At 34.3% G+C, this 72,089-nt stretch overlaps 2 protein-coding genes and 1 long non-coding RNA gene across 3 annotated transcripts in view; 2 read left to right on the forward strand and 1 right to left on the reverse strand.

Moving 5' to 3' along the window:
- Positions 1-571, reverse strand: part of LOC149708764 (uncharacterized) — a 990-nt gene extending 419 nt beyond the window's left edge. Inside the window, exons 1-2 of the long non-coding RNA XR_016381194.1 lie at positions 149-571; positions 1-76 (exon numbers count right to left, since the gene is read on the reverse strand). The exon at positions 1-76 is cut by the window's left edge and continues 419 nt beyond it. This is a non-coding gene — a long non-coding RNA (uncharacterized LOC149708764). The remainder of the gene's footprint in view (positions 77-148) is intronic.
- A 10,989-nt stretch (positions 572-11,560) lies between these two features.
- LOC149708765 (uncharacterized) lies at positions 11,561-45,761 on the forward strand. Its single transcript, XM_089864285.1, has 15 exons — positions 11,561-12,330; positions 32,699-32,761; positions 35,913-36,101; positions 36,163-36,573; positions 37,058-37,243; positions 37,817-37,891; positions 37,956-38,138; positions 38,447-39,880; positions 40,263-40,622; positions 40,689-41,049; positions 41,111-41,346; positions 41,412-41,597; positions 41,878-42,141; positions 42,206-42,601; positions 43,634-45,761. Exons 1-15 carry the CDS (start codon positions 12,246-12,248, stop codon positions 43,747-43,749), a joined length of 4,545 nt encoding a protein of 1,514 aa, XP_089720411.1. The 5' UTR covers positions 11,561-12,245; the 3' UTR covers positions 43,750-45,761.
- Positions 45,762-60,130: 14,369 nt separating this feature from the next.
- On the forward strand, positions 60,131-70,214 carry LOC149708766 (uncharacterized). Its single transcript, XM_089865003.1, has 6 exons — positions 60,131-60,529; positions 64,717-64,826; positions 66,086-66,130; positions 66,208-66,384; positions 66,445-66,633; positions 66,700-70,214. The coding sequence occupies exons 2-6, from the start codon at positions 64,730-64,732 to the stop codon at positions 70,212-70,214; spliced, it is 4,023 nt and encodes a 1,340-aa protein (XP_089721129.1). The 5' UTR covers positions 60,131-60,529; positions 64,717-64,729.
- Positions 70,215-72,089: the final 1,875 nt, after the last annotated feature.

Below are 72,089 nucleotides of genomic sequence, written 5' to 3' on the forward strand. Positions count from 1 at the left end.
TTAAGAAGAAACAATCGGATTATTATGAGGCAACTATACGTTAAAAAAATGCCAACATTGGTCTCGCTGATATTTCCTAATAAAACAGTGTATAAATGCTAAAATATCGCAGATTGGGGTAGTTTTTAAAATTTAAAATTAAACATACTTAAAATTAATTTTTCTCAAAAACCTTAAAAATGGTCCTAGAAAAAGGTTTAAATTTTGATATCAAACCGTTCCCAAACGTAACAAACGAATATTTCATGTCAAAAAGGTGGCCACAAAATGGCTAAATTTGAAAAAAACTCCATGTTATTTCTATGGGAAAATTTAACTTTTTCACCAAAAGGGCTGATTAATTTTATGGAAATGAAAACCACCCTTAGCAACTTTATTTTTTATACAATAAACTAATGGGTGGATCTTCTTGAAATTTTAACCACATATTGAGGGCCCGAATTGTAGTTCTGTGGAATTTTTTCAAAGCAGTTAATACGATACAAAAAAAGTTATAACCAATCAAAAAACCATCCTTATACATTAAAGTCGGTATGAGGTCTTATCTAAGAGAGCTATCGCTCTCCTAGAATTAGGGTCAATGGAGCCTACGAAGTTTCGGAAACTTAAAGCCTCTACTTCGTCAAATGGTATATCTTTTAATACAATCCAACGAATAAGCTTGTTTCTGGCATTATCTATAGCAGATGAATATACCTAGAATGAGAAGGGGATAATAGAAGAAGGATGACACTCTGTATCTTCTTAATGCTTCAGTTATATAACATGATTCTTCCCATCATTTTTGTTTGCTTTCCTGTTCATCAAACTTCTGATGGGCAGGTGGGGTGTATTCTATAACATTTTGGTACTAAATACTTAATTAGCAATAAGCCCAGAAACCTCGTCTTGACGTGGGACAAAATTCAAAAGCGCGCCTTTCAAATAGTTAAGCGCTAATAGAGTAATTACGAGGGATCGCGTATCGTTTTTCGTAACCTTTATCCAAATGTTCTGATGTTGAAAATAATCATGTTACAATTACCTTGATTTGTGTTACACTTCTCTCGAAGCGAGCTACAATACATTAAGAACCAACCGCAACTTCATTAACGAGGCTTTTTTTGTACAATACTAAGTACTGACTGACAACGTGAATGTAAACCTAGCGTAAAATCTTTCAAGTTTGGTGTCAAAAAAAATCACGCGTGCTTTTATATTTTCATTTCAAAATAGCCACATTAGGCCTAACAACTACAAGTTTTTCGATCTGTAAACTTAATGAAATTACAGTGCGAAAAGGTTAGGGCGGGTTGGAGCTCTACACGTTTTCGAACACTTTTGTCGGTCAAGAGAGGGATTACGAGTAATGAATTCAAAATCTACATACCTTTGACCTTTCGTAATCTTCCACGTGTTCGGGATGTTTCCTTTCCACATGGTATCTCAAATTTCCCGTGGATATACTGCCATTTCGGCCTTCTGAATACGAAACACTAAATACGTAAACGTATGTTTGACACCGTTCCTATTTTTAAACATGTAATACGCAGTACATTTGGACAAGGACGCCTGTATTACACTAGATTTTGACTGTATTCTGATAAAAATGAATGACTTGTCAACCAAAGCCACTAAATCAAGTACGGTTCAAAAGGAGCAACTATTCACGCTTATTTGGCTGTATTTTTTATCGTAGAAAAATTTCAACCAAACGAACTAAACCAAGGACGCTTGGACATTGACATCTATTGACATTTGTATTTTACTGAATTCTGGGGAACTTTGAAAAAACCAAAGTCACTAAACTGAAAACGCTTGGACAGGGACACCTAATCCCACATGTATTTAATTTGTACTTTATAGCTGTCCCACATGTATTAAATTTGTACTTTATAGCTGTCCCACATGGAAACTTACTTGGCACAATATTTACATTTCGCGACAAGTTTAGTTTTCGTACCGACTGTTTCTCTTAATACATCAAAGTGATGCCAAACACCACTTCTGGTACGCGGAAGACACGATGCGTTTATATGATCCTGAGATATTGGAATCTCCGACATGATGGCAATGAAGAATGAAACGAAAATGGATCACAACTAAGCTATGAAACCATTATCGGGTAACCAAAACGTAGGATAAAAAACATGAAAACTTTAAACTGTCAATGAGGTCAGATATCACGTCTAAATATAACGTTTTGTTGATATCTAACATCTAATAGTTGAAAAAAATTCTAAAAAGATGTGTAATAAGCTGCAATGTTTTTTATGGATAATAAGTATACGACGAAATTATTTTCTTTCATCTATAAAAAAAGCTATATACGAATAAACACCGATTTTTACCTCTCCGAGTGACGTATGTCACGGAGAGGTTCTAAATTCGACGTGTCTGTCTGTCTGTCTGTCTGTCTGTCTGTCTGTCTGTCTGTCTGTCTGTCTGTCTGTCTGTCTGTCCGTTGTTATACCCACGTGACCGCGTTCGCAGTTTGCAGATCGGAGCAAACGTGTATTCAATTTCCAGACCGCATTTACAGTCCCGGAAATTGTATTCCACTTACAGGCTATAACTCCATTGTCTGTCTAACAACTGTTCATTTGTCCACCCCACATGGACACCAGTCTGAACTTTCTAGCTTCTAAACACCACCATCTTCTAGTCTTTCGCCCATTCCACATGGACACCAGTCTGTACACCTGGCTTCTAACACCACTATCTTCTGGTCTTTGTTTTTGTCCATCCCACATGGACACCAGTCTGTACACCTGGTTTCTAACACAACCATCTTCTGGTCTTTGTTTTTGTCCATCCCACATGGACACCAGTCTGTACACCTGGCTTCTAACACCACCAACATCCTTAAGGTTAAGACATACGCGGCGATCGGCTAGGGTTACGAGAAACGTCTAGCCTTCCAATGGAGGGGTCTTCCTCCAAGGTTCACGCAATTGCGATGTTCTTATCTACAGCCGCGATTCGAATCCCTTATATACTACCTATTTGAGTAAGTCGAAGCAACCGGCGTATGCTTCATTTCAAACGCCAATATTAGTCAAGTCTCTCTAGAATGTTTAATTGTTCTATATCAAAACGATGTAACGTTCAATAAGGCAAACAACTGACGAAGAAAATATTTAATATTAATTATATTTATTTTAATATTTAAGATAATCTTGTTTCTCATCTCAAAATTAATACGGAAAGAGTTAAAAAGCAGCTTATTTTTTTGTCTGTGTGTGTCCGTCCGTTGTTACACTAGTGCGTCGCGTTAGCAGTTAGCCTTGTGTTGATGTGTTAAGAAATCATACAGAACCTTAATATTCCCTTTTTACATAATATAAAGTGAATATGTGGAAGTATTTTTCGTAATTATGATGCATTTAGTAGTTTTGTAGCTTTAAAGCTCTGTTTCATTTTGATATTCCAAAGATTTTTTTTAATATTGTTATTTGAAATGGCTGTTTATATATTACTTAAGCTATACGACATCTGTATATAGAATAATCCTTGGTTTAGTGACTTCATGAAGAAACCTAAGACCTAGACTCCGGCGGGTAAAACAAGTATTATCCGCAATAGGCTTAGTGAAACAAAGTGTAAATTATTGAGGCCTGAAGTGAAGTAAACTTTTGGCTTTGATTTTCGTGTCTGAAATGAAGAGACATTAACGGTTCAGAGTGAGCCGAAAGTTAAATACACTCTTAAATAATCAGGTAAAGATTTTATAATAGAAGAAAAGATCATGGTGGCAATTAGATTAGTAAAAGGGCTAGTGGTAAACGAGTAGCTACAGACTTTTTATTCTCTTTACGGTGCGCTATGACTATTAGTGCGTCTGGGTATAATTTAGCTTTGGTGTTATTTAACGTTAACATTCGTGTTGGCAAACTAAGAATATTGTTGAGGTGAGACGAGACGATTGTGTTTACACTGAAAACCAGTTGTGAATGTAGCTACCAGAATATAGGGTAAACAGCTGAAGCGTAGACTTCATTTCCTGTTCTTTTCCCCATTGACTGATTTCCATGTGTCCAAGATTTATCCTTATTGGATGTAAAATGTCGTCTACTTTACTGTTTGCTATGTTTGGAATACTACTTCAATATTTCGTAAATTTTTACTTCAAAAAAGTGAAATAACTCCATATCTGGGTAAATAAGTTTGTAGTAGTAGACCTCTTGACTCGGAGAGGTAATATTTTGGTTTTCCCAACTTGTTTGTTTTTGATATGCCTTGTTAATATATTGTTGGTTGTTGTCAAGTCTAACGTTACGATCACAAAACTGATAACGTATTTCGATTATTACTGTTTATGACAGTAAATTGAATAAATATATACTTCTTTCGGGTGTTTATAGATATTTGTATATAAACAACATTAATGTCTATATAAGTTATTCTCCATTACTGCTTAACGTATTATGTATAATGACATGATAGTCATCATTATTCAAAGGGCTAATATTATAGAAACTCCGAGCCCTAATAAAATCTAAGGTATCTTACCTACTCTAATGTTACGCTAGAGCTCGGAATTTTCGATCAATTATCTACTTTATTTTATCTTTATCCATACCCGAAAATTATCCACAGAACTTACATGTTAAATCGTATTATAATCCACAAATTTGTCTATAAATAATCGGTTTTCCACCAATTTGTGGATAATTGATCGAAAATGCCGAGCTCTATGTTACGCTTAGTTTCAATAGTTAAGTATACTAATTTCCAATACGGTAGTTTTGCGATTTCCAGACAAAGTGTAGTACGATGCCTTCCACACTTTGTATATGCATTAAGCTTAAAGGGACACTATTGGCAAAAATTAAGTATTTTTATTCTGATTCCTTATGTTAAAATATTCCGCCTTGAATTTTTTCTGATTTTTTGAAGCGCTATTTATAGTATTAAACAATATTTGAAGTTCTGTATCCAAAACATGCATTTGAATTTTGATAAAGCGACCTACCGGCCAATCAGCGCCCGCGATTTATAAGAGTCAAGTTCAACCCCCCAAGGTTTTCTTGGGCGAGTCTCATTTGCGTCGTCTGCATTTGGTTCAGATTCTCAGAAATATGTATTCTACTTTTTAGCACTCGAAAGAAAGACGCTTTTTCGATCGTCTAACGATAAGCGGATTAGGAACTTTGGTAATCAGCAGGTTTATGCTTTTATACGCTTCACTTAAACTCAAATTACTCTCGTAATCTTATTATATTAAAATGTGACGGATCGTATTTTGTTGTATATCTTGAGTGTCTAGTTGTTAGCCTTTGGAATGGGAAGATCTGTGTTCTTAGATTATTGTTACCATTATTTTTTCTGATCTTCGAGATGGAAAAAATTAAAAACCCATCTTTTACACTTCAGCAGAGTCAAGCTGCAACACAATTACTATCCTCCTCAAACTTTAGCAGACGACGGGCCCCGCGGAGTCACTGGTAACGAGGCCACTCTAAAAAAATACTTATTTCCCGTCCTTGGGAACTCGGCTTTTCCTGTTTCAAGCAGACAACATACCTCTTAATATTTTCTAACCCTCACGGGATTGGCTGATTTGGCTCTATCTCTAAAGAGGTTTTTATTGGCCGGTAGGTAAGTGCGCTAAAATCGAGACCCATAGCTAAGCCTAACAAATTTTAAAAAATTTAATTTTCATTGAAAAAATTGTTTGAAAAATCAGAAAAAAATTTGAGACTTCACATTTAATTGAAACGAACCAGGAAAAAATAAAACATGGCACTAAGATTTTGAGCTGAGAGTCTCCCTTTAATGGTAGACTTTAGAAAATATAATTTACTTAACTATAGCTGAGTGAGTGATTTCCTTGAGTAATTCAATATCCATTGTAATTTTTTCTCAAATCAGAACTAATTATATAAAAACGTCTTGGTTTGGACCAAGGCCGAAAAAACAAACGATATGTGTGAGGTTTATCAATTGACTGAAGTCTCAGATATTGAAATTTTTTCTAGTTATTTTTATACACTCAATCCTTAATCAATATTTAATTCAATCAACTGATTTTACTGTTAATCGACCTAGTCCCTCTAAATTAATTGAAAAAATTACATATCTACGCTTTTTCAAGAACAATTACATTTTCCGAAAACATTTTATCGTGAAATTAATTTATCATGGTGAGGATACAGTATTGAATATTCATGTTCTACTGGATGTCTAAAAAAAGCAAGCGAACTTTGGCATAACTCGAATGGAAAATGTAAATATTTGATCGTGGATGCCAAACAAGGGTGTTGCGCGAATTTATACATTTAATTTCGTATATCGAAATGCTACATTTCTATTGTCGCCTCTTTGATGGTAAAGTTGCACTGGAACTTCCTTTTCCGTACTTAAGAATTTCTTGGTCATAACTCAGTCTATGGTAATATTGGCTGAGTGTGTTGCGACGGCTCAGATGACCCATACACTGAAACCACTGGTGATTATAAAATGCCATATATTTTGAAAATAGAGGAAGGGAGGGGGTGTCGGAGTTAAATGTGACCTTCTTGGCATAACTAGTAATGAATGATGTGTTTAACCATATTATTTCCGCGGGAAATGAATATAACAAGTCTGAGAAGTATTTCTGTTTATGTGATCTTTACCCTTTACCACACAGGATAAACTTTGTTGCTTTGTCTTAAGTAGACGACATTCACTCTAAACGACAGTCTTATCAACAACTTAAAACAGATTTAAACTTCTTTTGGTGCAAAACTTGAAAATTTGTCAAGCCAGCAACAATTAAAACTATGTCGGTCAAGATGCTCACAAGTTAGTGAGCATCGACACGAAATCCCTTCAAAATAATTAATTTCATGATAAAATGTTTTCGGAAAATGTAATTGTTCTTGAAAAAGCGTAGATATGTAATTTTTTAAATTAATTTAGAGGGACTAGGTCGATTAACAGTAAAATCAGTTGATTGAATTAAATATTGATTAAGGATTGAGTGTATAAAAATAACTAGAAAAAATTTCAATATCTGATACTTCAGTCAATTGATAAACCTCACACATATCGTTTGTTTTTTCGGCCTTGGTCCAAACCAAGACGTTTTTATATAATATCTGTCGCTTCAGTCTTAATGTAATTAAATTTTGAGTAATTATGTTTTCTTTACCGCTTATTATTATGTCCAATTACGATGGTCAAAACATGCATCTAGCAGGGCCCGAACGTTGCACCTTCCGCGTGTTAGGCGGACGAGATAACCACTACACTACACATACCTGGTAATACTGAGATTCCTAAGAGATCTAGCTTATTATTATGTCCAATCACGATGGTCAAAACATGTATCTACCAGGGCTCGAACCCGGGACCTTCCGAGTGTAAAGCGGACGTGATAACCACTACACCATAGATACTTGGTTATTTTGAGTTTTCGAAGAGCTCTAGCATTATTATTATGTCCAATCACGATGGTCGAAACAAGTACTTCTGTAATTAACTAAAATTAACATACTTAGACTTAATTGTTTCTGATTAGACTAGCCGATCGCACACCCTGAATACTTAATTGTTAAATTTAGAGTATTCCGAAAAGTAACTTCGCTCTAGTTTTTCAGTTAGAGGTGGTTAAATATCACGAAAAACCCCATGTTATTCTCCATAGGAAAATTGGTAAAAGCATGTGAATTTTGCTTTAACGTTAAAAAAGAGTATCAAGTCATATCTACAAGGGCCTACCGGCCCTGTAGAATTAAGCAACCTCAGAAGCTACATGATTAAGAATCATTCTGCACTTTGGACGATTTTGAAATATCAATCACACAGTCATCCTGATGAAATAATAAATCATATTTATTAATGTTTTCGATTTTCTAACTTCATTAAATATTTTGCATGAATGTATATGTAAGCAAGCATAAGCTCTGAACCAGCAAACTTTAGTTTCGAATATTATTATTACCATATTTTACCAAAATTATGGCAAAAACAAAAACCTCGGTTATTTCGTTTCGTCGGCCATTACCATTTAAGAAACGGATGTTTAGTGCTTTCAGAGATCTCGACTCCAAGAGTTGAGTATTTTAGTAAGTTTTCGACATTGATGGTGTTCTTATATAGAAGACGTCTTTTTTTCCAGTGTTATCCGCCCTGCACGGGTGAAAGAACATTTAATAATGAGAAAAATGACGAGGTTAGTGTTTTGCGATAATATCAGTTTTGGAAAATCAGTTTGGCGAGATATGTAAATAAAGGGTCAGAGTAAATAGAGTGGTCAGATTCAGTGACTTATGCAATTCAGAAAACCTAGACATCGAAGAGTTTACAATTTATATGCTTATTGGAAATTGCAAGTAATCAAATAACACCGTGACAAAACGCTTTCTAAACCAAGAGGTTAGTTGACTTTATTTTTAACACTAATAGACCATTCCATTAATTACTTGCCAAGAAACCAACGCACAGGAGAAGAGCCGCTATATTAGGAGAGTTCCCTAGGGCCAAGAGGCAACGCCAGATGGAGCTCGCGCTCGGTACACGTGGGAGGCTAGTCGGCTCGGCTCACAATGCCGCTTGCGGTGCTACTTAGCGCTAGGGAACTTAGGTAATATGGCGGCCCTGCCTCTGTGCTGTTTATTTTTCCAACGGTATTACAGAAATGGTCTATTGAATGAATTGTCACTAGAATTTCTATCAATGGACCTTTGTAATTACCTTTAGTAGCCCCTATTCGTATAATTACCATATTTTACAATTTTTCCTCTCATCTACCTTAGGACTATACAATTTACATTGCAAAGGATTTATATTACCGATTTCTGAATCTAGTACATTTTTAGTTAAGCTATAATGCGGAATTTGGAACAACTCAATTAATATTATAAAAGTTTAAAGTGGTAAATAAAACAATTATAACCATTGCATTTCTGAAACGATATGGTTTATTACACTCGGACTTAAATATATGTTCATAGTAAAGAAAGTTAAACTGGATCTCTCTGCATGATTAGATAAATATTATGTAATAAAATTGGTACAGTTGGAATTTTTCAATCACTTGATATACATGTGAAATTAATCCCATATAATTATTGTTCAAACCAACTGAATTTTTCGATGGCTTAGGAAAGCATTTAGTTCAATGAAATTTGAGCACTATTAGTAAAATAACAATAATTTTATTTTGCACGATAAGCTTCGCCTGGTACTTTATATAAAATCACATAATTATTTGGTCCTTTTTTATAAATAAAGCAAATAATAATAATAGCTAATCTAGATATAATTACAAATTAAAGCTTAATATATTTTTTAGATCAATTAATATACGAGATTTCTTTTTGTGAATTCACTTCAAAATGTATTAGCTTTAAACTGAATTTTTGCACACATGCAAAGTTACACATTTTCTATCGAGGGGTTCGGTCATTAACGAAATCCCGTACACTACCCGCGAAATCCAACTTAAGAAATCCGAAATCAATATCAAAACCAACTAAATCACGAGAAAAATCTTTAAATCTAAGGAAATCACGGGAAATACCTCAAAATCCAACGAAATCAAGGGAAATATCGCAAAATCCTTCGAAATCCGTTGGATTTTATCGAATTTTGAAATCAAACGAAATACATAGATATCAAATTGGATTTCGAAATTCCGTACACTTATTCCTAAAAGTCCGACCCCATGTTTTTCATTCATTGAAAATAATTGTATGCATAAAGTTTTTTATAATAATTTTATAACGCTGAGCTCTATTTAAATCATTGAAATAAATATTTATCTTTAAAGAACAGTATTGGAAATTTTTGGTAGGCATTTAAAAGCTGAATGGCCCCAAAAACGAATGAGTCTCGAACTGAATAAGAATTTATCTCCGCTCTGAATTCCCAATCGGAAAAGGAAAGATTTAGCAGGCTCTAAATATTCAAATCAGCGAAACCACTTACGCTTGAATTACTACGTTGACCGAAAAGTGAGGAGGCGTGCAATTAAAACATTCGCTTTTCAGGGATTCTGATATAAGGCGACTGTATCTAGAAAGAAGGAGTCTCGATGGCCAACAGCGTAAATGGTTTGGGGAGCGTAATGGAAATTTATTAAGGGAAGAATTCAGTGTTACGACTCCCTTTCGCCAATTCAGTAGAGTGACGATTCTTAAAGATGATAAAGTCCCTTGGCTAGCGTTACTTCATAAAACTGCCTTATTCCATTTTAGATGAAGCGCAGGCGCATAGTCCAAGGATCTTTTCACTTTCTAGCTCGGCCACTATACTTCACAAAGAAACTATTAAATTACTGCCTTACATTACAAAATAATTTTACAATATTTTTTAGAATTATTTCTTATAAAAATATTTGACCTATGGTCTAAGGATTTTTCACTATCTAGCTCGGCTTTCTGCATGGATCCTTTCCGGAAAAATATTTTAAGGCTCAAATCGAACTTTTGCTTACAAGTAAAATCTCTTGTCTGCACCCGAAAGAGATTAATACAGTCCCTCGTTTTTTTTCAGCCTAGTAGTGTTATGAAAAAGATCAAGATATGGATTTAACAAGATGAACAATGTGTAATTCGTAAAATCTAAACTGAATATCGCCCTCAAAAGAAGAGAAAATTATAAAATAAAACATCGGTTTTAATAACGTTGAACATTCATCAAAATACCCTATCCTCGGCTTCGTTTTTCGAGCAACGGACTGAAAGAATACGTCGTCTCGTTTATACAGCTGAACCTGAGACAATGCGCGTGTAGAGTGTCGATTTATCGAAAACAAGGGGAAATTACAAAATTTGTCATGGGTTCATTTGAATAGCATGTACGAAAGAGATTATGTATGTGTTATTGCATGCGTTTGGACCAAGACTGAGAACATGTTAATCGTGCAAAAACACTTTGCATTTGCCATGCCTTACAAATTTTCATTAAAGGAAGGGTAATTTGAAAAATGTACTGATATTTTATCGATTCTTCTATTAGTTATAAGACCAATCTGCATAGTGAACTTTAAAATCATTTGGAGGTATTTCCTTAATGTTTCACTATGCAGACTGGAAGAAGAATAGATAAAAAATCGCTTGATTTACCATTTCAAACTCCCTTTAACATGAAATTCGTTACGAGACTATAAAGCACATATTAGACTCGATTATTTAGCTTGTGCATTAAAGAACGTAGGTCGTGGTGCGTAGTAAGGGGTTAAGAAGATTAGAATAAAATAGACATACATTTCGAACATTCAAATTATTCTTTATTTGAAGAAGTGTACATAGAATTACTCCGTGTCATATGAAAGAGTGTAATAAATCAATTCGTGTAATTTGAAGGTTAAAAAGATAAGATGAAACCAACATTTTGGTCTTGACCATCTTCTCTTATTATAGGATCGGGACTTTCGAATATAGCCAAAGGGCATTTTATAACTTTTTTCCAAGAGAAAGGAAGCCGTTTCAGAAATATATTTCTCGGCGAGAGGGTATGCCTCGGCGCAAAATATTTCTCAATTCAACCCCCCCCTCTCTACAGTGTTTCTCTTAACATTTGGTTTATCGATGATACCCCCTTTTTTCCCCTTCGAGTTTTCTTTAGACCGGAATGAAATTCAAAAACTGGCGACCTAAGGCGGAAAGAACTCACTGTATTGTCGGTCGGAGGAGTGGAGAAACCGACTTCGAAGCTTGCTAGGGCAGTCCACCCTTAAAAGTTACGTATACGAAAATTTAACATCTCAAAAGAGTATTTGAGAGAAGAGTCTGTACTGTTGTACCACGCGCGGCCAAAAGCCGATATAGAGGAAGCGTAACCTGCTAGTTGTGTAAAAATAATTTTCGAAGCACAAACTCATTAACTTGGAGGGGGTGCTAAAGATACGTCATCTTAGCTAGAAAAATAAAAGGCGACTAAAAAAACTGAAAAGTCAAGACGAGTACTCGATCCTTTTGTGTAGCATCTAGCTAACGTTTCGGATTTCTGTCGATTGGTGGTCTCGGGACAAAACGGAACGGCACTTGCTTGAATAGCCTGGGGGTTGTGCCGGACAAACACTGTCTCTTCTTCGAAAAGAGAAGTTTGTCATCATTTGAACAGAGTATAGTGTAGCGTTATTTCGACGGCTGTCACCGCTTCCGAAGAAACGTGTTTCTCCAGATTCCTCGAGCCGCTTCCTGACATTGATCACGACTAGCTTGATGGAGAATTGAAACGATTTCTTTGTCGCGTTTGTGAAAGAAATATAATTTATCGATTACCGGTATATACTTTAAAGATAAAATAGCTGATTGTAAGATTGCGTGAAAATGCGCGCCTATCATCTGCTAAACGGAGTCGCTTATTTGTTGGTGACAGTTTATTGTATGGACTTGATTAGCGGAGTTTTTTCTGGTAAGTAATTATGATTTATTGCACCCATAATTCTGCTTTCAAGTTTCATTTGGAAAAGGTTATTTTGCAATTGTTTTCCAGTCAGTTTAAAAATTAACTGATTGAAACACAGTCGATTAAGATAGGTGGGGGTCTTACTGCATGTATAATCAATGTACTGTGTCGGATTTTTGTATATTTATTTCAGCGGTCTTCTTATTATATCTAATATTGTTGACTTTTGCAAAGGCGTAGTGCAAAAGTCAACATTTCGCTTCTGAATTCTTATAGCGAGCTCACCTCAAAATTGCAATTTACAATTTTAAATAAATTTATAAATACTTAAGTGTCAAGCTTCTATGATGGTAGGTGTTTCGTGGAACTGATCATAAAACGTGTAGTAATCTCGACGTTTGGTAACTTAGTTCAGTTCAGTTTAAATTTCATTAGAACTCGTAAAATGGAAAACCAAGTAGTTTCCTGCAAGTTTTTATGTCAGCTTTTTTAAAGTATTTAGTAAAAAATAATAGAAAAACGGAAACTTCTGTAGTGAAAACAGTTGAATTAATTAAAATATTTCTATTCAACTTATGAAGAAAACAAAAATTAACGAAGGATTAGCCAAGTCTTAATTCTGTTCAATTAATTATATATTATAAATATTTAATATCAGGCAAGTTAAGCGTCTTTAATCATATAGTTATTTTCTGCATGGATTTACTCTTTGATTTGTATTGACTTAATGTCTCGATAACTAAGGGTGGCTTAGCTACTTGAGGCCTATGGCTTCCATAATCTTGTTCACCCAACTGAACCGAGAATGTAAAATTTCCATCCAAATTTATAGGAAATTATTTGACTCTGATTTTAGATGAAAATTCTACATTCTAAACTCAGTTGTGATGGGAAAAATAAAAGAAGCTACTACAATAACTCAGCCACCAAGAATAAATTAATAAGCTTGTGAGAAGATTAGTAGATTTAAATTTTAAAATATGAGATTTTGCATCTGATAAAGACGGAACTTTTATTTAAAAAAAAAAAAAACAACCCTAAAAACTACCACAAAATTCAACTAAACTTCCCGAAAGTAAAATCGGTAAAAGCAGGTTTTACGATAAACTTAACCTTTAAAGAAACCCCCTCGAGACAAATGTGTTTTCGATGAACATCGGTGGTTTTAGGGTGTGTTTTCATAATAATAATTTATTTTAATATTTTTTTTTTTTTCGGTAAAATATTATTCTGGCTTTATTGTCAAGAGGAAATTTATAGCTTAGGAGTAAAACGATTGTTAGAAATTCCGAAAGGAGAATGAAAAAAATCTCGAAAATGGTAGAACCGTAGACATTAGTTTTTTTGCTACATTGCGATCTTAGGAAAAAGTATATAATATATAATAAAGAATATATAATATATAATATATAATAAAAATATAATTTAGTCATTGAAAGAAAACAAGAATCAAATGATTTTTTTTAATTGGCTTTATACATTATCGCTATTGTCTGCTTAAAATTTTCAAAGAAAATAATTAACATTAGTGATTCTATAGTTCAGTTACCGTGCCAATCTTTAAATATATATTGGAAGTGAAAAATCTAGTTTCTACTTTTCTATATTTAGAGTTCTATCAGAGTTGTTAATAGTCGCGTTAGGACTTAACCTGATCAAAATAGCCTTGGTATAAAAAGGGCAACTGCTCAGAAGATTTGAATAAAGGTAATACTAACAAATCGAACTAAACTGAACCGCTAGAACGACTTATATGTTCCTATTAACATAAGTTCATTAGATTTGTGACTGGTTACTGGAAGCTTGTCATAAAGTGACTTAGGTCATAGATTATATTAAAGCGACGCCTGGTGAGGCACCGTCAAAGGCTTAGTATAGGCTAAATAGGGAAAAAGAACTGCAAAACCACGTGTAGTTAACGCGTCGTTCTCGAACTAGCTCTCAGTAAGCCTCTAGCATTACTTATTACAGGAATTATCACACTTTTAGAACATATTTTATTAACTTTGGGTATTAAAAAGTGAATTCATATCAATAAGTACCTACATTAAATAAAATAAAAAATTCAATTACTACACATTTTTACAATCTAATTGGTTCCCTCGCATGCATTTCAGCCCTTTTATATTAATTACAGTAATTTTGAAAAGGTAGCATGCAAAATCATTGAGCTGCATCGAGAATGTAATTTTTATGAAACGAAAGAAAATTTTAGCGTTTATAAAGAGGCCATCCACTCGTCTAGCAAAATTAAAAGTATTAAATAAAATGTCCTTGAAATATTCCCACCTAAGTATAAAGAAAGGAAGCATGATGCTATAAAGGCAAAGTGAATTCCTTTTTGTGATAAAAACGCAAACCAAACTATAATGATATTAATTAAAAATAAAAACTGTAATTATTAACCATGAAACTACACAAACAGTTACAATCTGTTTGATGATTGCTATTAAACGGATTTGATTGATATCCAATTGATCCTATAGGGTATCATCAGTGCCGGTTTTTCCTTAAAGGAAAAGTTTAGGTATGGAAAAGTTTAGGTAATATAATGTTATACCTTTAAAGAACGGCCTTTATCTAAATTTAAACGGAAAAATATTAAAATAATTTGCATTTAATCAGTCTTAAAAACGTGGGCTACTGCGCAGTCATTGGTTTAGTGGAGTCTGCTAAATTGAACCTCTTACCCCTAACCTCTCTCAGCCTGTGAAAATTAAACCAAACGCGTTACTATTAAGTAAGTGGTTCGATTTATCAGACGCCACTAAACCAATGACTGCGTAGAAGTCCACGTTTTCAAGACTAATTAAATGCTAATTTTTTTTCCTTTTATATATATAAAAAGGCCGTACTTCTTTTTCGGTATGTTGCCTAAGCTTTTCCTTTAAATTTGATGCCTTATTCAACAACAACTGTGTGGTTAGAGACGTGGTTCTATGCTAGATTGTTTTTTGCTTTTGTTTTGAAAGAACTATTCCAGAAGATACTTTCGATTCGTTTAAGCCTCGTTTAAGTCAATTTGAAGGCGTGACTTAATTATTTGAGTGGTAACTTGTATGCAATATGCTGGTGCAAAAGATTCTGTTGCACTTCGAACCCTGACCACTCGAATAAATAATTTTAAAACAAATTTATAACGAAAGGTAATAATATTTTTTTCGCAAGCTAAACGCCACTAGAAAGGCAATTAACAACGCTGGATCTTTCTTTAAAGTAATTTCAAATTTCGGATATTTTGGGATACTTTTCAAAAACGGGGTAAAAAGAGATTCTCGTTTTTAACCATATTCAGTATGCTTATGTGGGTTCAAACAGAATTACTTTGGTGGACTGGTAAGTTGAAGCCGTGCCTAACGTCTTTGGGTTCACCTACAACAAGGTGGTAAAAAACCAGTCTTTATTTTACCCCGGAGATTATATCTAGCCCCTCTTTTTCAAAAATCAAAAGGGTCTATTTTCAATTGGAAAGTGTGCGATGTATTTATGATCAGTAAATCATGCGTCGTAACTCGTCACACTATTGAGCTATTGGAGAAAACATTCCTTGTCTCTTTAAATGTCTAAGGAAATGTATTAAAAGCTTTATTATGGGCCTCATAACTTTTCTTTTCATGTGTCTGCTCCAGCTTTGTTTTTGAAAATTCTTAGTTAGGGCGTTTGGAGTTGTTTTTCTTAATTACGTTTACGAGTCCATGTAGCCTGCAGTTTTCCATCACGATTTTATTTTGTTCACCAAATTGCTCGATACAAGCGTGTAATGGTCTGTACCCGAGTCCCCGTGGACCAAACCCTCTATTATCTCTTCCAGGATAAAAATAAACTTATAGTTTTGTATATATGTGTTCTAGGTTAGAAGTATACTGAAACAAGAGGAGGGAAATTTTGTTCACGTATTACTGAGAAAAACCATGAAATGCTTGTAGACTCCAAACTACTCTTAAGCTGAAACCATAAGTAACATAACAAATATAAATCTGACTCTTTCCAAATCTAATGCTAAACTGATTGTCACTGTGATTGTTTAATTTTGGGAAGCCCAGATTTTAAAATTTTAGTGCTGCATTTGTGCACAACTTCTGCCTTCATAAAAATTAACGCCATCATTAAACCAGTCAGTCTTTCGTCAAACACGAAATTAATCTTTATGTTTTGATTACGAAGAAATTTGATTTTAAATTAAATAACGTTCAACTAGAGCCAAATATGGATTTTCGCCACTGCCAAATCCAGGGGGTCCGACATTCTCAATAAATCGTACGGGATTTCGTGATTTTGCCAAAGATTTCGTGATTTCGGAAAAGATTTCATGCTTTCTTCTTTTATTTAGCGATTTCTTCAAAAATTTTGTGATTTTGGGATTTCGCCAAAGATTTTGAAATTTCTTCTCTGATTTCGTCATTTCATGTTATCTTTAAAGATTTCGTGGTTTTTGTGTAGGATTTCTTGATTTCGTGATTTTTGTGTAGGATTTCTTGATTTCATGATTTTGTGTGAAATATTTATTGATTTTGCGAGAATCGTACGGGATTTCGTGTAAATGTCAAACCCCTCGACCTAAATGTATGAGCTGTGATTTTCAAAAATTCACTTGATTTCAATTATTAAAAATTAAAACAGAGTACATAATTTCCTTGAGTGGTCTACAATTTCCAGTATGAGTCAAAACAATTAGTTTCGAAAACAGTTTTTGTCTGGCAGTTAACATTGAAACAATACATAGTCGTACATATACTTTTTATGTTACTTACACTGAAACGTATACTGACTCGCGTCGACAGTAAACGTTCACTTTCCCACGAAGCTATCATTAAAATATCTCATCTTTTCTTTTCTCTGCTTGATTTGTTGCTTGGTATAAGAACAACAGCGAAATGCGGTAGATTTTCCCTTCACGCCTTACGAATATCAAGGTCACAGGAATTTCTCGCTTCTCCTATACTCTCAATTTCTTGTTCGCTTCCCATAATTGCATCTTAAAACGGATAGCGTCTTTACTGAAATCGTATTTCTTTGGCCTGTAAAAAAGGGTTAATTCAGACTGTCATCTCTGTGATTGAAACAGCGTGATTTGTAGCTTCGTGCTCCTCAACAAAGAATATATTTGCACGTATTATTAAACATCATAAAATATTTTATCGAAAGGCGTGTGTGTTTGAAAATCCACTTAGGACACTGAAACTAAAGTGAGGTGCATAAAGAATAGAGCTCGGTATTATCTATCCATTATCCACATTAATTTATCTTTATCCATACTCGAAAATTATCCACAGAACGTACATGTTAAATCGTATTATAATCCACAAATTTGTTAACAAATAATCGGTTATCCACCAATTTGAGGATAATGGATAGAAAATGCCGAGCTCTAAAAGAACCAACATTCAAACAAACCACTGTCTTAATAATGTACTGTTAATTTTGATAACGTTTTGCCTAAAATACTCAGTTAAAGCTGCGATGATTTCGTATAGGAAAAAGTCAGGGAATTAAATTGAATATATGACTGTTTTTTAAAACATTTTGTTTCATATTTATTTTGTACCTTCTCATTTGCATACAAAAAACCTAAAGTACAAAATAGAGCTCGGCATTATCTATCCATTATCCACGTTATTTAATCTTTATCCATACTCGAAAACTATCCACAAAACTAGCATGTTAAATCGTATTATAACCACAACTTTGTTTATAAATAATCGGTTATCCACCAATTTGTGCATAATTGATAGAAAATGCCGAGCTTTAGGGAGTTTAAATTTGAAACTTCTAACTAAATTTGAAACTTCTAACTCAATCCTGATAAATTTGAACTACATGTGCTGTATGGGTTTCATGCCCATAAATGTTGACCTTTAGAGATATCAAGGAGCCCAGCCAAAAATTTAAATTCCTTATGGGAAAAACAGGATTTTTTTTTCAAGGAATTATAGGATTTTATAGGAGAAAAATGGGTGTTTTTTCAGGAAAATATAGGAATAAAAATATTCATAAATAGTACCATTTTTGCTTAAACGACGTAGGAAAATCTTAAAAAAGAGGGAAATGGGATTTCACAGTGAAAAGAGGAACATAATAAAAATATAATATATAAAAAATCCTGAGCGAGCTAAGCGAGCTCAGCAGTTTTTTTGGTCAAGTCATATGCGATCTTGATAAAACAGGTAAATTTTGATAAATTAGATGCTAAACTATACGAAAATTTATTCCACTAAGTAAAAAATATAGGATATTATAGGACCTTTCCTGAAATTATAGGATAATATAGGACGGGTTCAAAAATTTAAGATTTTATAGGAGTAGTAGGACCACTGGGCTCCCTGAGATATCTTTAACTTATTGTTCAAATTTTGCGTGTACATTTACCATGGTTTAAGAAAATAAATATAGAAATATACAAATAGAGAAAAATAGCGTTGACTTATCAAAATACGGTTCGCTTCTTTCGTACGTGATGGTTGTAAAAGGGGCTTTTGCAAAGTTGCGAGTTCAAGACACTCTAAATGCTTTGCTTGAATGAAGAAAGTGCAGTTGGAGTGCCTAGAACGTGACTTCTTATTTTCTATATAAAAAATGTTAACGGGCAAGAAATCTCTCGTGAGAAGCCTTAGTGTACGGCAGCCTTAAAGCGCAAAAATCAGAACTTTATTTTCGTACCAAATAAATTAATTTTGGAGGTCAAAATCCGTTTAGTGAAAATTCCAAAAAAAAAATTCGGGGGAATATTTTAAAGGTTAAGCTTTATTTTTCGAAAGTGAATATTTTTATCGAAATGGTTCAAGTCTGAAAAGGGAAGTTAAAATTTATTTTTGACGTTTATTACATGATTTCAATAATTTTTTCTCAGTTTTTAGTTAATAATTGTGCATATAATTTGGAATATCTGACAGCTGAGAAAGATGCCTCATCATGCAGGGCCGTTAGGAGTATTTATTATTTAAGGCCTCAAACAGAAATTCTTAGACTTCTTTCGGTGTTTCAAGTTTAAAACCAAGTACTTTCTTCACAAATTATATTTTTTACTACTAATTTTTTAGCTATTTCCGAAAGGAAAAATTATAGTTAAAATCAACATTTCTTGCTTTTTCTACCACTATTTTCCATTATCATCTCCGCATATGTGAATCATTGAGAACTGACCAACACATACCTTCAATTTCTTAACATGATCTACTTTAACTCTTGAATATTTAGAGTCGCGTCGTCTGTCTTAAAGTCTGAAGAGGGTATGTGGGAAAGCCTTCCTTTAGTAATCCCAGTGTTATTGACTCCTGGTAACTTTCACTTTAATGGCATTTATATCAATAAATTTAAGAATGTTCACTTTAGCTAGATAAGAATTTAAAAAATTCACTTTTGGTAAACATTTAGACAATATTTAAAATATTAGTTTATCAGATAGTGATATTTTATGCTTAAAACTAAAGCCTCAAAAAGCCCGGAAAGATTTCTTCTACTTGTAATCTTTAACGGACTATTTTCCGGGTTTACCAGCCAAAGTTAAAGGGGAGGACGTGTGAAAACCACCACTCCTGACGTCATGCAAAACGTATTTGAACTGGGATAACAACTGATATTAACGTAGCTAGCGACCTGTGTCGCGACTCCTTAGATCTATGAGCCTTGAACCCGAATGTAAAAAAGTTATCTTTGCGTGTTCTGAGTGAGTAAACCTGGGATCGACGGTTGTCCTATATATCTGAATAGGGCAAAGTATTAAGCACATGTAAGTATGAGGTCTATGGCTACTAAAACATTCCAAGTAGAAGAAATCTACGTATTCTTTCTTGGTTAAATCAATAACATTCTATTTACAATTAGCACCCAACCTTCACAATCTTTTTGAAAATTTATTTAGTAACTAGGGAATTATTTTTAACGAAAAAGAGTTCTCCCTCTACAATTTATTACTAAATTCTTTTATGCGTATGTACAAGAAGTGATATCTAGTTTATTAGGGAGATGGTATAATATTCGCACCATAGTTCTAGTCCCCCTTTCAAAATACAAGGGGGGACGTAAAGTGAGGCCGGGCTATTTCACCTCTCCTCAGTCGGAAAATACGTAATTTTCGTCATTCGCGTCGCGCTGACGTGAGTTTTCAAGAACCAATGAGATCCTGGTTGTAATTTAGAGGCGGGGAATAACTCCGGACCTACGTTTGGACTGGAGATAAAGTTGGAAATGTGGCGAATTTATACCTTCTTCCTAATAAACTAGATATCACTTCTTGGTATGTATATTCGATCTGAATCCATGAGCGAAACGGAGTACCCATTCAACCGAATACCATTGGAACGAATCCCATTCGTCCGAAAATTTCTAGCCACTATTTTAAAATCTAGCCCAATGGCGGTTTTCTATTAAAAGGGAATATTTTCCCATTCGATCGAATCCCATTGGAACGAATTCCCTTCTACCGAAAGTTCCAAGGTAGTATAATAGTTTATTTGATTTTTAAGTGGTCTGCGTCCCACCTTGGTCTAGTGGTAAGGCGTCGGATCTTCACGCAGAAAATCTTCGTTCGAATCTCCATGAGGAAGGTGAGTTTACTAAAATCGAATTATAAGTATAATTGTGAATAATCGATAAGAATCGGATTTAATTTCCGTGCCGGTGCTGAATTAAGAAGGCGAATTTATAATTCAGCAGTATTAAGGATTTCACAATGAGAAATATTGCATTGTTAGGTTGATTTGCAAATTAGATGTTATAGCTGAGGTATTTTATTTTGGTTTTTTAGGTTAGGTTGGGTTATGTTAGGTTAGGTTTGGTTGAGTTAGATTAGTAATATTTTATAAGGGTCATTCCACACCGATTCGAACGACCATGTTACCATGGGTCGGCCGATCTTAATGAAATTTTAACCACGTTAACTATCAACTATTTGATGGTGAAAGCCCAAATTTTAGACCAAAATATTAATTAGAACCAAAAGTAGAGGCTTTTGAACAAAAGTCACGTTTTTAGGTGTGCGCCATGACCATATTCGTACCCCTAAGCATATTATTGAATAACGTTTTTGCATTTTGATCAAATTTTGTAATATTTTCAGATAAAGGGTAATATAACCAGTAGAGTTCAATAGTGCTAACGATATATCTCTATCTTGAACGGTTCTCTCGCAAATAGGGGTCAATTTCAAAATTTCGAAGAGCGGGGGGTCAACTTTGAAGCAAAACCCTACAAAGGCGTTAACTTCGAATTTTTAGTTTTTATAAGGTATCGATAGCCCTATTCCTAGGCTTTAACGTGATACCAGATTTGTTCGTGATATTTTGGTTCTAAGGCACAAATAACGTAAAAAACCAAATTTCAAGAAAAACACATTTTTAGGCGAAAATATTTTTTTTATTTCGCGAGGAAAACCATTATTTAGTTATAAATAATACTTGTGCATTGTCTAGTCATATTTTGGGAATTGTCAATTTCCCTAAATATGCCTAGAAAGTTCCGATTTAACTTTGTCGTTCCTCAAAAACCTGCTAAAGGAAGTCATTTTCTTCTTTGGTGGCTTCCAAAAGATGAGGCCACATACACGTCTTTATCGTATTTTGCTGTTACGAACTCTACAACAGAAATATCATCAAATGTAATTGTATTCACGTTGGCATCAACAGAAATATCATCAAATGTAATTGTATTCACGTTGGTATCAACAGAAATATCATCAAATGTAATTGTATTCACGTTGGTATCAACAGAAATATCATAAAATGTAATTGTATTCACGTTGGTATCAACATCCTCATCTATTGCGACCATAACATTTGTGCTGAACGAATCTAGTGATTTTGACTAGCCGCAGAATGGAATTCCTTTGATTATTCGCATGGTGAAAGCCCCAGTGACGGTATTGTTATGTCGTGCTTCCTTGCAAAACATCGAAAATTATCAAATATTAAAGCCTTTACAATTCTATGAATGGCCAGCAAGAAGAATTCTTGTACTAATTTTTTTACACTTCGAAAGAGGATGTTAAACTTCATCAACTATAACATCTTTCCAAGGCTAATACTGTCATTGGCCCTCGAAGCCACCATAAATTCCTTCCACATCACATAAATGTGCAGACTTGCACGAGATTCGTTCAGCACAAATGTTATGGTCGCAATAGATGAGGATGTTGATACCAACGTGAATACAATTACATTTTATGATATGTCTGTTGATACCAACGTGAATACAATTACATTTTATGATATTTCTGTTGATACCAACGTGAATACAATTACATTTGATGATATTTCTGTTGTAGAGTTCGTAACAGCAAAATACGATAAAGACGTGTATGTGGCCTCATCTTTTGGAAGCCACCAAAGAAGAAAATGACTTCCTTTAGCAGGTTTTTGAGGAACGACAAAGTTAAATCGGAACTTTCTAGGCATATTTAGGGAAATTGACAATTCCCAAAATATGACTAGGCAATGCACAAGTATTATTTATAGCTAAATAATGGTTTTCCTCGCGAAATAAAAAAAATATTTTCGCCTAAAAATTTGTTTTTCTTGAAATTTGGTTTTTTACGTTATTTGTGCCTTAGAACCAAAATATCACGAACAAATCTGGTATCACGTTAAAGCCTAGGAATAGGGCTATCGATACCTTATAAAAACTAAAAAATCGAAGTTAACGCCTTTGTAGGGTTTTGCTTCAAAGTTGACCCCCCGCTCTTCGAAATTTTGAAATTGACCCCTATTTGCGAGAGAACCGTTCAAGATAGAGACATATCGTTAGCACTATTGAACTCTACTGGTTATATTACCCTTTATCTGAAAATATTACAAAATTTGATCAAAATGCAAAAACGTTATTCAACAATATGCTTAGGGGTACGAATATGGTCATGGCGCACACCTAAAAACGTGACTTTTGTTCAAAAGCCTCTACTTTTGGTTCTAATTAATATTTTGGTCTAAAATTTGGGCTTTCACCATCAAATAGTTGATAGTTAACGTGGTTAAAATTTCATTAAGATCGGCCGACCCATGGTAACATGGTCGTTCGAATCGGTGTGGAATGACCCATAAATCATTTAACAATGTTACGCTTTTTCCAAAATATTGATGTTTAGCTTCATTGACTTCTCAAATAATATGCCTTTTCCAAAACATTACTGTTATGTTAGGTTTGGTTTGGTTAAGTTAGGTTAGTAGTATTTTATAAATCATTTAACAATGTTACGCCTTTTCCAAAATATTGATGTTTAGCTTCATTGACTTCTCCAATAATATGCCTTTTCCAAAACATTACTGTTATGTTAGGTTAGGTTTGGTTAAGTTTGGTTAGTAATATTTTATAAATCATTTAACAATGCTACGCCTTTTCCAAAATATTGATGTTTAGCTTCATTGACTTCTCAAATAATATGCCTTTTCCAAAACATTACTGTTATGTTAGGTTAGGTTTGGTTAAGTTAGGTTAGTAATATTTTATAAATCATTTAACAATGTTACGCCTTTTCCAAAATGTTGTTGTTTAGCTTCGTTCACTGCTCAAATAATATGCCTTTTCCAAAACATTACTGTTATATTAGGTTCGGAGCGGTTATACACTTCAAGTAAGTGTATCCCTTATGGAATGAAAAAATTAATAAATAAAACTATCAAATTCTACTCTGAGTCTTTTTGGGTTTGCAATATTGGGTTGATTGGAATAGGAGAACTGGGAATTGAGGTTTGGGTAAATGGGAATTGGGTGTTTTAATTTGAGTGAAATGGGGGGTAACCTTAATTAGTTCCCAAAAAGTTATGCAATATGGCCTTTAATTTTTCATATATTTACGTACAAAATATAAAAACATTAATTGGCTAAAACCTTTTTAATAAGAAGATAACTATAGAGGCTTTTTAGACCAAATTACTGCAATAATTTACCGCCAAATTCGGCTACATTTCGGTCGAATGGGATTCTGTTGAATGGGTTTCTGTCGAATGGGTTTCGGTCGAATGGGCCAGGAGCCTTGAAACTAGCTCAAAGCAAAGGACCAATAAAAAATAATCGGAAAGTGGATTTCAGTTTGTAAATACGCATTAAATTACAATATTAAATATGATACAAGTAACAATACAGTCAGGAGGCACTAGTTTTCTAATTCCTCAACATCTGCTTAGTGCTCGGCATTTTCGATCAATTATCCACTTTATTTTATCTTTATCCATACCCGAAAATTATCCACGGAACTTACATGTTAAATCGTATTATAATCCACAAATTTGTTTATAAATAATCGGTTATCCACCAATTTGTGGATAATTGATCGAAAATGCCGAGCTCTACGATCTGCTTCACAGTGTAGCTTAAAGCATATATGCTTAAGTAAAACACTTAACAGTTCGTCCCTTCTTTATATTGTTGATACACAGGCAGTTTCATTTTCAAATATTATATTATAAACAGAACTAACTTTTAAAAGGAATTTTTCCTTTTAAACGTCAGTAATTGTTTTCTTATTTTTAATTGTTTGGACTTAAGACAGAGTAATTAATGAAACTCGAAAATAGAAAAAGAAGTCATTATTCTTGTCTTTTGTCCAACACTTATTGAGCTGTATTTTTATCTCGATCTGGTTTATGGCATTCTGATATAATCTGAGATATCTTCATGAAACCATTTGAAAAAGTACTTTTGTTCAGTTACATTGAAAGAAAACTATCTGTAGTTAACTAAAGTTCTCCTTAACGTTGAAACAAATGTGAAAATCCGAAACCAAACGTGCTAGTAACTAAATTTTCTCAGAGCCAGCTTCAATGATACGGCTTTATCTTTTAAAAAAAATTTAACGTATGATGTATATCTACGAACATTAATTTGCATATTCCATTAGTATACTTTGTCACACAGAGGTTTTTTTAAGGCAAAGCCAAACCATCCTCGAAGCTTGCCTATAAGGTACATTACAGTCGCTTCGCTTAAGAAGGTAGTTACGAAGGCGTGAAAGTAACAACTCACATATATTCATCCTTTCAAAAATAAAATTATTCCCACTCATTCATGAAATGCTTAAGAATTAAAAACCCATTGTGTCATAATCCTTTTGTTTTAAATCCCTAATTAAAATTCCAATTTAGTATCATAACTTTAAACTCATTAAAGACCGTCACTATGAGAACCGCCACGGGCCATTTAATAACAAGAGTCATTAGAGAAATGATTTTTTTCCTGCTTCCGGCGCTTAATTAAACAGTGCTATTAAACTTTGAAATATGAAGAATTTATATACAAACACTCAATCATATATAATTTATATAATTTGATTGACCAATTAATATAGACAAACGAAATTTTGCCGCATGTTTATTGACTTATATTTAAAGTATATTTTAGCTGAGGAAAATAGGCTTTCGAATTATTTGAAATCAAGCGTAATTTGTGGTGACATTTAAAAAAATTAAGTTTTAAGATACATGATAAACAGCTGTCAATGCTTAATTTTAGTTTTCAGATGTTTATATAATATCATAAGCAAATAATCTTTAAGTATCCATCATCAGGTCATTTGTTGAAAGTTTCTCGCCCTCTTCCTTTACGTCAGCGCCTAAGAGAGATTTCCCTAGTCGATAAGAGTTTTCCCTAGTGGATGAGAGATTTCCCTAGTTGATAAGAGATTTCCCTATCGGATAAGAGAGTTTTCCCTAGTGGATGAGAGATTTCCCTAGTGGATAAGAGAGATTTCCCTAGTGGATAAGAGAGATTTCCCTAGTGGATAAGAGAGATTTCCCTATAGTGGATAAGAGAGATTTCCCTAGTGGATAAGAGAGATTTCCCTAGTGGATAGGAGAGATTTCCCTAGTGGATAAGAGAGATTCCCCTAGTGGATAAGAGAGATTTCCCTAGTGGATAAGAGAGATTCCCCTAGTGGATAAGAGAGACTTACCTAGTGGATAAGAGAGACTTCCCTAGTGGATAAGCGAGACTTCCCTAGTGGATAAGAGAGACTTACCTAGTGGATAAGAGAGACTTACCTAGTGGATAAGAGAGACTTCCCTAGTGGATAAGAGAGACTTACCTAGTGGATAAGAGAGACTTCCCTAGTGGATAAGCGAGACTTCCCTAGTGAAAAAGAGAGATTTTCTACACTAAGCCTTTGGCCTTTTTACAAGTTGGTTCCTCTACAATGCTTAGTGGGGTGGTGGCTATCTAAAATGCCACAGCTAACCGTCATCACCCGATACTAACTATTACCACAAATTTTGATGGAACGGAGAAACAGCGTAAGACCGCGAAGGAAAACTTCTTTAACAAGTAGGGAGAGAACTTGCAAACTCTTTGCAGAAGGGTATGTTCCTAGTTCACTATAGATCCCATTCAGACATGGAAACTAAATGGTAGATTAAAATTTATGGTGTTATATATAGTTGTTATATTTTCCCTGTAACTCAATGTAAATTAGATGAAAAAATACTGTATTCAGTTTAAGGCTTTCAATGAAACTAAACTCTCACATGAAAACCGGTTCTCCCATTGCAATTTAGGCTCATCCCAAGCCCTTAACTGACTATACTGCTCATTTCTCTACTTCTCAAGCATTCCACTTTCATTGAACTACGAACGTTTTGTTCCTAAGTAATTCCCACTACCTTTTAAGCTCCTAAATCACGGATATTTCTTGATATTTTTTATTTATTATACTTATGTTCTTAAAGGGATACACCGGACTAGAAATTTTTCTTTCTTAAGCAAAAGAGTGTATAAAATAATGTATACTGTATACCAATTTCTACCCATTGCTTCATGGCGAGACCTAACGCGTAATGTATACGAAACTTAAATGTCTGTATCTTTTTAACATTGTGGACTGAAGCATGGTTCCAATTGATATATTCATTATTTTATACGCTCTTTCGATTAGAAAGATAAATTCTAGCTCTGAGTATCCCTTTAAAAGCCGTCCTTCAATTGGATAAAATCTTGGAAAGAGCACAATACATTTTCATTAGCTATAAAAAACCTTTTGGGAGTGCGAGACAGATCTTTTTCAAATACAGACGTTTTCAAAGAGGTAGGTAGAGAAAACGGGATACAGAAATTTCCCAACGCAATACAGATGTCTCTCAATATAAAAAATGCTTTCACTAACGAATATTCAGGATCTTATGTAAAATAAATAGTTTGGGGTTCTTGACAAGACGTCAGCGAGCTTTTTACGCACGACTGAATTATGCTTATTGAAGGAAACGCATGGTATATATACGTTATCGAGTGTGGACCGTGAGCTATAACTTACCGGTTTCGTTCTTAGGTTTTGCTGATTTGACATAAACAATGTTTTTCCGTGAATATAAAAGCCCACTGGTTTCTGCCATGGTCGTTACTTTGTTCCTAAATGTCATCTTATTTTTTCTTTGCATTAACGTCCCGCGATTTAATCATTGTCAGAAATTGACCTTATATGTTACCATAAGTTCAAAAGATATATTCCAAAAGTTTGATACTACCTATACTTCGTACTGCTAGAGACTTACTGAGAGCTAGTTCGAGAGCGACGCGAGAATTCACTACACTCAGTTTTGCTGTCCACTTTCCAATTTACTACTAACTAACAATTACTAACTCTTGGACAGCGCCTCACCACTACGAGAATCAATCACATTTCACCTATGTCACTTCATGACAAGCTCTCAGTAACCAGTGACAAACTTATGGAACATACCCTATGAACTTATAATTCTACGAAGATAATTTTTCCGCAGATTGATACTACATCAACCTGATTGGGTCTGCGAACCTTTAGCAGTTAAGCATATTAAAAACGGCCTTATCTAGACCTGTAACGTTTAAGCTTTAAAATTAACCCATAAATGAAACTTAAAAAAAAAAACATTATTATGAACAAATAGTGGATAAAATGATTATCTACTGTTTAGTTCTAACTCTTTTTCCGGATATCTTAACTAGTGTTTGATTCAGCACTGGCAACTAATGTAATAGGATCAAGAAGATTTGATTGCAAATGGGTCAAAAGTATAAAATTCAGATAGTAATTAACGTTTCGTGGTATCCCACACATTAGTGAAATTAGATTCCTTAAATAGTAGAGTATTTTTTGATAAGAAAAATGTTTTGAAGAAAGGCCTGTATTTGCATAGCAGAAATTAGATTAGAGCTCCGAATAGAATAAAACTTTTCTTATGGTATTCTACTATTTTATGTAATTATTTAGTTATAAATAATTTTTGGTAAAACATAAGAACATGAATAAGAAGATAACACTCGAGAGTTAGGCTGTCATATGACCGATCTTGGCGTCAATAGTGTCATATTTTAATACAACATTTCGCATCAGTCTAATTTAGACCATTTCTGTTAATATTCTTGCTTTAGCGTCTTTTTCCAACTTCTTGTATTATAATCTTTAAATTTTCGCTACATTTTTTTAGAATATTTTTACGACTCTACAGCTTAGTGGATAATGAAACTTAGTTTTACTTAAGATACAAATCATAATTCTAAATCTAGTAGCGAAGTGGTTCTAACGTAAACTAATCTAAGACTTTCTCATTTTAAATGTTCGCGATGGACCACGTATTAATTGATGGTTCCGGATGAAACATCAGGGAAGAATTATGATGATATGATTTTTCGGAATTATTTTTAATCTTCAGCTTTAAAAAAACATGATCGAGAAAAAAGTGAAACTATACAGCAAGTGCGTGCCCTCGAATGTATCTGTTTTGCCAGGGACCAATTGCTTCCTTTATCGATAAAATATTACTTATGTTTCCCTGACTGTAGATTGAGTCGTTAAGAAAAGTATATAGATTGCAGAAAACAGATCTTTTACGCGTAATCGATTTTATTTATCGGTGTATTGAATGCAATCAAATTGAATTCGTAACATATTTTTATTAGGTATTGAAAATAAATTAAATCACTGAAAGTTGGGTCTGATAAATTATTAATAAAAACTGTCTTTGTAGACAAAGACGTCAAAAAGTAAAAGATAAGTGTAAAAAAGTAATTGCTTGAAGTAACAGATATTGAAATTCTCATTTTAGAAGACATAATTATAAAAATTTCTTATCTTAGTTTTTTCCACCAAAATTCCTAAGAATAGTTAACTTTTTTTATCAGAAAAGGAAACGTTTAGTTTTAAACCGGTATCTTAAGAGCCCCTGTTTTGCATGATAGGCCTACCTCTTGAGTCTTTATTAAATTATATAATAAATATACTTTCAATTCATCATTACTTTTATTGTTACATAACGAATAAACGATTTCTTAAATAAAACTAGTCTGGGAAATTAATATTGAAATTCAAAAGGTTCGTCTGATAGTCTGGGAGAACGCATTACGGTATACATAATTCTGCAGTTCACGTAGAATCTCAAGGCGGGTTCAATGGCAGAAGAAGACCGAGGCTGGAATTTCAAGAATGATCAGGTTTTATTTAATCTTACATACATGTAGCGAGAGGTTTAGTAGGAACTCTCTCTGGCTTATGGGCTCTGACTATTTGGCTTCGGTTTCTCGGCTAGTAGAAATAGTTCCCGACTTTTAATCAGCTGGTGGTAAGTCCAGTTCAATAGAACAAGGGGGAAGAGAAAACGATCGACACTCGCTCTCTTCACCGGAATACTACTTTCAATCTTAGTAGCGACTGAAGTCAAGGCAAGAAATTATTGTTTTACCTATGAGCGTTGTTTAGTATGACACTCCGCTTTGCCAACGATGTCTTCTTACCTTGAACATGTAAATACGCATTTCTTTCGTTTCCGCTGATTAGCGATATAGCGACGGTGCCTCATTCATGCCCTAAAGACAGAAAGTGCAACGCCCTGGTTTGTGCGACTAAATATCAAAATACAGTTTACGACTGGATGTCGTTTTCATTAAGTTACAGGATAAGGAATAGAAGGTCACGGGTATTTAAATATATTTGGAAAAGTAATATTAGAACGTGAGTTACTTGTCTCCGGGTGTTTTTGACTATATCGGAAACGTAACCGCGCTTATTGCCTTGGGAATGGGATATTAATGAGCCTGGCTTTACGTGAACTTCATGTCTGAAAGATTTTTGGAGTGTACATTACTCATTTATTGTTTTGGTATCATCGGAAGTAATTTACGTCGTTAACATTCAGTGAAAAAAGATAAGATTGCCATAATTTATCGAATTTTTTGGAATAAAATGAGTAAATAATATCGATATTAACCTCGGCTCTTTTTCAAACTGTAACTGTACCTATGTGTCTGGAAAGTATTATGATTTTTTTCGAAGTCCCACGAATTCTGGGCACTCTAAACTTTTCTACACTGTGTATCAAATCGGTTGAAACTACAATTTTTGTTAACAATTATAATTTAGTAGTGTAAAAATCTATCATTAATATTAGATCGAAAATAGAAAAGGCACTTATACATATGTCTTGAGAAATATCCGTTTTAAAATGTGGCTATAATATTTTAGTTACCGAATTATTTATGATTTTTAAAAACAAAACTAGCTTATAAGTACTAATTCTGATATATTCAGGATATTATAATAATATTTTAACCACATAAACCTCTTCTACCATAGATAGAGGCATTGATTGTATATATAAAGAGCATTGAATAAGATTGTTTATTTAATACATATTACTTTTAAGATTAAACTATTATATGACGAGCGCAAAATGAACTGATTTACGCCGTCAAAAAATGAATAAATTTGAACTTCTAGATAAAGGAAATTTAGTATACTAAAAACGCATAAAATCTTTCTTAAACTAGATATACACACTACATATGATAAGTCGCAGCAACTATATATTAAACGTTACTAACAGACAGACAAAAATTTGCTTTTCAAATTAAAATCGACAACATGTATGACTTAAATTAGAAATGCTACTTGGAAAAATTATGGCACAAGTATATTGAAAAGTGAGAATGATGCTAACGAAGTAACAAGGTAATGAAACATTCCAGTGAAAGTTGTGAGCACAACAGAATGTTTATCAATGAAATGTATTTATTCGAAGCATTCAAAATCTACAAAAAGCATTTACTTATTGACACTTTAACCTTCATCTAAATTGTTACTCTTGTATGCGTAATTTTCAATGAAATTTATAATTAAGTGTCATAATTATGTCTCCCGCTAAAGAAAATTCCCATTTTCTTTATGTCCTCTATTTGACCAAACCTATTGACTCGACACCTAGAAATTTCATTACTTATTGATATTTCTATGGTTTCTGAAAGATAGGAAATAGTATTCCACTTTATATTATGCTGATTTTTTGGGTTTAGAGATAAAAGGAAGTGTATTCAATAATTTCATTTGAATAAATCTAGTAGAAAGGTTCCATAAAGAATCGTTAAACATTTAACGTTTTTCAACCTTGAGATCATTTCTATTAGTAACACGTTACATCAGCGTACGGAGTACACAAAACTGCTTCGAAAATGAAAAAAGAAATCCCACAAATCACGATTGAAAGTAAATTTTTGGTCATGTTGGCATTTATATTTGGCAAACTTTGATACCGGATTTTCCCATTTTTATTGATTATTGGAAAATTTCTCTTTTAATAATCGCATAAAGTTTTCTTGTTAGTATCGCAAACTAAGAGGTTCTTTAAAACGCTCAATGGACCTACAAGCATTTCCCTTTATATATAACAAAAAAGATTCTGCTTATTTTATCTTACTGATTTAGTTTATTATATCAGTAAACGCTCCAACAGTGTTTGGCTTGCACATATGATTAGAATGTTCAATAATGAGTATAGTAACACATTTTAATTGACGTGGCCTGCCGTGCAGACGATCTTGGATAGTTTACCAGCAACTGTTTAATTATTATATTTGAAAGTTTTTGAATTATGATAAGGCATTTAGTGCAAACGGGATTTCGTACAATTTAAATGTAGAAATAATTAATATAACTGTGGGAATAAGAACCTTGAAGACTAAAGTTAAAATATACATAAATAAAATAAAAGATCGGTAATATTTCCTTATATTTCATTAATTGCATAATTTTAAAGTATTTTTGTTCAATAAACGACTGACAAATGCACACTTGTGAGACAAGTTTAGAAAATATTTACGGGAATTTTTTACCTTTCTTGTGACAAGACTAATTTAAAAACTTTGAGAAACTTTATTTAAACTCATGATTTTTTTTTCAGAGAAGTTTTAAAGTAATATTTACATAATTGAATTTTTATATAAGAATCTCACATATTAGAAATTCAAAAACATATTGTGTTTGTATTCACAATCAAACACTTTTTTAAAAGCTAAATGATTCGTTCAAAAAGTTTTAAATAGTTCTCGCGTTTTATTCATATAAACATCAAAACAGTTCTAAACTAATATAAATATATATTTTTGTACTTTTGTTTCGCATTTTACAAAAATCTCGTGTTTTTATTTTTTACAGCTCCATCCGACCGGATAAATTACAGTGGAACATTCTTAAGATCCGAAGAGCCAATTCCCAGAGGTAAATATTTTTCTGGTTCATTAATTTTACGTAATTCATACTTTCAGCGATTTCATTGCGAAAGTCTTAACGGAATATCTTAATCAATACGCCGTATTAGGTCATATTTTCAAATTACAGTTAACCGAGGATAATTACGTATTTCCATCTATTTAAAAGTTCTGTTTTCATGGTGTGTAAATCTTTAAATGGTGATTTCTAAATTCAACTTTCCATACTTTTAAAGCTAGCCGGCGTTTGCCAAAATAAAATGATTGTGCTCTGATGTTAGCTGAGTGTTTTAAGCGAGTGGACACAGGAAAGCTTTCTACCTAGACACTAAACAGTCATTGAGTCCAACTGTATGAAAAATCTTTATGCTAATTTTTTTTTAAGAAATTCAGATTTGAAAAGATTATGCTTAATGGGGATTAAGTATCTAAAAAGCACGTTCTAAACAGGGTTAATAGCTAGGGTTTCACAGTTCAAGCAAACCACTTCTGAAACATTCCACTAGTGTTTATAAAATATGTTCCATAAGTTTCTCACAGTTTACTGAAAACTTGTCATGAAGTGACGTAGGTGAAACGTCATAGATTCTCGTTAAACGATGCCCGATGAGGCGAAGTCAAAGGTTTAGGATGGACTAAATAGGAAGATGGACTGCTACACCGAGTGTAATCTATTCTCACGTCGTTCTCGAACTAGCTCTCAGTAGGTCTCTAGCATTACGAAGTATATGAAGTGTCATGCTTATGGAAAATAACTTATAAACTTCTGGTGGTACTGATATCAACCATTCTGTTAGGTGAAATTCGATAAAGAATTGTGACGGAGCATATAGAATAGTATAGGACAACTTTCACAAATTTATATAACATTATCCCTTTAAAACTGTTTTGGTTACTTTTCTGGCCACCCTTTTCTATTACTGCAGGAAACTAAATCAGTCAGTGATGTTAGCATGCACATAACATCAGCCACATGCAAAGGGGCACATCCCTCCCCTTGTTGAGAATGTTGTAAAAGACTTTTTCGCACTCAATTATCGCGTCAGGAAATAATTTCAATTATAGTAGGTTTTGATTACTGTCCGGTAAGATAATGTTAAGTTCGTAGTGGAATAATTGACGATAGCAGTAAAATGAAGTTCTGGCAATATTTGGTCAAACTCACAGCTAAAATATAGGTTGAGAAACACAAACCACTCATTGTTTAACAGATTTTATTCATAAAACGATAAGCGTCTTCGTTTGGACAGTCTCATCTTGAGTATTTGATCTGCTTCGTTGAAATTTTCTAAGTAATGTGGAGCGTAACACTGTTTTATGTTAGTTAATCGGGGCAGTGAGTTTATTTCAACGGTCAATAGAAGTGGATGTTGAAAGATAATATAATACACCGAGTTTGTTGACACCCACTTTCACTTCGCTGAAACTGATAGCTGCCCGCTTGACGAAGCATAAGAAATAATTAAATATTGTACCAATGATGCTTTGAACCGTAATGTCGTAAACACGAGGTGTAATTACCAGAAAATATCACTTTCTCAGCAAAGTTTTGCTATAATTAAAAGATATTTAAACGATATTTTATGGCAATAATTGGTGTTATTAAGTGAACGATTCATTAATTTCGTGGTAGTTGTTTATGTTGAATAGAAAGAAAAATTAAAATTATAAAAATATTTTGTAAATATTGAACCATAAAATTTTTTAAAGATTTAAAAGTTCACATTCTTTAGAATTTCATATTCCAACTTATTAGAAACTATTTTTTTTTATTTGGAGTTAATGACGTTTTGTTTCTTGTTAATGAGGTTGTTAAGGGTTTTAAGGTAAATTATATCCAAGGCACTGACTACCCAGTGCCCAAAGGGTAGGCTGTACCGCAAATCCTCCATCCATCGCCACCTGTACATATCTTAAACACTTCCCTGACTAATCACTTAATGAAGTCCGATTAATCCCGACTAGCAGTGTAATTGAGTTTCAAAATAAATCAGGAAGTTATTTGAGATTTTACGTTTGTTAGCCGAACAAAAATTACCTGTGCACACTGATATTCGCTACCTATATGTAAGATCCGCCGATAAGTCCTCTAAACTTTGACCTTGACGATTAGCCGATTAAGGTTTTCATTTTAGGTAGATAGCAAGTATCAAGGAAAATATAGAAAATGGAATATAATTTTCAATAGGCGAGCCTTCTTTCAAACACCTATCAAACTCTCAGACTCGTCCTCTGAGTAAGTCCCTTCTAGACAAATTTCGTACCGGTGACGTCAGCAAATCACTACATCACCATAGTAAATTTAAGAAAAATTAAATTCGCCCATTAGTAAACTAATAGTGTTTAAAATGGTTAAACATAAAAAAGCATGATCATGTTACTTTAAATACAGATAACATGAATGTTTGCAATAAGTAGTAGAATTAGTACCAGTTCAGGGGCGATTTTTAACACAATATTTTTGTTCCCTTCAATACATCTTCCTAGCCAGTATATATAAAAACATACCACCCAATATAGTAAGATTCTCTTTGAATCCGAATAAAGAAATTCTTCGTACTAGAATATATATACACCCAGTAGCGTCAATATGCCAAACATTACGTCAAAGGTTTTTTTTGCAGAACTTCCAGTTTTGTGTCCATATGACTCACTTTGCTTGTTGAACCAGGTCCGAAACTAAGTTCAGACACTAATAGTTCCACCAATAAATATCTATCTAATATTATTTACTAGATAAAAAGATAATCTACTTGGTACCGAGGAAGTGCGTAAAATCTCCACAATCATCTAAATTGTGCATGTGCTAAAAAGTCATTCTTTATCTTTGGCCCTACTCTAAGCTTTTTTAAAAACTTCAAAATTCAATAAAAAAGATTCTTCAATAGAGCCTGTTACTAAAGCTAAAATGCCACGGGACTAAAATATATAGTTCTTAACAGACTTAAGAGCCATGATTTCAGGGGCCCAGCCTTGAGTATCTGAACCAAACCATTTTTAAAATCTTCCTCTAGTATTACTGATATCATCAGTAAAGTTTTGTCAAACTGAGTAACATATTGTGGTTGCGCATAAGGAACAAACATAACACTTTCGAAAATATATATATAAGAAGATTGCGAAATAATTTTATTAAGTTATAAAAATATTGCATTTCACAGGATGTTTATATCAAGACTACCGCTATGATCATGGCGAAATGGTAAGGACGGAGCAGCCATGTCTGAACTGCACCTGCGCAAGAGGTGTCCTCCTTTGTTATTTAAGGGTTTGTCCTCTGCTTGCATCACCACCACCAGGGTGCTTCACAGCCAGAAAGGATGGAGATTGTTGCCCTTCTTTCATTTGCAGTATGTAATAGTATACTTTTAAACAATTAGATGACTTAATTTAAATGTCTCTCTCTTCTAGGCTCTGACAAGCCTTCCGATACCTCTGAGAGTCCTGAACCTACAACCCCGTCAATAATTGAGGAGAATGAAACGCTACCATCAGACGATTACCTTCAACTAGCCGATGAAGGACAAAGAGAACATTCCGTGACCCCAACCTATTACAGTAGCAGCGTTAACATTCCAGATTCTTCTGACAAAGATAATATTCTTAACCAGTCCAGTATTCAGAATAACAAAGAGAGTAAATTAGAACTGGAAAATGATGAATTAAATCCCACCACATCGTTTCCAATTGCAACACTAGTCCCTGAACTGAACAATCACGCTTCAAATGATAGTTCAATCATCGTTACGTCAACACCCCCATCTTCTTTCCTTTATTTGGAAGATGACTTCGATTTTCATAACCTAAACGTCATTAAAGGAGGTAATTACGTGGCGTCATAATTTCTTTACGCATCTTATCATCGTAAAATTAAAGCTTTTTCAGATGAAATTAGTGAAATTGCTTTTGAATTTGACCAGAAATATTTTGTAAAGAATATTTATTTTAGCGCAGAATGAGTAAAAAATACGTTTTACCTTCTACGTATAAATTAAAAATAGAATGATTAAACATTCCACATTTCGAAAGAAATCCAAACTCAAACCTTAGTTCAAGTCTAGCGAAGTAAATTATAGTTTTACTTAGATTTATTAGATATTTAGTTCGATTACAAGGATATTTAAAGAGGTTTTAAATCAAGGACAAAAGGAAAGGGAAAAGATGTAATACTTTTGTAAACATTCAAAGCCGAAAATTTTGAACTTTTAGAGCAATTTTGGTTAAATTTAGTTTTTTTTTAATTTAAGCATGAAAAATAAGATTTTTTTAGTTGTCCATTGACATTGGTCGTAATATTTAATTTTAGGTTGTTTCATAAATGGATCACTATATGCGGAAGGATCAGCCATTATTTCGGGGTCTTTTTGCGAATACTGCTACTGTATTAGATCAAAGCCGATGTGCATTAAGCCAAAATGTCATTTGTCAATTGATAACTGCCGACCGAAATACTCGAGTGAATATTCCTGCTGTCCCACAAGTTACAGTTGCAGTAAGTATTTGAATTTAGGAAATATAATCATAATAAGAAATATGAAAATCTTACTATGTCACTAGCATTGCATTTTTTATTTTATTTCTTTCGATTGGTGACGTATGCAAATGATCATTAACTCAGAAATGATTTAGTCAATGACCCAATAAGAGTTTCGCATTTCTGATGGAGACCACCTTTTTAAGGTCAATAATGCCGAAACATGGCATTTAGTAGCAAATATTTCTATGGCGGGTTTTACTCAGTTTGATCAAAAAACACGTCCCATAATTTTTGTTGTCGTTTGTTTTCTGCTATCTGCTAGATATAAATCATCAAACAAAATAATGTTTATTTAAGTTTTTAAAAAGTACTTTTCATAAAGTCCTAGGTATTATTCGTTGGTAAATTACTGGCTAGCTTCTATTCATGTAAATTGGTACCTCATCGAAGATTTGTAATTTAGAAATTTAATCTTGTGGGACACATGTGAATTGTAAACCCATGATTGAGAGCTGCTTTATTGAACCCTTTACTTTAAAATGAATTCAAACCGTTATTTATTAATAATTGATTACTTTTATAATTTAGAGAAAAATCGAACTTCTACCACGACTACAACTACTACTACAACATCAGAAGCATCGACAGTGGCATTAACTAAAGGTTGACAATAATATTTTAAGTCTTTACCTGATAATATATTAACATATGACGTTTTCTTTTATAGTCTGCGAATATGAAGGAAGAATATACAACATGGGAGATCCTGTTATTTCGAACGTTAATTGTCAGAATTGTTTCTGTACAGAAGATGGAGTTAAATGCAAAAATGTCGAATGTTCTGCCGTAATGGAGGGTTGCATTCCTATTATTCCGGAAGGACATTGCTGTCCAGTTGAATACACGTGTGGTATGTTTATCGGCTCCGAATTTATCTTCTCAACTAGAGATAATGAGCTTTGTTTGAGGGTCGCTCAGTTATTATTAAAAACTAAATGATTAGTTTAGGGACACTTGTCGATAAAAATCCTTTATATGGATCCTCATCTATTGAATGGTCTATAAAATTAACATTTATTGGGGATAGTATGCGAATATAGATAACCATAAATACACGGAGAGATATTGTATAGAATAGGTGTCAAAATTTTATATTCGATTCCAACATTTTTCAAAAACATTTTTTGATTGATTCTAATTGCCAATTTTGCTATGTAGACAAACCGAACGACAACGTAGATGAAACTTTTCAAAATAACACATACGAATCCTCAAAGGTGGATCTTGATGACTCCTCATCCACCATCCACAACGTAACACTGGAAATTCACGAATTTAAAGAACAGGCGAATGAAACGTCAATATCAAAAGAATCCTCAATTATAACACCTTCAGATATTGAAATCGATACAGACAAAACGGTTTCACCTAATTACAAAGCCAACTTCATTACTGACGCAGACTTAATGCCTAGCGAATCCTCGCCCACAACCATTGTTTCTCTAGCTGAGTCTGATTTTTCTGGAGCAGAAAAAGAAGAACTCAGTAATAAATCGGAAATAATCTCACCGTCAACGGAGGCTGAATCCAAACCTACAACAATCTATTCAGTTGTAAAACTGTCGGATAATTCCAACTCCACGACAGAATATCCTAGTCTCGCGTCTACTTCCGGTATGGAGAAAAATTCTGAGAACGAAACAAATCAGTTAGTTCCCGATATTGTAGTAAACGCAAATGAAGATGTTCGTAACCAAACCCACACTGAATCTTACATCAGTAACAGCTCAGTTTCGGACGCTGAAACAACAATATCTTATGACCCTCAATCCAGGAACGCGATAGAAGAAACTACAGATAGCATTAGTGCCTCATTCCAGACTACTACATTTAATGCTAATATTGCGAAAACTAGTTCACCCTTTGAGAACGAAATTACGACAGCTGAATCTATTACACAAACTCCATTTGAAAGCACACTGACACCAATATATTTAGGGACTACTCTTATTGGAGGATCATCCCATGAATTCACAGAACCTGTAAATACGACAACTGAAAGCATTCAAAACCTAATTACAACAGAGCGAATTGAAATAGCACATCCAATTATTCAAGCTCCCAACGTCTCTGTCGAAAATAAATCTAGTTTCGTCCCAGTAATTGAAAAGGTAATTGCAGCTCATGTTGTATCGGATATGAATACCGAATCGCCATTCGACAAAACCAGCGCGACTGAGGTTCCGGTTGTTTCAACTACTCAGAATACGGAAGACGAAAAAGACTTGTCCAGTACTGAAGGAGCTATTGCCAAGGAAAAGACTGAAGTTCATGAGAATTTTAAACCTGAGTACAAGAACGTTGAGCCTGATATGGATTCCGTACAATCTCGGGATGACGAGTCTGCACCAACTAGAGAAAATGATAGGTTGATATATTTTCCTGAAGTGGAAGATGCTTTGAAAGGTTTCGTAAACTTTAGGAGAAGAATAACGGATAATGAAGATGGTCCTTCGTCGGTACAGCCAATTTACAAGAACCCTAGTCATAATTCTGGAGCGCCACCAACAAAGATTTTGCCAAAAATACAAATAGCTGGAAATGGATGGAAACCAATAACGGAAGAACCTGGACAGAAACAAACTAGCACAGGTATTTTTTAAAAGAACACACATAAAATTATGACATTAGGTTAGAATAAGTTCTCAATTAAGTAAAAAAGGCTAACATAAAAAGACGACTTGAAAAACACGTTAATTTAATGCACCCTGATTAGAAACCCCTCTTGGATAATTTTATTCATAAACCCCTTGCTAGTATAGGAATTCTATCACGAATTAATGAACATAAAACCATATGCTGAACTATGACACCGCCATACAATACATTCACATTCATAATAATACTTACAAGTTGCAAGCTTACATAAAATACTCAAGATAACAAACGTACTAATTTCATCCGAAATAGGTCAAACGTAACAGCTAGTATGGTATAAAACAAGTCAGAAGTAATGTAAATAATTGTATTACAGCTTCGAATAAACCACTATATGCCACCTCTGCTAGACCTCAGAACAGTCAATCTCTACCAGGAAATTACGGCGATCCACATCCTTTGTTGTACTACGGAAGACCTCTCGCGATGATGCAAAACAAAAAGCCAATTATACCGGGTGAAGTGCCTACTGGTCCTGTATCATACGTTCCTGCCGAATTTGACAGAGATCATGGTCTTCAAGGCCGAATTTCACCAGCCACCGAGACAGGAATGCCCTTATTTTCCAACAATCCCGCGCTGAGGCAGCCGGTTTTCTTAAAACATGAGACGCCAGAGGAAGAACTGGAAGAAAAATCGCCTTTTGGATTTGAGCGCAGAAGTGGACTTCTTCATGGTAGTTTTATAACACTGACACCTTAGATTACGTAGTAAACAATGATATCTGATACAATTTATACAGAACCGCAATCTCAAGTACTTATGGGCAGACCTCGAACCAAAACTGATGACCGAAAGCCATCGCTACCTTCAAAGGAAAAAGTGGAAATAATAACGGCTCCATCTGTGTTCGATCCCAACAGCGATATAGATTTTGGGCGACATCACCTCTACGACCATGAGGTTAAGCAATCCCGATCTGATCCCGAAATGAGGGTTGTTTCTTTGAAACAAGTACTTCAAGTATCCCCTGAAGCAGCTGGAAGACCAGGAAGCGTCGTCAGTGTCGCGTTGAATGGAGATGATGGTGGCGCTTACTTTAGACCCTTGAAAGACGTGATATCTAAGAAAGTTGACACAGATGGCGATGTTATTTATACTGGGTTAGTTTTAATAGAATATAAAGTTTTCAGTGAATAGTGCATTACAACAAAGTTATTACAGACCCGATGACATAACTTCTAATTCGGATTCCGAAGAGCCTATAAGAAGAACCGATCCACCAGTAAAAAAAATTGTTTTATCGCCTAAAGAGCCAAGACCGTTTAAGGTAATTCCTTTCCTTGCTGAGGACGCCGTTGGCCAGGAGTCCAACGACACAAGATCAATTTTTGTAGGACCATTTCCAACCCCAAACCCTTCCCCAAGTACAACCCAGAAAACTGTAGAAATTAAAGGAGGTAATTAATTTAAATGTTTTCTGTGAATCACTTACTTTATCTAACAACATTTTATGGCTACCAAGGAAAATGCTTGTCAAATAGTCGTTTGTACGAGAATGGTGAAATGATAGTTAAAGATAATCCTTGTGAACTTTGCCGCTGTTTCTACGGAAGGGAATTGTGCCAGAAACAAACTTGCCCAGAACCACCGTCTGGGGATTGCTTAGCGGAGAAAATTGTTGGATACTGCTGCCCTCGATTCACTTGTGGTGAGAGGATTTAAACTAATTTAGATAAATAATATTTGTTTAGGACTTTTGGTCAATTTTTCACTTGAACATTGAAGCAGGGTTATTTTAGACACTCTTTGCAACGTCGTTGACGCTTTAAAATCAAGAACAAAGCTTAGTTAATGTTTTGTCATATTATTAGTAGCAGTTTGTTTTCGAGAAACCTTTTGTTTACCATTCAGAATTGAATTCAGTGTGGAGTTTTTTATATTACAGAACGACAAATGAAACCAAAATTTCCTTACATCTAACATTGCAGGTACCCAAGAAAATGTAGAATCCACACAAACAAAGCCTTTATCCAAGCCAAGACCTGAAATTTCCCAAGTAGATGTTCCATCAAAAATACCGTTTCGTCACAGCACGGTCAGCACCACTGAAATTTCTTATAAACAGCCTGCAGTATCAGAAAACGTATACGATCGACCAATAAGTGCAAATCAAAATTCTCAAAAAGAAAATGTTAAACTTTCCGTATTAAAAACCGGTGACATTTTGGAATCTGACAGCAATATTGCCCCAGGTAAAAATATTTGAACGGCAATAATGTTCTGGAATTAATATATTACTGTTATCCAATTCCTTAGAAAATATTTCACCCGTTTCAACGTCTGTCAAACCAATTTTGACGACGGAACCGCCAAGACGATTCACCACTAGTACAATTATTAAACTGAAGCCTACTACAACTACCACTACGACAACACCGGTGCCGATAAAGTTAATTAGTACGACAACGCAAGAAAGTACTAGTTCTAGTAAGCCTGCACCGTCAAGGTCTACTATTCAAATTTCACGACCTCATATAACAAAGATTAAAATCACGAAACCTGTGAGAAAACCTGTTGTTCCTACAACAACTAGAAAACCTATAGACGATGAAAATGAAAGAAATTCATCATCTACCACTGTGAAGCCATTAACAGTATCGAAAAAACCAGTTGAATCCGACAACAGCGTTTGGGGACAATTGAAAGTTTCAGGTAAACAATTATATATCAAGCTTTAAGACATCAGTATTCAGTATTCAATATTCAATTTCGACTAGATGTTTACAATGGAAGTTGACCGCCCCCCTTCAATTAAAATATGGTATCTGTTAAGAGAGGCTATTTAGTCCCATATTCTCTGTACACTAAGAAATTAGCGTAATTAATATATCACTGTCAAGTGTAGCGCTTTAAAATATAACACTACAAAGTTCAGCATGCACCTTGAACACGCTTAGTGACTGCGGATCATCGATCGATCTTTTCTGAACAAAGCACAAGTAACAGGCTAAAATTTCTTTGGAGAGATTTGTATTTGAAAGAGGTACTAATCTTGTTCTAAAAAGACCGTGCAATTTAGGCTTGCAAAACGTGACTTATGTCTCTATAAGTGTTGCCTACCATAGGGGTTTTCCTTTGCGGTCTTACCCAGTCTCTATTTTATTACAAACTTTGTTAAGTTAAGAGTATTATTTAGTATAGGTTCTCTTGGTTAGTTATGGCTAGTCACCTCTCCTCTTTCCATTGTAAAGCAATCCGCCTGTGAAAACGTGTCTCTCCGTTACATCAAACTTTGTGGAAGTTAACAGTAATGTTTAATATTGGCCCCTCTCGGTTAGTTGTGACATAGAGGCTAGCCACAACCCTTCAATGCATTGTAAAGCTACCAGCCTGTAAAAACAACACAAGCTTAGATTGTATATCCCTTTGTAGATAAATCTTAGTCAAAACATCTCATTCTGTCATTTTACATCCAATAACCGTATGCGCCCTCGAGTGCAGCGAAACTTCAATATGAATTTTTGTACAGTTGAGCTGGTCCGAATTGACGATACTGTCACAAAACACAAACATGAAAGGGTGACGTTATAGTTCAATGTTGTATTTTTATTTACTAATTACCCCTCTAATTGAAGGATAGGCTATTCGTGATAGTGTAATGCTTGAACCAGCCTCAAAGATGTTATCTCGAAAGCAGATCTTCCGGATTTGTATGTCTAATTAAGATACTTTTTTCTATTATAGGTTGTAATATATTCGGAAAGTTTTATAACCTGAATGACTTTGTGAAAGATCTGAGCGGGCCGTGCAATATTTGCATTTGCTCTTCACAGGGAGTGGAATGTACACCCCAGTGTTAATGGTGGATACTTCCTATACTACTATAAATAGTCTTCTTTCGAAAAATTCGAGATCTCATTGCGCTCATTTCACTAGCCATACGGAACAACAGCGATTATTCATCTTATAGGCGATCAACATTGATATGAATTGTATTATCTAAAGTCATCTCACAACCACGAAACTCTGAAAACACCAAGTATTATTCAACTGTTAGGATTCCGAACCAAAAGTATTATACTTTCTTCGAGCAGCATTATTGTTTCGGATGTCTCAATAAGGTGTTAAACTAATAAAATTATAGCAAATTACTGAGATAAATGTAGGATTGTTAGCGGTATTCAAAAGCATCGGTATATATAGATTTAATAACCCGTCTCAGATTCCCTGTACAACGATCACTGATCACGCGTAATCACAAGGGAAGGGATTTTAAGGTTTACGCGTAATCTCTAAGTACAGTGAATCGTATAGTCTTGTACAATGATCACGCTGAGCAATGGGCTCTTTCGAAAATTGTTTTCATTTCGGACCTCACACGGAACAAAAATGAATAGGCTCATAAAGCAGAGTAATCAGACGCTAATGCCAGTGATGACCGTTTGTATCAATCGTTATCGTGTATTACTTTCAAGAGAAAAATCGGTGGTCTTATGACGTCAAAGACGTTACCACTGATTGGTTATTTCGTATGACAGTGATGAGAGAATGGTCCCATGTTCTTGAAAGACTGGGAGCCATGGATGAAGTTTATGTTTCAACTTTTGATAGAAGTATTGGGTTCTATTAAAAAATCTAAAGTAATATAGAGACTAAATACAATTGCCTTTAATTTATTAAAACGCTATCGAGATAGGGAAATATGCAAATGTACTGCATGCAAATTAACATAATCAGTACAATTGTACACAGGTGAAAACGGTTTTAAACCAAAAAATAAATTCCTCTATAAGTACTGGCCGACTTAATTTTCCAAAATGTGCCGCTGCTATTGTTGAAAGTTTTTTATCAGAATTATTGAGTATTGTCAGTTGCCAATAAGAACATTCCTTCGTGAAGTCGGGAAATGCCAGCACACTATACTACTACTAGCCTACCTGTAAAGCACATCTGAAACCTCATGGTATATTAAATTTGCACGGATTGTCAAGATTAGCTAAGAAACGCAATAGTCCTAATTGTATTTGGTAAAAACCTTAAGTCATTTTTTGTATCGTCTTTCTGCGTACTCATAAGAATGGTGATGTGGAATTTGCCGGTGCAATATAAAGGCACTAAATACAATAACTGTGGATACTGTTGTAAAGCTAAACCTATTCAAACAATTGCAAGTCCTGAACCTGAAGTCAAATCTGGAATAAAGACAAAAGACTGAAAAACTAAACTAGACATTTGCAAACTGACGTGGTAACTGGTCGTCTTTGAAATCGCGTGGTGGTAACTTCCACCTTTAGAAAGCGTTCTTATTGGCTTCTGTTATGAATTTATTTCTACAGTAACAAGTTTTCTGATAATACAACCTGATTTTTTAAGTTATTAATCTTCGAAAGTTATTTTTATTGCTATTTTTACCGTGTTTTCGAATCTACTGTATCAAGAAATCACGTTACATGATTGTGAGGTAGACTTAATTTTTGAAAACTGTAATTGAAATTGCAATAGCTTCGTGGTAAATTAATATTTGCAGTCACGCGTTGTTGCTGATCCGTAATAAGCGAAATATATGATATTGTAATTTTAATTGAAATTTAAGTGATTAGTAAAATTATTGAAAATATATAATATGATTATCAATATGCAATTCTTAATGAAAATACATATTTCAATTACATTATTGTGTTTGAATCAAGTTTAATCTTTCGTAAGGTGTGATATTTATTTAAAATTGTGGTATAAATGTTATCCCGCGTGAATGTAATTATTACTTCTTAATGAATGACTGAAAAGTATGTGACAACTGTTTTGTAAATACAAATTGAAAAATTAGTTCTACTTGTAATTATTTTGAAAAATTAAAGGGATCAGAATCAAATATCTGATTAATTAATTAATCCGATTACTAAGTTTAAGTTGTATAACTTGTATTTATATTATTTACATTAATTGAAGATGATGGAGCAACATTGGGCTTAAACTTTTAATGGGGTATTGATAGCTCTAACCCAAGGTTTTAATTTTATAACCTACTTATTTGTGATGTTTAATTTCTAAGGCTGAAAAATAAGAAAAACGAACTGTTATGGAGAAATATTATTAGATTGGAAATTATTTAGGCATAGTCCTACTTTGTTAAGTTTTATATTCTACGCTTCTTGTCTGGGATTCATATAATGCAAATTAAAGGGACAGTACGAAACATTCATAATTTTGAGACAGCAAAGTAACTTCCGTTTTAACTTTTTTGCATTCCATAAACCGAAGATGGAAGACATTTCTTTCATGGCTTCTGCCACTGAGGTTCAATACCAGTCTCTATTATATTCGGTTTACAAAATGTCTCAAGTAGGGTGAAGTTGGAATGGCATCAACATTCACAACTTCTGCGACTGTAATACAAAAAGGAACCTTTCCAACTCTTTGGTAGCACAAGCCTTTCGTATATTTAGTGTCACAATATATCTTTGAATTAAGAAAAAGAACTAGGAATAGGAATAACTCAGTCAAAATGTGATAAAATACAGATTTGTAAAACTTGTGTGGAGGGAAACACGGTTCGTCTGCCATTCCCAACCTCTCACATCAAGTCACACACAACTTTGGAATCAATTTTTCTCTTTTTCACTTTATCACCAATATTTTTACGTTTCTGGAGCATATTGTGATATTTAATCAAGCGGCGTTACCATCGAATCCACTTTCTTTTATAACCGCGTCAACCCCGAAGGTTAATCCAAAGATTATAAATTTCTGAACTAATTTTAGTTCCGAGTTTGCAAGCCAATCAGTCACTAGTAGACACAATAGTGATTCGCGAAACTTTGATGGCCGTGCTTTTTAAAACAGGCTCTATGGCCATTTTCATACTTTAACTTCCTCCTCTTTAGGTAATATAAAAGTCAGACCTTTGATGACATTTCGTTCAAAGCTAGAAATAAGAATGACGAATCTGACTGCACTAGCATTACAGCGTCATTAAGTCTAGGCAACATGTCCCAAAAGCGTAAATTTCCTCGTCAATGAGCGTGTAGCCATGAATGAAAAAAAGCTGACATAATATCCATAATATAGTTTACTACTAGTCTGCGCATTATATTTGCATTTGAAATCTTCGTTATATACAAAATTATATTTATTTTCATAAGCTAGGAGTTGAGTCTTTTGCAAGGATACGGTGAAGACGCTTTCACAGTGGGTGTCGTGAGACGGCATTGACTCCACGATATCAAAAACCGATTTATGTAAGAAGAACGTTGAACGTAGCAAATTCGCTACCCATCCTCGACTACGTTCAATGTTTTGATGGGAGTGGCTTATAATTTCAAAACTCGCGCTCGTCATCTATCGTCCTTATTCTCTTATGTTTCGGGCTTTAAATGTAGATACTGCATAAGGCAAGTAAATAATAATAATAACAGAAGGGAATAAGAGAGAAGGGAGACATTAGAGCCTGCTTTGGTAACGAGAGTCTGACCAACCTCAAGAAAACCGCGAAAACTTTGCGCAAGTACACAGCTTTTAACCAATTTACTGCAAAAATAGTTCTTTAAGTTCTCCGCGGTATCGGCCCATTTGTCTGCTAGATTTTCATTCTCCAAAGGCTTAGGGCTGTCGATGTTTCGTTCTTATTATAACCTCAAGTATGTATTTTATTGAAACTAATTTGTATTTTTTAATATTAATTCAGAATAATTAGTTTTCATCTATTTATTACCTTCAAATTATCTGATTTTGGTATGTTTTCAATACCCGTGTATCTAAACTAATTGCGCAACTTGATTTCGTTTATCAACATGAAATTCGGCCATTTTTATCTCCTTCAATGTAAAGTTGTAAACAAAACTACTTTTTATTCGTCAACCGAGACGTCACCTTCTTATGTGACGTCACAGCTAAGGCAGAAGTTAGATAGCCAATCAGTGAAGGGTAGTTGATTTGAGGTTAGTAAGACTGTTGTTACGAGTGTAAAGCATTACGGAGAAATAAAGTGTGTCCCTTCTCTCTTATTCCCTTCTGATAATAACTTATCCTACAATAATAATTTTAGCACAAAGATAGAAAAACCAGATACTTAACCAGATTAACTTTGAAATTTAATTCCACTAAATCGGGAGTTATATCGTATTGTTGTCCACTTTCCTTTTTTTCACTGGCGCAATTTCGGAAAAAAATATTTAACCACGAAAATAGAGATAAGAATGACATTTTCGACCGCTAGAAGTCGCTAGATACAAAATTTGTGGGTGGAGTCAAAATATAAGCAGACGAAGCTTCTTAATAAAGTATGACAGGATGGTACCAGAGGCTAAAGGCTATGATCCGACGTTCTTAGTACATAAATCCGTTCTTGACGATATGCGTTAAGCCATCTCAAATCGAGGTTACCATAAATAAAAGACATGGTTATATTACAGAGTTTTCTACTTTCTCGAATGACATTGGTGGTTAGACCTTACAGAACTTTCAAAATGTATAATTAGCTAACCTTCCGCAAATATCCTACTGTTTCAGAATTATTTAAAGACAGCGTTGGCTTATCACAAATATTATTTCCATCATGTATAAAGACGTTTTTCTTGCACGGTGGCATCAGTGTCTCGTGAAACAGAAGTGAGAGAGAATCACCAGAAAATTATTGAAATTTCAAAAGTGAGATTCAAGTTCGTATCAAGCGCTTATTCCTAACTGTATTTCAATTCAACAACTAATTTCGCCTGATAAATTACCCAAAGGTATGAAAACTCTTTTAAATCTTATTTTTTTACGTTTCAAAGGATAATTTCTTTTAAATGACGGATAATTTACAAGTATGTATTTGAAAGATAATACGATGTAACCACAAATTAAGAACTATGTATGTGAGATGCACTTTCTGTATCTCCTAATTTTGAAAAGTGCTCGATAATACATTTTCTGTGAGGATGTAGAAGTTATAAAAACTACTAGAAAGTCACTCTTTTTGTATAGCAGGTGAAAGTTGGTGCTGATTGGGTAGTTCAGATCATAAGGTCAGTGTAGTGTATTAGGGTAGTAACTCCTATCTGGTTAAACAGTGTAAGCAAAAACGGATTTATGTACTAAGAACGTCGGATCATAGCTTTAGAATATATTAAATTGATGTTTCTTTAAATAGTAGTTTCTTTAATCATCTGGCTTTTCTTTGTACTAAAATTATTATTGTAGTACATTTATAAGTAATTATTATTATTTTCTTTACTTATGCGTTGCCTCTTGGCGCTAGGGAAATAACTTAAGATGGCGACTTCCCCTCACGTGTGTAGGTTTTTATTCTGCATTTATAGGAGGGTTTGGAGGTTTACATGCGATATATAAATGTCGTCATTTTTATCCTCTAAAACTTGGGATTACGTGATTCTGTTTCAATTTAATAATTTTTCGTTGCTAAAATTAAGACTAGGGCATTGTAATGACGTGAAAACTGATAAGATCTGATACTGTTCAAAATTTCATTTGAATCAGTGTTGTAGTAGTTCTTTTTTTAACTTTCAATATCGATTTATTTAGCACTAGCAGCCTGTCGGAATATTTTTGTTACTTTTCATTTCGGGCTGCCATTTTAAAATATGATGGAATGTCAATATTCAACTGCTAACCTCCGTCCACTATTTTAAATATTGGTGAAGCGTGTGTGGAAAAACTTGAAACCTGCGGACTTCATTTCGTGATTAAGGTTCTTACATCTTCGAGTGACGATGACGTCACGGAGAGGTATTACACCGGATGTGTGGTTGCGTGTCTGTCACCCCTTTCGCAGTTAGCAAATCGGAGCAAACGTAATCACAATATCTGCAGTTCACAGAAAGCAATATTGACTTCTACTCCGATATCATCGTTAGGGTTAAGATGTACGCGGCGATCGACTAGGGTTATGAGAAACGTCTAGCCTCCCAATGGCAGGGCTTCAACCAAAAGTTCACGCAATTGCGGCTTTTCTTGTCATTTACTGTAATTCAATCGTCTTAAATAACCTAAATTTTAAAAAATTGTGAAAAAAGTGCTCGCTAGAAGTAAAACGTTAACAATGGCTATGTTGAAAATGATTATAGGAGTAACGTTTCTTGAAACGACTAAACTAGAATTAAGATAAATTACTGACGATTGAAATAATTAATATCAATTATATTTATTTAATTACTTAAGAAAAGCCTCTTATGTGGGTAGTAGCCCTCGTCTAGACTAGGAGAGGTTTAATTTGGTTTCTCAACTTGTCTACATTTCTGAAAGTAGATACCATAGACGAGCTAGTTCACTAGTTTTATAATAGCAAAATAATCGTCACTGTTTAACTTCCCTCTACCTTCCATATTTAAAGGGACACTATTGGCAAAAATGAAGTATTTTTTTTCTGATTCCTTATGTTAAAATATGCCGCCTTGAATTTTTTCTGATTTTTTGAAGCGCTATTTATAGTATTAAACAATATTTGAAGTTTTGTATCCAAAACATGCATTTGAATTTTGATAAAGCGACCTACCGGCCAATGAGCGCCCGCGATTTATAAGAGTCAACCCCCAAAGGTTTTCTCGGGCGAGTCTCATTTGCGTCGTCTGCATTATGTTCAGAAATATGTATTCTACTTTTTAGCACTCGAAAGAAAGACGCGTTTTCGATCGTTTAACGATAAGCGGATTAGAAACTTTAGTAATTAGCAGGTTTATGCTTTTATACGTTTCACTTAAACTCAAATTACTCTCGTAATCTTATTATATTAAAATGTGGCGGCCCGTATTTTGTTGTATATCTTGAGTGTCTAGTTATTAGCCTTTGGAATGGGAAGATCTGTGTTCTTAGATTATTGTTACTATTATTTTTTGTGATCTTCGAGATGGAAAAAATTAAAAACCCATCTTTTACACCTCAGCAGAGTCAAGCTGCAACACAATTACTATCCTCCTCAAACTTTAGCAGACGACGGGCCCCGCGGAGTCACTGGTAACGAGCCCAATCTGAAAAAATACTTATTTCCCGCCCTGATTTTCCTGTTTGAAGCAGACAACATACCACTTAATATTTTCTAACCCTCACGGGATTGGCTGATTTGACTCTATCCCTAAAGAGGTTTTTATTGGCCGGTAGGTAAGTGCGCTAAAATCGAGACCCATTGCTAAGCCTAACAAATTTTAAAAAATTTAATTTTCATTGAAAAAATTGTTTGAAAAATCAGAAAAAAAATTGAGGCTTCATATTTAATTGAAACGAACCAGGAAAAAATAAAACATGGCACTAAGATTTTCAGCTGAGAGTCTCCCTTTAATGGTTCAGTGAGAGGGAAAGATGTTTCATTATATCATCCGTTGATAGTCGCTACTTAGCATATACCAGAAAAGGATGATATAATATTTCTATGTAAGGGAAGTATCCAGCTGCGACAAGTATTCGCTGCATCATTCTCTCGTCGCGTCCCTCTCCTGAAGCAGACAAGATCTTTAACGCTCCAAAAATAGTTCCGCGTTAAATTAAAATAATAGATCCTTTTCAAAAGTCTCATTGTGTAACCACCTTGTTTTCTTCAGACGGAACCTCCGATTTGTGAATCCAAAAACGTTAGATTTGGCTTCAAAAGAATCAAACCTAAGGACCTTAGTGGTCCTATTATTTAAAGTCTTTTGTAACTACATACTGGATATTCCGTCTTAAGCTTATATCAAGTAGATGGCACTGTGCCCCATATTGAAAATTGTCTATTATCCGATTTATTTCATGAGATCTATATCTAAATAAATCAAAGTCCAGATAATCAACGCCCGGCCCAAACCGCTTGCCCTAGAAGGCTGAAAATTTGCCGGAACGTTACTCATAAGTATTAGGCGCGTACTAAGAAAGATTTTTCCAATCCGCCATCTTAAGAAATGGCCCCCAGAAATGTAAAAAATCTGCTCTATGCAACAAAGTCCGCGCGTTTCAACCGATTTCACAAATATTTAGTACACTGGTTTCCTTTAACCTATAGATGGGCTGAATGGTCTTTTGGGTTCGATTTGTTGCCATCGTTTTAAATGGCGGCCAAAAACGTAAAAACCCTTCTTTATGGAATAATGTCCGCGTGAAAAGTAATAAAAAATATCCCGACGGGCTGACGGACTGTGCCGAGTGCCTTCGCTCCTAGGGTGCTACAAAAATATTAGTCATCAGTAAAATCAACCCATTCTTTATATCATTTTGATGGAAGTTCTCATTACACGCGAGCGACGCCGCGGGTAACAGCTGGTATAATATAAAAACTTCGCACGAAGATTTGTAAAAAAAGATGCTCCTGGAGAGTAGGCTTGAGCTATCGTCTGCTACATAAAAACGGAAGATATGATCGTCTCTTATTGCAAATCGTACCAACGAGAGAGAGAGCGTTTTAGTAAGGATGTATCGCCATTTGTGCGCCATTACATTTACTAGTATTTTTATGCTTCTTCTCCGCATGAGGGTTATATCATCTAGCTTTGCACATAATTTATGAAATTTAATAGTTCGATTTCGGATATTTTGAATATTTCATAACATAAGCGTAGAACACTCTCTGTCAGTCGAAAGACATTTTGTATGAGCCTGTAAACTTTACAAAAGTGTTGAGCGGCATCTGTTAGTGGCAAATATGTAAGAAACAAAAGCTTCGCGCACTGTTATCTCCATATCTACACTATACATTTTGTCGAAGATATTGCAGTAGTCTCTTTAATTTTGTATGTACCACAAGGACAATACCGGTATTATAAGTCCCCACCGTAGACCCAACTTATGAAATATAGGGCTATAACCCCAGCTGTTTCTCTAAATTTTTGCTTATCATCATTTGGGATGGCAAACATTTTCTTGTAAAGTATAATTAGCCTTTCTCCATTAAAATAAATCAATTTAGGATAACAAGAACATGACGAAAATGAAATAAGTAAAAAGCACCACGTATCGTAAATTAAATATTATTCTGGCCCCTAGGTAATTTCGATTATTTATAATAAGAAAATAGGCTTTGTAATTTGCACATTCCAAGAATTCAAAGGTATACGCGTTTTACGTTTAAAAATAATAAAAAAACATCTGAGAGGCCCAAAAGATAAGACTCTTGGAGACTAGTGATAGCAACGTACACCAATTTGATACATCCGAAGGAAAAGAACTTCTGGAGTTTATTAAAAAGGAGTGACTTTAATCTCAAGTCAGAATGCGACAAATTCAATTGTTTCAAATGAAACCTTTCCCTCTAAACCATAATTTTTGACTTTCTTAATTTTTTGTGATTACGAAACAAAACGTAGATGAGCTTTTTATGTACACATTTAATTCTTATATTGTATGAACACTTTTTCTTAGCAATTGCAAGACCGATGTCCATTAATTTTTGAAGTTTGTGCTTTCACAAACTAAAATAAAATGCATTTTTGGCGGAACTGTTTCATTAACACCAGGTTAGAAAAAATTAACGGTAGTGAGTTAGGAATTCCAGAAAATGTTTTAGGCAACTACGCTACATTCTTAAGTTTTTTTGAAGATCCTTCTTAAAGTAGATGAACGAGAAATTAATGATGCTATTTAATTACAGAGTTTAAAGACTTTCAAAGAATTATATAATATTACCAATAAGTGCAATAAGGATACAACGTAATTATCTTTGTGAAGTGTACAACAAATTATGATATATTGATTATTTACAGTCATTTACCGCGATGAACTAAAATAATTATGAACGTACCTTCAATATTATATAAACTATTACTAGAGATGGGCCGATAACAGTTTAAACCGATACCGATATATCGGTTTAGCCAAATATCAGTACCAATATTGGTATCGGTATCGGCCCATCTCTAACTATTACCAATTCTTAACGACATTGCAGCGTTCAGGAAGGAAAACAAACCCGATAAAAAGACTACTAAAGAGACGACGCAAATCATGCAACCCGTGACTCATCTTTTAGTCTTACTGTCTTCGTTTTCTTTTATGGTAGAATATGGTCTACTCCAGTAATATGAGCTCTTGTAAGCACGAATACTGGTCCCCGCGCAGAAAATATGTTATTACAGGCGTACGTATGATCGGGTTGATCGACCAGACAAATAGTGCTAGCTTCGAGCGTTCGCAACTGGCGCCGACGTATATATATAAGTTTTCCTTTATAATGCATATTTTTATTTTTAACGTTGTAATAATACGAAAGAAGATATTTTTTTATTTCGTAGACGTTGCAATTTTCATGGAATTTAACTTTGCAAAAATTACATACATAAAGCTTTTCCGCTTCTCTTTATATACGTAACCCTTTTTTCCACTAATCTCGCGCGGCCAAGAGAGCGAGCGGCCTTATCAGTCTTCGCAATGTCACGACCGACCGCCCGAACTATAGCTCCAAGAAACGATTTGTCATTCTTTTTAAAAACTAATATAGTTTGTCGTTAATGGTGTTGTAATTATTTTTGCAAACCAAAGATAGAATTGCTTATGGGATTCGTACAATTTATAGATCTAGAAAATTATCAGGTAGTAAGTTCTCACGCTGTTTCTCTCTCAACCATTATCGAAAGATGTAAAGAAATGTATGCAATTCAATGTGCTTTTTTTTGAAGTATTAAAGAAGCATAAATCTAGATATTTGCACAGAATGAATAGGTCTTAACGTATTAAAAACAATCTATGGTATGTACCCGGCGTTTTCCGGGTTCTTTATGGGATAGGAAACAGGGAAGTTTCCTTTTAATGTAGACATTAATCAAAAATCAGTCTTTGGGCACACCCGAACTAATATCTGCATGATTTTTATTTTAAACTAACCCTTAACTAGGGGTTAGAATTTAAGAGGTCTAGAATTAGACGTTTTCATCAGACTTAATGGCTAGGGGTTCGCAGATCCAACGTTAAGGACCACATCGAAGCCACTTCTAAATTCTTCCCCTTGTGTTACTGATAACAACCATACAGTTTGGTCAAATTCGGTAACGAATTTCGTCTGTGCATAGAAAACAAACATACAAACTAACAAATAACATTTTGAAAGATATACATTTGTTTTCACAACCGAAGTGAAATGTTATCTGTGATAATCAAAATATAGCTGTTATAAAGTTTACCTAGTGAGTTTACGGAAGATCTGACTTAATTGTTTAATTATGTTTCAAAAAGATTTGAATCAATTAGTATTTTCCGCTTTTCTTGAAAATTCCATGCTTAAAGTATATTAAATAAAAAATATTTGAAAAAATGATATTAAAAGGTTTTTAATAGCAAATTTTGATTAAAAAACCACTTCAGCTTATTAGGTTTACAGAGAATTTCGAGATTTATATTTTATAACAATATTTATGGAAAATAATTTTTTGGATCGTTTTGATACGTGTAATCAGAAGCGGATAATAGAAGAAGGATGACACTCTGTATCGTTTTAATACTTTAGTTACGTGACATGATTCTTCCCAGGCTCACCCATTATGCTTCCTTTCCTGCTCATCTAACCAGGGAGGAGGAATGTTGTAAAGCAGTTAAAAAGAGAGAGAATTCTCGCAGATTCCGGGTTAGAGCTCTGAGACCTAACCGAGTCTGTTTTTTTTTATCAGGCGCATGCGCGATTTTTTTCTCCGGACCGTCGGCCGCTAAAATTTACTCTCGCGTGAGTCGCGACGGCGCGAGTCGTTTGGCTTTGAAATTTGAAACTTGGTTTTTTCTCTCTCTAACGTCAGTGATGACGTACTTGCGCACCGCTGATGCGTAGTAGCTACTAGTCGGCCTCTGGTAGATCTCTCTCTCCAGACCGCTAAATGGAGACCTATCCGTAATACCTTTGGCCACTCCTCTACATTCCTCCTCCCTGATCTAACTTCAGATGGGCATCGCACCGTGGGGTCAATTCTATAACTGTTTGATAATAAATCCTTTGTAATCAACCCACAAACCTCGTCTTGACGCGCGACAAAAATTCAAAGCCGTGAATTAGCGAATATTTAACTGCTAATAGAGTAATGTTGAGGGAACTATTTATCGCGTTTGTAATTCGGTTTAGTAACCTTGCTTCAAATGTTCTGTTGGGAAGAATCATATTAGAATTATCCCGCATTGTGGTACACTTCTCTCTAAGAGAAGAATTATATACTTCTGGTGTGATTTACATACCGAAGCTCTTTTTAAACCAATTACTGGAAAAACTTTAAATTCATAAAAGCTTTTGTTATTAACCTTTGCTGCTTAAATTTTCTTGATTTTGTGTCATAAAAAATTTATATTTGGTATTTTTTAAATACTACTGTACATAGTATATCGTAGTAAAGTTTTGTTTTGATAAAATGTCCGGGAGGCACGAGATGAATCTAAATGACAAGAAATCGTAATTAATCTTCCTCGTTCTTGAGATTAGATGACACTCCCGCGGGGTGGAAGAGGGGCTAGCTGACTGGCGCCCGTTCTCTGATTTCGATAATTAGCTAGTTTGGCGAATAGGTCGAACTTAATGGAAACAACGTTGTTGGAAAGGTCTTTATGGCGCCAGATCCACGCTTAACGATATAAAAATTAGTTGCATAATATTTCTTTTTTTTTAATTCGATCTCAAACGGGAGGGAATGAAAAACGATTATGACTAAGTTAAAATATGTAATAACGCTTACACGGTAAAACGTAAACAAGCCATAGGACTGAAGATATGTAATGATAGATATGGTATGGTATGTAAACAATGATTACTAGAACTTGCGGAAGTCATTAAACCCGTAACGAACGGGTTATGGGTGCCATCAAGATTAGTTCGTTTCGAAAAGGTTTTCCCACCTTCTTAACTCTTTGTAATTGTATAAGCTCCCAAATCACATATATAGCTAAATTTTACTGTAGTAATTTTACATGTTTCTAAACGATATAAATAGTGAATCAATTATTTTTTACCTCTTACAAAATTATGTGGTGATTATTAAAGAAAAATTCTAAATAAGTGTAGTGAATACATATCAGATAAACTTTTTAACGCTAAAGTACCATTGGACCGAATCCTATTCGACCAAACGTATTTATCCATTCGATTTAAACTGGCTCAGATGTCCGCTTTTGGAAAAGTTGAAATCTCTACTTTGGATTGTCACATTTGTACCGTATAAACAAATTATATAAATAAATAATAATTTTGTAAGTATTTGGGTAGGGTTGCAATATTTACGTAACATACTTTAACTAGAACACGAAGAGTTCAGAAACATTCGTTAAAAGAATTTAGTTTAAAGAAATACCTAAATACCAATTCAAGTTACTTATTAGGGCCAAGATTTTGGAAACAGTTAGTACTATTTTTCAGCGCCAATATTTTGGAGATGGCGGCAAACTCTTTTTGCAAACAGATCTACATGTTGCGTTTGCATAATTATTTTTAGCTCACAAACCTAACCTAATTTTTCTTGTTGTAGTGTTAACTGAATAGTTATTGATGTACAGTACATTCTTAATTAACAAAAATAACATATAAATAAAATAATAGTATTGTAACTAAATTTATTTTGAAATTGAAATTTTAATGACACATTATTTGATAGACTTTAGTAAAATTGGTATCAGACCACAAACACCTTACTTGTGAAAGACTAAACATAGGGGCCTAATCATAAATCTGATGGGAGATCAACGACTTCATCGGTATGTAAATAAAGTGTTTAAAAATGCTACGCGCATAAATAAAAGCTGACAAATTCAATTTTTATAAAGCTCGAGTCAAACCAGTTTTATTCGTATCTAATACGCTTGGAGCTTGCTTTTATCAATATCGTGACCTCTTAAAATTAAATGTAACGTGAGGAACTCCCAAAGGCTTTATCATGAGAATTCACGAAAAGCATTGCGCTCTGATATTGAACTTGAAAAGCTAAAAACAGTTCGCATTTTCCTTTAGCAACGAAAGTAAAAGTTTATAGATAACTTTTTTATTTTAAAATGCGATTATGTTTATTTTATCTTTCTAAATCAGGGTAAAATTTTATGGCCATGCTCTTTATTTTATGTAAGTAACTCTGCTTTATCAAAGGAATAATGTAAAGTACGGTTATCAAATTCAATCTTTGAAAGTGGCAATTTTAATTTGAAAGATGTCAGTGGACTGGGATTTAAATAAGCACCGTTTTTTACAAACATTTTTAACTTAAATTTAAACTAAACGTTTTTCGCGTACCTAAGCAAAATTGTAAAGATAAATATTTTGGAAATTTTTTAATTAAATCTAAAACTTGAATAAACATTAAAAAACTTGAAACATACCACTTAGTTGAGATTTCAAAGGCGCATGTTGGTGGTATATAAAAATCTAGCTTATACCTTTAAAACATATTCTTGCATGTTTATCTATTTTGTTTCATTTCGATTTTTTTTTTGCTGAATACGGTAATTTAAATGATAAGACACCTTTCTTTACAGGAAAAGGTTATTTATTTATTACTTGCTATGCAGATAAATTCGATTTTAAAAAGTGCCAGTTATCCGTACCTATGAATTCAATGCATAGCAAATTATTCATGATATTCGAGAGTCCTTGGTCAAACCTCTGTGAAACGTAATACGGCTTCATGGTGAACTCAAACAAGTTTACGTTACCGGCACTTGACCAAAACATTTGACCATAAAGATGAAAATGGTGCAAGAATAGTTTTTGAGCGTAAACTTTTTCCCACATCTTGGGAAATAATTACAATTTGAACAAAATCATAAAATATTCACCGGGTATGTCAGCTATTTTTTAGTAGCGAGACGCTAATTTCTTGTTTCGCTTAAAATTGGCGAATTTTTACCTCCCACGATTCTCTGGCGAAAGTTAACTGATGCATCGATCATATTAACGCTATTTTCTTTACCAAAATTAGAGACTCTTATTCAATTACTCACGTAGCTTTCTTTGTCCTTTGATTTGCTAAAGTAATATGTCGATGACTTTGAATCAAGAAACAAAAACTAAATTAAAATTCCTTGGTCTTATTTTCCAAGGCGACGTCAAATCGTAAAGAGATCTAAAAATGCTTATAAAACTTAATGATGAAGGTTCCTTTTTAATTATGAGTCCCACTGAAGAAAACGCAAACAGTTAATCATTCCGACTTCATTAAAATTATAAACACATTCCTGGTTTACAAAATGGAGGCGTAAAGGCATTAAAGTATCACACGATGATGTTGGACTTCGTTTTAACGCATAAATTGTTTTTGCAAGCACACTTGATTGAATTTGATACGAAGTGCCAATTTGACTTTCAAAATTGAGTTTTTATCATCCTGAAATACTAGTTATTAATAAAACAAACATTGCTAAAATCTATAGGTGACAAGCGTTTATATGGAAATTTCCGTACTGTAGTACTGGATTACCTCTGCATTAGGAATGATTAGTCAAATAACCGTGACCTGGCAATATATCTCTTATCCTCACTTATCGATTGAATCTAATGGTTTTATGTAATTTAAATAATTTTTAATTGCTTAATGCAATGTAAATGCACTACGCATTTTAATTGGTAATATTATGCATTGTAAATGACATGTTTCTAATATTTTTATTATCATATGAATATTTTTCTAGAAGCGACAAATCAAAATGAAGAAAAATATGCAATAGAATGTTAGGCTAAAATTTCAAACCACTATGCACAGCGTCAATATTTTATGTTCTTTAACAAAATGCAAATTGCTTAAACAGGATTTAAATGGTTGACTTTCACCTACATAGGCAATGTAACATAAATTCAGTTTTTCAAATTCTTTTGTCATCAAGGTCAGGGTTTTTAAGGTTATAGAGGCTCACGACACAGTTTATACAAACATTTTATTTCTAGAAGTGAAACTAAAAAATATTACACATGGTACAAGATCGTTCAATTTTCCTTTGTTTGGTTAAGGGGTTTTATTTTCCACATTTGATAAATTTGAAAACTGTGCTATGCCCAATTTTAGGTGAAATCTAGATATTGCAACCTGTAACGTCATTAAGTCTATTTTGAAATACTTTCAATCGATCAAAATTGAGCACTGCAAAGTTTATTAAAACAATTTAGTTTACGAATTTTACAATTATTTTTTATAGTAATAATACTTTAATTGAAGTTCAATAGAAATTTAAGAAATTCAATACAAATAAAATTTTTCGAACTAAAGATAGTTTTAACTCGCTTGAAGCTCCTGTCTTCTCCCCCTTGGTTAAAAGGCAGAAGTTTCCTCCTGGAACAGAACATTTTACCCGTCGCTTCTGGTCCTCATTCTCTGAAACTAAATAGACATCACATGCAAGGAGTAGAGCGGGTGTCGCACGAGCGGCCTCTCGGCTAACAGGTTTAGATTTATAGATATATAGAGAAGGCCGGTCATGAGCCGTCCCGAGTTCGTCCATCTTTTCTTAAAAGCCGGTATATAAGCTAGTGGACGTGGGCCTAAAGACACCAGTTAGCCACACACCAAAGAACGCGTGGGCATAAGCAGCATCGCGTTTGGTTCCCACTTACCCCACGAGACGCGAACGATAAAATAATCAGCATTGAGTAAAGAAACTAGGCATTTTCAACGAGGACATTGGACTTGTAAGAAGTTGTGAAATTTTCGACGCTTAAACAAAATATAAAATTTTCAAGTCGGAGTATAAGATTCGCAAGACAGGAATATTCTATAACGAGAGTGGTGCGTGCCTTTAAAGGTAAGAAGAGACGTGTGGTTGTATCGCTTTATTGGTTTGGAAAAGGTTATTCTTATAACATCGAAACTTTCATTTTACTTATCTGAATCTTTGGAATTTTGAAGTGAACGAAATATGCTGAAACGTTTGTTTCATGTTCTTACAATTTTTCGCAAAAAGAGAAGTTACAATTTTGACATCTTTCATAAGAGATCAAAAATCAAAATAACCACCGAAATGTAATGTTCTATACTTGAGCGAAATATGCTGAAAATTTTGTTTCATGTTCTTACAATATTTTGCAAAAAGAGAAGTTACAATTTTGACATCTTCCAAAAGAGATCAAAAATTACAATATTGACCGAAATGCAATGTTCTCTATTTAAAATATTTCTATGCAATTTTTCAAAGATTCGAGTAATTTGTTGAAATTTTCGGAAAAACAGATAAAAAAGCAGTATTTATGGAAATTCATTCGCCTTGTATCTTTACTCTGTTAAAGAAGTGAATCATCCACCTAGGGTTCACTTCAGTTTGCGCGGGGGCTTAATCATCTCGACGTTATTCCTCTGAGTTTGCATTTTACTTGCTGCAAAGAGATATAACTTTTAATTCGTTATTTCGTCGGAATAAATTCGCTGGTGCTTTGTAACCTTCGATTTTCCATCCGACAGAATAATTAGTGTTTTAATAAATTTAGCTTTTAGTACCAAGCAAAATGGGCATTTCCTAATAAAGTAATAAACAAAATTAGTGCTTATTATGGGTTAAAGTTATATTATCCACTGAACTAGTTTTTAACTGAAGTTCTCTAAATTCGTGATGTAAACGAATAATCGCCGATCACTTGACGGCAAAAGCCTCGCTAAATTTGTAGTGGTGAGAGCGCTTATATAACCTTAAGACAGTTCTTGGATTTCAGCCTTTAATCTTTCGTTAAATTATTTTTCGTCATAAGCTTAATGGTCTGAATAAAGGAATTTATTTAGAAAACTAATGACAAAGGTTTTCAAGGTATTAATTTCATGTCACGTAGCTCATAAATTGGCTCATCATTTTAAATCCTGCAGAAAGTTAATTTAATAAAGACGGAAATTTATTTTCGAAAAAAAAAATATAACCGATTAAGAAAATTAGCCTGTTTTGTGATGGACGTCTGTTTCTATTATTACATAATAATTTCATCACTATTCTTAACGTTTTTACGTATCCAATCCATTATGTATTATTTATTCATGTTCCATCTTTATGACATATCCATAATGCATGTGAAACACTACACCGAAGGGTTGTTAATATTAAAATAGTTTTTTAAACTAAGCGGCTAGCAAGGGACACTGTGGAGTTACGAACCCAGCCTGTGATAATGTTTTATTAAACCTATTTTTTTGCTATTTCTGAAAATAACAGACTAATCGTTACTAACAGACGTGCAGACAAAGTTGCTTGTTTTTTTTATTATTATTTTAGACATTAGATGTATCATAAGTGCTTTGAACTATATGTTCAAAAGTAATTTGAAACCAATAGAGGTAATTTAGACCGTATCAAAACCTTCTGAAAAAGACAGTTATTGATGAGCCATAATCGAAATAACAAGAGCCCGAATTAGACTTTAGGAAAGAGAGAAACCACGCACAATGTCCGCCTAAAATACAAGGTTAATAAACTTCACAAAAAAAAATATAGCTTAGTAGACGTGCCAAACTGAAACTCCTTTTTAGAAAGGATAGCTCGGTCTCGAAACGCATTATATCATTCACTAACACTTTCTTCACTAGAAGATGAGTCTGCTTTCAAGGTCACTGATCCTTTCCTACGCGTCTAGGTATTTCTTTTGCAATGAAATGATATAAATTAACACTTGTTTTCCTTCGCTTTATGTTGTGATTCATCGTGTGGACAGATTAAACTGCGCAATATTTGATTTCTTTTCAAGATATTAAATAGACTGTTACTTCGTATCCAAGTTACTTTGTCGCAGACACTAATTATTTCTCGAAACTTCATACCGGTCTTTAGCAGTTACTTTAAATTGAAAATATATTGTGATATTCTAATCTTTCATACTATCCGGCGGGCAGTAATTACGTAGTCTTCTAGGCTTTTTGGAACCCCGCACGATTCGGGAAGATGGTTTTCATTTAAAAGCACTTAACAAGATGCAGTTGTTCCTTAAAAAAAGGGTTATCCTTTCAGGGAAGTATTTATGAAAGGTAAAAAACGTAATTGAATTAATCAGCCGGCAATATTTTGACGTTTTGCCTCCGGCCATAGTACTAACGTGTTTGAGCGCTTATCTAACGGTTAAGACTCAGGGGCACGGGGTTTTCATATTTGATTAATTTAGATTTTGTTTTCAAGTAACAACATTTCTGTACATACGGGATAGCTTCCGTGTATTTAACCACGGAGCATCACACGGGAAGTGCTTGGAACCTTTGCTTCTAGTTAAATTAAAAGTACCGTTTAATTTCGATCTTAAAATTAAAATAGACTAAGATTACGACGCCATACCTGTTGGAAAATATGTGTAGCGATAGATATTGGGCCTCAACAGGAGTTTTATAATAAAAGTTTCGAAAGAGAAATTAATAAGCGATTTACAGGCTACTATCATTTCCATAGAATGAAACAATTCAGGTATACAGGAAAATATGCGAAAGATCTTTTTATATTAATGCATAATATTGTTTATTTGCGTTAGGCTTATCAACTTCAAATTTGATTTAATATAACAGTTGAACTTTTCAAGCATCATTACTTGCAAAAAAACATTTCCGTAACTAATTTTTAACGTAAATAGACAGTGAAAACCTAAGCCTTCAATTGAAAAAATTATTAACGCACCCATCATTGTCCGTCGAGGAATTTTCTTTTACTTTTCGGGCTACTAATTTAAAACATGTCTTTATATCGATCCTATAAGTTATGAAACCCATTAATAGATTATAGGGAAGCAGTATACTAAGTTCTGGTGATATCGGTCATACATTATTTCATACAAGTTTTTTTATATTTCTGGGCGCCGTTTTTGAAGATGGGACAGATTTGAAAATAATTTCCTAACTCGTGCCTACTACCTATAAGTGTAACGTCTCTTCATAATTTCAGCGTTCCATTTAACTCGGTTTGGGCTCGGCTTTGATTATCATCCAGTTAGTATTAAGTCAGTCAGGACTTAGACTTATATAGATATAGAGAGATTCTACTTCTGACTTTAGACCAACGTCACAGAAATTTGGACCTTCCCTTTTCAAAACTTCGATCAGCCTGCCAAACGATATTAGATTATCATCGTTCACAAAAAAAACATTAATGGCTGTAGGCTAAATTTTATACATAGTTTACAGGCATGGAGGATTCAAACCATTAACACAAGGAGACCAGGGGACTTAGAGCGTAAAATAGCAGACGATTTTACGCTCTAAGTCGCTTGGTCTCCTTGCGTTAATAGTAGGAATCCTCCATGCCTGTAAACTATGTATAACATGCAAAGTGAAAAATACTATAAAGTTGAGATTTTGACGCTTTTTTTCGGGTTATAAAGGACCAAAAGTATATATTTATTTATTAAAATAGACACATAAAAAATATATTTGGATTAATTAACTTCATCCTATTATAATGCTCTAAACCGAAGAAAAATTTAAAAATATCTTAAATCATGAGAGAAAACTGAATATGTTTTTAAAACCCGGAAACTAAAAAGTGAACCATTTCTCTATATCCCTTAAAAACGTTTTCACTGCCGTTCATTGTTAGGTAATTCAAAGTAATTGCAGCTACGTTACTTTAATTTCATATTAAATGTGTTATTTGACAAGCAGGAAAAGAACAGTTGACGAGTTCCGCGTTATTAAAAGTTGGAGGGTAAATTATTTCTGCTAGTTCAATGGTTATACCATTGTACCAAATCGTAATTCATCTAGTATTTAAATTGACGATCAGTTAAATTATCTCTGTCATTCGCATGAAAGAATTTAAATCTAAGTATAGGGGATATAGCGCTTAAACCTGATTTTATAATTGACTTTCTTAGGTTAATAGCCCCTCGCAATAAGGGTTACTTTCTGAAACTTCTTTTATTCTTTATTGTTGATCGAAGGAGGCCCTTGACATTGCTATCATTAATTCCTTTCCTTTTAGAGATAAGAAATTACTGACATTGCTCTTTAACACGCGGTTGTTTTCGGTATACTTTAAAGGTTTGACCTTATCATGAAATCGCCCAAGGAAATACTCGGAGCCAGCTTCGCATTTCTCTTCTTTCTCATCGTCTCGTTAAGTCTCTTTGACGTCAAACCAGTTTCTGCCAGTAAGTTTGCTTATTTTTTAACATTATAACTTACTTGAACTTTTAAACTTCATTACGTGTGAAGAGACTACCTTAACGTAACTTAATGTAGAGTTTGGCATAAAGAATTGATTGCGAAATCTCGAAAAAAATTAGTGATTCTAGAGAATGTTGTCGATGTATTTTAAATATTTTTCCGGAATGGAAAACCACCTGTGATTAAGGAATTCAGTCGTTCTCTTAAGACTTTTCTTTTGTGTGTTAGTAATCTGCCCCACGAAGCAAAATTCAAGAAGACTTATTAGCAATGTATTGCATTTTTTAGAAAACTCCCTTTGATAAAAATTCTTTACGGTAGTAGTTTCGCAAATGAAATTTGCAGTAGGCTACTTTATGCATTTCCGTGTTGGCTCTTCGGCATAGAGCTTGGCATTTTCTATCCATTATCCACAAATTGGTTGATAACCGATTATTTATAAACAAAGTTGTGGATATAATACGATTTAACATGTAAGATCTGTGGATAATTTTCGACTATGGATAAAGATAAAATAACGTGGATAATGGATAGATAATGGCGAGCTCTACTTCGGAATCTTTAACCGAATGATTGTGTTAAAACATATCATGCTGCATTACAATGCATTTCAAATAAAACATTTTTTATCACTTCAATAAAGCTTAATCACGCCAAAATAACAGAGTAAATAACTATAAAGGTTCTTAAAAAATGTTGACAACGATACACTTTAATTAATACCTACTACCTAAGGGTTACATAGGGCCTTTTACCACTTCCCATAATGCCACATAAATCTGAAAGATGGTAAAATTAAAACCACATAGATATGAGAGCCCCAATTTTCTAAAGAAGGCACATCATTATGGCTATGTGATAGGAAGTACTGAGTAAACACAATGATAAGGTTGGAAAACCATGAATTTATACACATAAACCTACGAATATAGAGCCGCTACAGAATTGTTGTAGTCATATTTCTTAATAAAATCAGTAACGTCGCAATATCTTACCTCGAACACCCTAATTTTGAAAGTGAGGTTATTGATTTAAATGAAAAAATTCATTATAAAACCTATTAGCAAACGATAAATTTGAAGTTACATTATAGTAGTAAAGCTCAAGGGGCACAAAAACCATAGATTGAGAAAAATAATTAACGTAAGTTCATACGAACGAATATTAAAGTCGACTGAAATAGCGCTGATTTTCGTAGCCTTAGTTTTCATTATTAAAGAAATTTGTATTCTTTTCTATTTAGGGTCACTATCGAAGCGAGCTTCCTTTTACATTGCCAACGAAACTGGTACGTATTACAGATAAATAATTATAGCAGCTCGACAATTATATTTTTCAACAAATTTAACATGTTCTTTCAAATAGTTTGTGTTGTGGATGATGTTATCTACCACAACAGCGACCCCATCCCAAGCGACGACCCTTGCGAAACCTGTAAATGTAGACCACCTGGATTTGCTTGTGTTTTAAGAAAATGCGAAGTCAAACCTGGCTGCAAAGCTGTGCGGAAGGAGGGTGAATGCTGTCCGCAGTACGTTTGTGGTAAATATTACGCATATAACATATTAGAAATATCGTAACAAAGTTTTATACTACTAAAAGGATGCGAGCACAATGGTGTGGTGTACAAAGATGGAGATGTCATTCGAAACACTGAAAGTCCTTGTTACACCTGTTATTGCCAAGGATCTTCGATTGCCTGCGCTTTGGTAGATTGTTATTTCAGACATGACTGCGCGCCAAAATATGTTCCAGGAGAATGTTGTCCACGATACGACGATTGTCCTCCAGGTAAGAAAAGCGGAAAATAATATTTGTGTTCGATAATGAAATATTAATATCAACAAATATTTTTAGAAAAGACTCCAAGGCCCCTGAGTTCCAACGAAACTCGATCGACTACAAGTCGACCGCCAGTAACCTACACATACGCACCTAGAACTGCTTCATCACAAATTTATTTATCAGGAGAGGACAAGAGGCCAGATCAACAAGTGAACTTCAACGAAGTCGCGGTAGACCAGCCAGTTGTGTACGCTGACGGTGATGCTGTTAGCGCCATTACTTCGGTGCATACTGAAGAAAGCACCGAGATCAATATCATTTCTGTACTTACATCAACCCAAAGTCCGTTGGCTTCGGATGACTCTATTGTAGGTACCGAAAAAAGTAAATCAGACTCAACAACACTGATACCGTCTAAGGATGAGGAATCTGAATTACCATTATCAACGGAGAAGCCAGTTTTATTATCTAATGAAATTACTTCAGAACACAGTAGTGCATCAACCCAAGCAAGTGCGGTTAGTGACGAAGAAAAATATATCTCTACAACCCGAAGTTCGGAGAGTCAAACTGAAGAACGCGCAACGACAAAGTCTCCGTTCACCGAGTTCATTCTTTCCTCTGCAAAAATATACAATACCGAATCGACAACGCTAAAACCAGAAATAGAAATTTTAGGCTCAACAAGCTTTCCCTCAACAAATTCTGGTGCTTCTGAAGGCTCGACAGAAAAGGGATATGATACCACTATTGTTCCAGATTTGGAAAATAAATTAGCCGCTACTGAAACGAGTAAGGATGTAACCGTCACAGAAACATTTGCCAAAACAACTAATTCACCTTCAGAAACTGAGGAAAAAAATATTATCGAAAAACATTTGGATGAATATTTAGGACAGCTATCCTCTGAAGACAAAGAGAAATCTGATAGAACCACTGAAAATCTAGCATCTGTGACCAAATCTGATTTAACAACGCCCATTCCAACTCCAGCAGTTGAACTAGAAGGCCGTGAAGCTTATGTAGATCTCGAATCAGAATCCAAAGATACAGAGTTAAAAACCCAGGACAAACCCACTTCCCCTCCCTCTTCTGTTGCTAAGACCACTGAGCCTAATGAAGTATCAACTCTTCAAGAAGGTAGTTTAAGTTCAAATGCAGATACTGCAACTAATGTAGGGATTTTAGTTCAAACTGAACAACCCAAGATACAAACTTCGATAGTTGCGGAACCGTTATTCCATTCTGGTGAAGTTGAAATAAAAGAATACAGTTCAACTGAGAAAGTAGAACCAGTAAACACTTCCACCAACCCTAACATTGACCATCAAAGTAGTACAAGTGTACCGCCGGCTATATCACAAGATTCTTTAGCGACTACAACCTTAACTCACTCTGTTGAAAAGGGTCAAGTTTCTGAATCTACGCTAGCACTTGAAAATCTAACAACAACTGATGTACCAATTACCACCGTAAAAGACGATTTAGCAGTGAAAAGTAGTGAGAAAATTGAAATACTGGAAAACGAAGAAAAAGGCTCCGTTGTGTCTCAAGATGATGAACTAAAGGGAACTGTCGATTCAACTAAAAAACTATTAACCGAAAATGAAGATTCTCCTGTAACTGAGAAAGATGAAAAGATTCATAAGCTGGAAAACGAGAAAGACAACGACGCCGTAAATTCAGATAAAGTCCTAGTTGAAAGTGAAGAAAATGTAGAGAAAAGTGACGATAGTTCAAAGATTGATGAAGCTACGGTAACGAAAACGGCGGACACATCAATAAAAGAAAATGAAGCAGAGAAATCTGAAACAGAGCATGAAAAAGACATACTAAATACCGATGAAGTCATTGCCAAACACAGTCATTTACCACTAACAAGCGAGCCGAATTCACCTGACGAAATTTCCTCTTTAATCACAACTACGTTGAAACCAATTTTGGAAGTGAAAAATGAAGAATCAGATGTTACATCCCAGAAAGTTCCTACCGAAGCTTCATCTCAAACTACACAAAGTCCAGATCGAGATGACATAAGTAACAACACTCCTACAACAACAACCTCTGAAGAACTTACAACCGAACTTGACGAAATATCTCGCACAACAGAGCAACCTCTCACAGTTAAGTCGAGTTCCGAGAAGCACGTAGTGCACCAACTTATACATGGGTCATCTAACCACAATTTTGCTCCTGAATTAAGAGGATCAGTTGGAATTTCTGAATCGGATCACTTTGGAGTACCAATAGGATATTCAAACGATTTTGCACTTGATATCCGAAGTTTAATGGCTTCCTCCGATAATAATGAAGAGGTATCTAGCTCTAGTACTACTAATATCGAAGAATCTTTAAAAACAACAAATCCCATTTCTGAGACTACGCCACAAAGTGAAGTTAAAACGGATGCTCCTGAAATGAAACCTATTGAAATTGATCACGCTGTTGTAGAGGATCGGCTTGAAGAACTTAAAAAAGAAAGTATAAGCGAGGCCTCTATTACTGAAGATATTACTACGACTCCTTCACCATTAGATATGAAACAAGTTATCGGGAATATAGGCCTTAATTTTGCGTCAGATGAAATTGAACTGGCATACCTTTCTTCTACTCAAGAACCTAAATCGTCAAGTAAAGAAACTAGCACTGATGTGTCGTCAACTGATAGTTCGTCAGTTTCGTCAACTGATAGCTCGTCAGTTTCGTCAGCTGATGGCTCGTCAGTTTCGTCAACTGATAGCTCGTCAGTTTCGTCAACTGATAGCTCGTCAGTTTCGTCATCTGATAGCTCGTCAGTTTCGACATCTGATAGCTCGTCAGTTTCGTCAACTGATAGCTCGTCAGTTTCGACTACTGATAGCTCGTCAGTTTCATCAAATGAGTCCTCAGATGAAAAATCAAAGGAACAATCCTCAGAAAAGACTTTGGAATCGGGTGGCGAAGATGTAACAACCTTTAGATCTGATTATTTAGAAATCAAAGATATTGGTACTGGTTTACAATCAGTTAAGAATACCGAGAAACCCATATCTGATGCTTCTACAACGAACCCGAAACACTCTGAAACGGATATCGAACTAACCACGCCAAAATCTAGCCTGCCATCTTCAACAGATTCAGAAGCGATTTACTATGGAGAAGAAATCAAAATCTCTTATTCTCAAGAAAGTGGTACCCAGTTGGAATTAGATACTGAGAAATCCGAGTCGAGTTTAAAACATTCAGAACCCACTATTAATTCAACCCAACAACCAACATATGATAGAACCACAGTTGCATCTTTAAAAGACACTGCGACAGAAAGCTTAACGGTGGATAAAAACGAAAAACAAAATCTATCCAGTATTAGAATAATCACGAGTGACGAATCCAAGATAATTCCATTACTCGATGAAATTGCTTCAAGCGTGGACGGCAGTAGCATTCTTGCATCAGTTGGAGATGAAGCATCAACTACAATAAAATCTACTCTTAGTTCTGCAGTAACCGAACACAAACCAATAGAATCATCAAGCGAATCCATCCCAAAACTGCAGAAAAACACAACAAAGGACGCCACAGTAGCTACTACTGGTTCTATAATTTAAGCAAAGAAAAATCACTACAATATGGCAAAGAATGAAATCTACCCATTATGATCTCACTACTGTGCCTTCATCTGCCAATCGTATTTGCGCCATCCATCATTTATCTAGATTGGAATTACCAATTGAATTTTAAAGAAAAAATCAGTTCACGTGATATCTTCGTTTGTTCGAAATTAGCGTCAGCCACCATATATTTATTATTTAGTGACGAAAGAAACTGACAATAAAAACATTTAATAATTTTAATTATGGAACTGAGGTTCGCTCAATAGCGAGCGCTCTATATGCGTTTTTGAATTCGTTTTCGTTGCTGCGTTCATACATGTGCATTGGGTAACATGGCAAAAATAAATCGACTATAAAGTTTATAGGTATAAATCGACTATAGGTAAATTTTGCTCATATTGTTATATAAAAAACGAACACATAATGTGGTACAAAAATGGACTTAAAATGCTTGGAGGATCTGTTGCCTGTTTTAAGTCTAAGCTTAATTATTTAAATTCCTTTTCAAGTAACAAGTATTTTACTGCTAAACCGTTCATAGCAATGAACACTTTCATTTCTCATTGTTATATCGATAATAAATTATTGTTTGATAATTTGAGTCTTTTTTTCTTCTCATATTCCAGTTCTATGCTTTATTGTAATTTTTTTTGCTTCCGTGTTTAATGACGAGGTTGGGCTTATAAATTTTTGGAGTTCCAAAGAATTTAATGCTATTAAAATGCCACACGTTAAGTAAGTACAATAAATGTCAGAGGAAATATGACAGATTGGGAAGAAATTAAACGCTGTGTAGTACTAGAACTCATGCTAGATTACCTGGATTCGTTATTAGCCACATCGTATGATGAACATCTACGATGTGGGTCTTAGTTTGACCTGGCCTGTTGGCGGTGAAGGTGGTGGTGGTGGCGGCGTCGTGAAAGAGAACTGCCTTAGACAGTATAAAATTTTTCGATCGTCATTGAAGGGAGAGTGAATGGGAGAGAATTGTGGTGAGTGATATTTTTCGTTCGTGTATTTTAAAAGGAAGGAAATTATGATAGTTAGGTTAAGCCATATACCTAGAGCTCGGCATTTTCGATCAATTATCTAATTTATTTTATCTTTATCCATACCCGAAAATTATAAACAGAACTTACATGTTAAATCGTATTATAATCCACAAATTTGCTTATAAATAATCGGTTATCCATCAATTTGTGGATAATTGATCGAAAATGCCGAGCTATACCCTCCCTTAAATATTCCTCTTACCCGTCGACAATAAGAGTTTCACGCTCCCCTATTTTAACATTCATAAAATCGAGGGAAATTTTGAAAGCAAAAGCAAGCATTTACTGACGTTCTTTTTAGAATGGTCTTAAGTCACCGGAATATTACAATTATTGGGTGTTTTACCGAATTCTTTCTCTTTCAAACTCTTCTGACCATAAGTTCATGTTAGAAATTTATAAGAAGCGATAAGTGTGCATCGGCATAAGTCTATGTTGTAAACCCATCGAGGGGATAATCACTAAAACTATCTGTTCTTCGATTCGCCGGAATATTAAAATTACGGCATAAGTAAATTTATACGGGTAATAATTCTATCACCGTTTAGGGTAGGGCATCGAGGGGCTATTCACTCTGATTTTATGCACGGTAAATTATTTAAGCATTGTAAAAGATAGCGCTATTCACTCGTACGATGTGGCTACTATTACGAGCCCTTGGGTCGCCTTGTTTTATAATAACGTTCTCGTTCCTCAGAAGGTGCTCGAAACATGCAATTTGGCACTACTAGTGTCAGGACTCAGGGATGAGTAGAGATGGAGAAAATAATGCTCACCTTACAGAATGACTAAGGGAGAAAAGGTGGATTGGGGA

Source organism: Phalangium opilio, unplaced genomic scaffold, assembly GCF_054372755.1.
Source record: "Phalangium opilio isolate 3A_F unplaced genomic scaffold, DU_Popi_V2 ptg000013l_1, whole genome shotgun sequence".
NCBI lineage: Eukaryota > Metazoa > Arthropoda > Arachnida > Opiliones > Phalangiidae > Phalangium > Phalangium opilio.

Excerpts from the sequence above, each read along its gene's own strand:
- LOC149708765 (XM_089864285.1), top strand. The coding sequence starts at position 12,246 with ATGCGCGCCTATCATCTGCTAAACGGAGTCGCTTATTTGTTGGTGACA. Across the intron at positions 37,892-37,955 it reads GACAGTGGCATTAACTAAAG|TCTGCGAATATGAAGGAAGA; the intron begins GTTGACAATAAT and ends TTTCTTTTATAG. Across the intron at positions 41,050-41,110 it reads GGCGATGTTATTTATACTGG|ACCCGATGACATAACTTCTA; the intron begins GTTAGTTTTAAT and ends AAGTTATTACAG.
- LOC149708766 (XM_089865003.1), top strand. The coding sequence starts at position 64,730 with ATGAAATCGCCCAAGGAAATACTCGGAGCCAGCTTCGCATTTCTCTTC. Across the intron at positions 66,131-66,207 it reads TTACATTGCCAACGAAACTG|TTTGTGTTGTGGATGATGTT; the intron begins GTACGTATTACA and ends TCTTTCAAATAG. Across the intron at positions 66,634-66,699 it reads ATACGACGATTGTCCTCCAG|AAAAGACTCCAAGGCCCCTG; the intron begins GTAAGAAAAGCG and ends AAATATTTTTAG.